General features: G+C 46.5%; 2 protein-coding genes across 3 annotated transcripts; one reads left to right on the forward strand and one right to left on the reverse strand.

The window, feature by feature from the left end:
* Positions 1–31,053: 31,053 nt before the first annotated feature.
* LOC133916118 (small ribosomal subunit protein eS21) lies at positions 31,054–32,834 on the reverse strand. 2 transcript variants are annotated; one of them, XM_062359638.1, is made up of 4 exons: positions 32,723–32,834; positions 32,107–32,191; positions 31,885–32,017; positions 31,054–31,269 (listed from the first exon to the last, which is right to left on the reverse strand). In XM_062359638.1, exons 2-4 carry the CDS (start codon positions 32,154–32,156, stop codon positions 31,207–31,209), a joined length of 246 nt encoding a protein of 81 aa, XP_062215622.1. In that variant the 5' UTR covers positions 32,157–32,191; positions 32,723–32,834; the 3' UTR covers positions 31,054–31,206. The 2 variants fall into 2 exon arrangements, with proteins under 2 accessions (XP_062215622.1, XP_062215621.1); XM_062359637.1 differs by having other exon boundaries at positions 32,107–32,188; positions 32,723–32,833.
* A 152-nt stretch (positions 32,835–32,986) lies between these two features.
* Positions 32,987–34,807, forward strand: LOC133916119 (uncharacterized). Its single transcript, XM_062359639.1, is given in 5 exon segments — positions 32,987–33,147; positions 33,150–33,427; positions 33,620–33,646; positions 33,648–33,856; positions 33,983–34,807. Coding segments are annotated over 5 exon segments (924 nt in total). The 5' UTR covers positions 32,987–33,042; the 3' UTR covers positions 34,288–34,807.
* The last annotated feature ends 37,282 nt before the right edge of the window (positions 34,808–72,089 follow it).

Raw genomic sequence — 72,089 nt, forward strand, 5'->3', positions numbered from 1 at the left:
CAAGGCACACTAGGAACAGGAAGAGGCATATAAAGTCCATGTGGGTTCAAGCGAGACTTAGCTTTATTGCAAGTAGTGCAGCGTGCCACGTAGCGCTCGACGTCGCGCCTCATCTTAGGCCAAAAGAAGTGAGTAGCCAGTACATCCTTGGTCTTCTTCACTCCAAAATGTCCCATCAAACCACCTCCATGCGCTTCCTGCAAGAACAATAGGCGAATAGAGCTACCTGGGATGCATAGCCTGTTAGCACGGTATAGTAATCCATCATTCAGCACATATTTATTCCAAGTTCTTCCTTCTTTACAATGTTCGAAAGCATCTTTAAAGTCCAAATCAGTAGCATATAATCCTTTAATTGTTTCTAAACCAAAAATCTTATGATCGAGTTAGGACAACATGGTATAACGTCTAGATAACGCATCTGCAATGACATTGTCTTTACCTTTCTTGTGTTTAATGATATAAGGAAAAGACTCTATAAATTCAACCCATTTAGCATGACGTTTGTTCAGTTTGGCTTGGCTTCTAATATGTTTCAAAGCTTCATGATCAGAATAAATAATAAACTCCTTAGGCCAAAGATAATGTTGCCATGTTTCTAAAACTCGCACTAAAGCATACAACTCCTTATCATAAGTCGAATAATTAAGAGATGGCCCATTCAATTTCTCACTAAAATAAGCAACGGGTTTACCTCCTTGTAGTAGCACTCCTCCAATTCCAATGCCGCTAGCATCACATTCTAACTCAAAAGTCTTACCAAAGTCCGGAAGTTGGAGTAGAGGTGCATGCGTAAGCTTATCTTTCAGCGTATTAAAAGCTTGTTCTTGTGCTGACCCCCATTGGAACGGAACGCCCTTCTTTGTCAACTCATTGAGTGGGGCAGCAATGGTGCTGAAATCTCTCACAAAACGCCGATAGAACCCTGCAAGGCCATGAAAGCTTCTCACCTGTGTGATAGTCCCAGGGGTCGGCCAGCTCTTGATGGCTTCAATTTTAGCTTCATCCACTTCAATTCCCTGTGGAGTAACAACATAGCCAAGAAAAGCAACTCTATTCGTGCAAAAGGTGCACTTGTCAAGGTTAGCAAACAAACGTGCCTCTCTCAAAGCAGTAAAAACAGCACGTAGATGATCAATGTGTTCTTCATATGACTTGCTATAGATCAAAATATCATCAAAGTACACCACCACAAATCTTCCTATGAAAGAACGTAAAACCTCATTCATCAATCTCATGAAAGTGCTAGGTACATTAGTTAAACCAAAAGGTATCACTAACCACTCATATAGACCGAACTTAGTTTTAAAAGCAGTTTTCCATTCATCTCCCAATTTCATTCTTATTTGGTGGTAACCACTACGCAAGTCAATCTTTGTGAAAATAATAGAACCACTCAACTCATCAAGCATGTCGTCTAGCCTAGGAATAGGGTGACGATACCTTATTATGATATTATTAATTGCTCTACAATCAACACACATGCGCCATGTACCATCTTTCTTAGGAACCAAAAGAACAGGAACATCACAAGGACTAAGGCTCTCTCGTACGTACCCACGGTCCAAAAGGTCTTGGACTTGTCGCTGAATTTCCTTAGTCTCCTCCGGATTGGTCCTATATGCAGCGCGGTTTGGCAAAGTCGCTCCCGGGATCAAATCTATTTGGTGCTCTATCCCTCTCAATGGTGGTAGTCCCGGGGGTATCTCAGCTGGAAAGACATCCTTATACTCCTGCAAAAGATTAGTGACAGCAGCAGGCAAAGAGCTAGGTATATCATCAATTGAAAATAAAACCTCTTTGCATACGAAAGCATAGCACAAAGTATCATTATCTTGAATTTCAGCAAGGTCAGATTTAGTAGCAAGCATAACACCACCCTTTAACTTAATGCCTTCGGACCTAGGTGTGTTCTTCTCTTTCTTAGGTGGAAAAACAGATTGGGCTACTTGCTGATTTTCAGATTCCAAAACACGTTCTTTCTTTTCTTTGTCAGCTAAAGCTTTATCACATTGCACAATTTCAGCAGGTGTCAAAGGAAGCAAAGAGATTTTCTTTCCCTTGTGCATGAGAGAGTATTTATTACTTCTACCATGGTGTGTAGCATCGGTATCAAATTTCCAAGGACAGCCTAACAAAAGTGAACATGCTTGCATAGGCACTACATCAAAATCAGCATAATCATGGTAGGAACCAATAGAAAAATGTACTCTCGCAGATTGTGTTACCTTAACCTTACCACTCTTATTGAACCACTGAATGTAGTATGGATGAGGATGTGCACGTGTTGGCAAGGAAAGATTCTTCACAAGATCGGAGCTCAAGAGGTTGTTGCAACTCCCGCCATCAATTATGATACGAACACGTGCATCTTTGACAATGAGGAATGTCTGGAATAGATTATGGCGTTGTAGCTGCTCCGCTTGCCCCATTTGAGAACTCAAAACTCGCTTCACAATGAAGGTGCGTGCTGCGTAACTCTCCGTGGCAGCGGTACCACTAATCTCCTCCCCCTCACTATCCATGTCATGATCGGCTGCAAGATTAGCTTCAAATGCATATTCTTCCTCGACATCACTATGACTAACATATCCACCATTTGCTGTTGCGGAGTATGCTCGCTGGCTTGGGCAATCCTTCATGACGTGGCCAATACCTTTGCAGCGACGGCACACAATGCCCGTTGTACGACCCGTGGTAGCTGCACCTGAAGAAGAGCGTGGCATTGGATCCTGCGAAACAGTAGATTTACTCACCTCACGTGATGGTTGTGGTGCTCCTGCTGAACGCGCCCGAGTGTTGGAGGAGGGGGCAGCAGATCGTGTAGATGTAGAAGGGAATGTTATTGCTTGTCCCGGTGGTACTCGTGAAGTAGATGTACTCCCAAAATTGTTCCATAATTTCTGCACCTGTTGTCGACCCTGCAGTTCTTTTTTCTGCCAAGATAGCAAAATGGAACAATCTATTGGTAGTATTGTAATCTTTGTAATCAACAAGGTCCTGAATTTCACGTCTCAACCCGGAGTAAAAACGAATCATGGTATCCTCATCATCCTCTTGTATACTACAACGAAGCATAGCAATTTGAAGCTCTTGATAGTAATCATGCACAGATTTAGAACCTTGATTTAAGCGCTGCAATTTCTTTTTCAATTCACGTGTATAATCAGGAGGAATAAATCTATTGCGCATGGCACGCTTTAGTCTAGGCCATGATTCAGGTTCTAAGCCACTAGAAACTAGACCATTCCACCAAATAATAGCATAATTCGTGAACTCACAAGTGGCTAGTCTAACTCTATGCATTTCAGGAACCATATGAGAACTATACTTTTGATCAAACGTCATTTCCCAATTCAAATAAGCATCAGCATCATATGCACCATCAAAAGGAGGCATTGAAAACTTAATCTTAGAATAAGGATCATCGCGATCGTTGCGATTAACATTATTACCTCCATTACCTTGACGACGTTGTTGTTGGCCACGACGTAATTGTTCAGCATGAGGACGTTGCTCAGCACGCGCAACTTGCCCAACAAAAACCTCACCATCTTCTTGGTCACCATCATTAGTATCACCATCATCATCATGTGAATGGTCATCATCCTGTGGTGGCTGTCGCAACTCAAGGTCGTTGACTCGCGTGACAAGGTTAGCAATGCTTGTTCTAATGTCTGTCAATAGCCTAGTATGCTCCTGCAAGGCTTTGTTGAGTTCTTCCTTGGATACACAATCCTTAAAATCCGACAGAGAGCCATCACCTGACATGGTTAGTAGAAAACAAAGGACAACAAATATTATCCCTATCAACTACTAGGTTGTGGAAGGTGGAATCACACGCACTCAAGCGTCTTACCACGCTCTTACAAATGTTCTTACCAACGCAGCAAGGAGGAACAACCGGTGACGAGTCTGGAAGCGTGGGATGATTGCAAGAGTGAACCTGTTCGGATCAAAGGAGGTGGAGCTTGGAAGGCACAATATGGTAGCAAGGGTTAGCAATAATTGTAATCAGAAGAGCAAAGCTAAATAAGTGTCCAAAGTATGAATCACAGTTGCTAGTCTATCACGTGTCCCTAGTCCTAGCACAGCAGCTGAAACAAAGCTAAAAAAGGATGATCAGAGAAAGACACAGCAAACAGCACAATTATCTGGGTGTTCTCTATGTGCTCCTCTTCTTTGTCTTTTAGCACTAGTAGGAATCACGATTTTTTTTTTGTATTTTTCTGATATTTTTTTCTGAACTAGGAGCACACAAGCAACAACCACAGAAATTTTCAGCTCAAACGGATGCAAGATGTGGCCTACAGAAAATCAAGTACGTTCTCTGAAAAGCGTGCGGAAACTTCGCGGCTCGAATACTCAATCTTCCAAGCCGAATTTGGGAAAAAAATTTCGGCGAAACTTTTTCTGTAGATGTCCGTGAAATTTTTTTTTGCCTGATTCCGAGTCCGTATGAGAAAGTTATGGCTGTTTTACTGAACCCCTGTCGAGTTAGGGTTTTTTTTTCAAGCAACTCTTGCAGAAATTGACCTCTTTAAGGTATTGCAAGCAATAGGATCGCGAGATGAATAAGGATGGCAGCGGTGGCAGGGCAATTGATACAAGGCAGCTTGCGACCTATCTAGAGTTGGCGTGGCGGAAAGTAACACAAGGCGGCTCGCGGTGGCAAATCGAGTAATGTGGTGGCTCGACTTGTTGGTGGGGATGGTGGCGATGGGATAGCGGCGTCATCAAAACAGCACGGAGCGTTGACTAAAAACCAAGAACACGACTCTAAAACCAGCAACAAGACTCGACCACGGACACAAACTCAACAACACGCAACTGAAAACAAAAATTGCAAAGGCACAAAGGGTTCTAGGGCAGTGGAAATTGACTGAATTTTTTTTAGCTTTTTCTGGACTCTAGGTAATGAAAAACAGACTAATCTAAAGGGAAAGATGAAATTACCTAACGGGCAACCTGAAAATCTGATACCAGTTGATGAGCAATGTTGGCCTGATCTTCCGATAGGTAGTGATAAGTTGGTGGGTGGAGAACTCGACGTTGATGATCCAAAGGCTTCGACCCGAACAGATCGTCTCCCTTGCAATCACTACACCACAGCTCCGATGGTTATCAACCGTGTCGCGCGGTTGACCTCGCCAAGAAGGCTCAATCCCTGCAAGCGTACCGAGAACACAAGCAAGAACGTAGAAGATGCAATCTGAAATATTTCGAATTGAATTCAAGCACTCGAAGTCGGGGTTCCACAAACACTTGCGGCGGCCTAGTCGGTCCGGAACAAGAGCGAAAATCTCACAACTGTATGTAGATCAATGTCTAAGTAAAACCCAACCCTAATTAGGGTGGCGGCTACTGTATATAAAAGACTAGGATCGGTCAAGGACCCCTGGACGTGTCCCTAATGGACTCCAACACGTTACATGGCCCAACGGCCCAAAAGATGGTGGCGCAGCACCCTGACAGATTCTGGATGTCCACTTGTTTCGACGATTCCCGTTGACTCAGAAAGAATTTGGACATGGGACCAGTACCGTTGGAAAGCTTATCTCCTTAGCTTTCCAACAATGTGTAGAACGTCAAAAACGGAGTCCGTATGCATCCTGGGCGACGGTTTTAGTGCGGACTGGTCCTGGACTCCGAAACGGACTCGAACTGGATTGGGCCTCCACCTTGGCTTGGGCACCCTTGCTGTTCTTCTCCCGTGTTCCTAAGTAACAATACATCACAATTATTTAGTAGCATCCCATCCTCATCAAAATATAAAGGAACACTAAGGAACGAGCTCACCTCATGATTTAGTTGACGTGCACGAGCTCGTGTCAATGGACCTATTGTTGGAGGAATACTCAGTGTGTGTGTATCCGAAAGAGTGATGTCCTCATCAGACGACTCGTTATTGGAGTCATCTGTACTATTACTATATCACAGATGGCTCGAAACTTCGAGCCGTCTGTGATATTTCATAGTACAGACGGCTCGTTATTGGAGCCACCTGTACGAATGTTTTGTACAGACAGTTCAAAATTCATATGTACAAATCTGATTTGTACATACTCTTTTCCACAGGTGGTTCGAAAAAGCGTCCTGCACAGGTTTTCCAAATTGTCTGTACAAATGTTTTCTCTAGTAGTGACAAACACACACACACACACACACACACACACACACACACACACACACACACACACACACACACACACACACACACACACACACACACACACACACACACAACGCAACCAGATCACGCATAAGGTATTACATATGTGCCAAAAGTAGGCAAAAGAATGATCCACACACACAAAACACCCCCTCAACTGCTAACTCGGGAGGCGGCCAGAAATGACAGCCCCTTGGCACCAACTAGCACCCACAAATTGGCCTCATCAACGGCGAGATGTAGGACTCTCTCCAAGCTCGGTGAGGCACCATTGAACATGCAATCTTTGTGGAGCTTCCATAACATCGAAACCCCAAGAAGCACTAGGGAGTTCAGACCTTGCTTCAAAGATGTATCCACCATGTTTCTTATCTTCATCCACCATTCATTGAAGTTATTATTATCCAATTGGGGAGATAAATCGGGTAAACCAAAATGACCGAACAAGGAGAACCAGAACTGACAAGAGAAGACACAAGAAGTTAGAATATATTGGATGGTTTCGTCACCTTGGTCACATAGTGGGCATTGTGTCGGGTGTGGCATTCCACGTCGAGCTAGACGATCCGTAGTCCAGCATCGATTGTGCACCACCAACCATAGAAAGAACTGGCATTTCCTTGGTGCCCAAGACTTCCAGATGTGTTCCCATGGCTGCGAAGAGAGCAGCTCCATGGAAGAAAGCATTGCAGATAGATGTCGTTGAATATTGACCCAAGGTAGAGAGGCGCCAGCAATGATCATCCTCCACATCTGGCTAGAGAGCAAATTCAGATATGAGGTCCCATGACATCAGATAATCCGCAAGAACATCCACCAATAGGGGTCCCTGGACGTCCTACACCCACCTATTCTCCACCACAGCTTCTTGAACCCTCCTCTTGTTGGCTCGTCTAGTAGGAACACAAGAGAAGAGCTGAGGAGCCAAATCTGTTATGGCATGTCCGTGTATCCACCGATCTGTCCAAAACATTATGTTAGCTTCATTGCCAACAACTTTCACCATCGAGACAGCAAAAAGCGCCTTGACGCAACCATGGACTAAAATCGGAAAAGCCGCCCAAGGCTTGTTTGGCTCAGTCTTGTGCATCCATAACCATCACAATCTTAGTGCCCATTCCAAGCTTTTTTGAGAAACCAAGTGGAGAAGTGCCTTGGTTTGCATGTAATGAGGCATTGACAACATTTGATGTGTCTTGAACTTGGTTAGCATATGTTTGTGGATACTTGTTCTTGTTCATGTCTAACTCGAGTTAGCGGTGCTTGAAATTATCAAATTCTTTGTATGTAGAAAAATTACACACACCGGAAGTTCAGGTGTCAACATCGGATGTTCCGGTGTTAACCGGAAGTTTCGGTGTGGGTAGTGTATACTCACCGGACCTTTTGTTGCAGAGAGGTTGCAGAAGGGTGGTTCGGTGGATTGGCACACACTAGATTATCTGGTGATGGACCTGAGATCACCGGAAGCTTTCACCAGACCTTTTCTTGCAGAGAGCAAAGTGTTCCTGAAACAAATAGTGTTACACTCACCGGAAGGTCTAGTGTTCAGGAGCAGAACACACCGGAATATCCGGTTTTCACATTTTCTGTAGGATGTGCTGTGAGTTGAAGGTTTTGATTTAATGTTAACCTGGAGACGCTTTGGAGTGTGGAGAAATGTGTTTGCTTGTTTCAAGGTGTGTAAGTGACGGATGCAACTCGGCGATCAACGGCAGATGATCGGGGCTAAGCGGGTGCTTGGTGCTGGACAATCAAGCAGCGCCAGGCAGTGTCAAGGGTGATCGCTATACACATGAAGGTCAAGCAAATCATGACATGGAGGATGAAGATGGCATTTGACAAAGTCAAGCGATGGGGATGTCGGTGCAAGTGACAAGGTGACCCGAGGGATTAGGAGTGGAAGAGACTTGCTGGTGGTTAAGATCACAAGATGGAGGACAAGGCATCATCATCGGAGTGCTAGCTTCAGGTGGAAGCAAGTGGCTGCTAGTCATGGTTTGAGAAGTGTGCTAGGGTTTCGCAGTTTGGCCTCAAAATTGTGGGAGACTGGAGGAGTACATGGCACCATCGCGGAGCTTGCATCAAGGCGAAGCTAAGTTGTAAAGGTGACGCAGCCGTCCGATGAATGGAGAAGAAAATGGACTAAAATGCCCTCGGTGGTAGGTAAAAGTGTACTACAAGAGAAAAGTATTTTGGGAAAAAGTTAGGAAACTTAGGGGTCAAGTTACGAGGCCTATAAATAGAGGGGTAGGGCTATGGGAGAGAGGGAAACAACCATTTCGATCCCCTTGTGTCACCCATATAAGAGCATTGTGCTAGGATTTTAGTGGAGAGGATGATGAGTGCTTAGCCTATATAATAGGTGGGAGTTTTGAGGGGAAAATCTTTGTAATCCGCATAAAATAGGGTTGACCACTTTGAGTAATGGAGTATTTTCTTTCATATGCTTGAATTGCCCTCCTTCTAGTTTCCCTCTCTTGGTTCTCTTGCCTTGTGTGCAAGTTTTTCCTTTTTAGTTTTGATTTTTGTTTTTATTTTTGGGGTGAAATTTCAGGACCTTGTGAGGTCATTCTTCTTCTTGCTAGAGGTATAAAATTTGCATACACACGCTTATGTGATGGGGTCTTGAATTATCTTGCCTCTAGACAATAAATTTGGAGAGTTTCGTTGCTCGATGTTCACCTTTTCTTGTTTCTTTGCTAGTTTTGATCTTTCGAGTGCTAAGATACATGGATTGATATTAAATGGAATCTATGGTTCATATATCATCTGTGGAGTCATGCTGCCTCAATTTTCTATTGTTAAAACTTCTCTCAATTTTTGCTTCTGCTTGAGTTTTGAGATGCGTTGGGTGATCCAAATAGGAGAAGATCATAGATTTTGTAAGAAATCTATTGAGGTGCCTATTCACCCCTCCCCTCTCTAGTCGCTAATTTCATTCCTACAATTGGTATCCGTGGTTTGCTTGGTTACCTTAACCGACTTTGTGATCCGTAGGAGACATGGAGAGAAGTGGGAAGATTACACTCTTTGATGGCCATGATTTTTCATACTGTAATGTGCGCATGGAGGCTATCTTTTAAACCAAGGAAGTGCAATATGGAAAGTACTTGATTCCAACTACGAGATCCCTATCGCTCGCACGACTTAGGTTCAAATCAAGCAGTATGAGGCCAACAACAAGGTCAGAAATATTTTGTTCACTAGCTTGAGTAGAAATGAGTTTGACAGGGTCCAGCACCTCCGTACTGCCCGGGAGATCTAGAAAATTCTAAGTGTCTTTCATGAAGGCACTAATCAGATTATAGCCAGACACCAAAGCACATACAACCAAAAATACCAAATGTTTATGCAAGGCCCCGGAGAGTCTTTGGATACAATGTTTGCTCGCTTTGATGGGATTATTAGCAATCTTTGATCAATTGGTGTTTTGTCCTATTCTGATCACGAGAGAGCGATCAAGCTTCTCTATGCTCTTGACCGTAGCATATGGGAAGTGAAGATCTCAAGCATTAAAGAGTCTCCAAGTTACGACACATTGACTTGTGATGAGCTCTTCAACAAGCTCAAATCCACCGACATAGCCAAGGAGGCTCAGATCAGTCTCGGAAATCCCTTGTCTCATAACATGGTGGTTGTTTCTGAACCTAATGGTGACAATTAGTCTGTAGCTGGCTTTTCTTGTGCTAACACTTCATCGAGTGGATTTGCTTTGGCTTCCTTGGTTTTTGTCACAGAATAGCAGGTGAACGTGTTGGATGATGAGGACCTTGCACTAATCGTGAAGAAGTTCACCCACTTCTACAATAATCACCGAGACCAGAGGAGGGGTGGTTCTCATGCATACTTTGAATGTGGTGATACTACCCACTTCAAGGAGGACTACCCTAAGATCAAGAAGAGAGAGGACGGTGACCAGGACTACAACAAGCACAAGAAGAAGGACAAGAAGCTCTTCTTCAAGAAGAACTATGACAAGATGGCCAAGAAGGTGGCCAAGGTGGCTTCTAGGGCATTTGTGGCGGCTCTCAACAGCATCGACACTTCTTCCAACAATGAGGAGAGCTCAGAGGAGGATGAACCGCAAACAAAGAACAAGAAGAAGGCCAAGGACTTCACTGGCCTCTGCTTCACGGAGGACGACATCAATGACGACAGCAACCCCGAGTTAGATCCTTCTGAGATATTGCCTTCCTATGACCAGCTTTTCATCCAAGTCGATACCTTGAATGATGCTCTCATTAGCCAGGATAGGTTACATAAGAAAGTTATGCGTGAGTTGAAGGATCTTAGGCCTAAGTGTGAGTCTGTCTCTACTGAACTTGCATTGCTTAGGTCTAGGCCTGATGTTGAGGAGTGTGAGAGTTGTCTCATAGTCATGGATGAAATTGTCGAGCTTCGTAATGTGCATGCTCAAGTCGCTAGTCTGCTTGAGAGTGCCGAGAAGAAGCTCCTTGAGGAGGAGTCAAGGTCTACTCTCTTAGGTGCTAGTAAGAATTGCTCTTTGCTTCCAAAGGATGTTGAACTAAAAAACAAGCGTCTGAAGGAGCTAGAGTTTAGATTGAAGAGTGCTGGGAGTTCTAAGGATGTGCAGCCAAATTGTTCCATCTGCACTATCTTTCAGGACAAACTCAGCTGGGTTAGAGGGCAAGTTCAAAAGCTTTTGACTAAGAATGAGTACCTCCTTTCTCTGGTGGAGAAGTGCTCAGAGGGCAAAGGGAAAATGAATTTGATCTTGGCCAATACCAAGATGTGTGCTAACAAGACGGGTTTGGCTCTTTGGTTGGGTTTTAAGAGGGTGGCTTATAGTAGGGAGAGTAAGACTGTGTTCACCACACCTACTATTCTAGAAGCTGAGAAGTCCAAAATCAATGCCCCACAACCTATCAAGAAACACATTCCTCAACCCATAAAGAAGAAACTTGCACCATAACACAAGAGATCTCCGCAGCCTAAGATGAGAGAGCTTGTGAGAGAGCCTGGAGTGACCAACAGACAAGTTCCCAAGGGATGCTACCACTACACCTACTACCAGAGAGAGGGTCACTTGATTGGGTTTTGCTTTCATCGTAGGAGAGATGAGCGGCGTGAGTGGGAGTGGAGCATCCGGGACATATACCACTTCTCTGTTGGTGTACATGAGCCTTTTTCTCACTTCCACTCACGAGTCCCTAGTGCTTTTTAGTCTCTTTCTAGAGGTGTTGCCCGGTGTGGATTTTGCCATGACTCATATGGTTTTGGTCCACGTGTAAGAAGTTTTGAGTCTTAGCGTTTTGGTGGAGCACGTTTTCCTCATTGTGGTACTTGCCCTCAGCGTACTAGAACTATTTTACCTGCACCTGCTTTTACCACTTCAGGGCAGATGACCTAGTACTAGATTCCCAAGAGGTTTTTGACTGACCCCAGTATTGATCCATCCACCTATTATTCTTCTCATATGTAGGTGATAGGCGGAGGTCTAGAGAACAAGTGACTCATTGAATCTTGTTGTTCATGCCACATGACTAGAGATTCATCATGGTTCTTCAACCTCACCCCCATTAAGCGACACGAGTACATCACATTCGGGGATGATCGAAAAGGAAGGGTGAAAGCCAAAGGTATGGTAAGGGTGAATGAGAGTTTTACTCTCAAGGATGTAGCTTTGGTGGAGCATCTGGGATACAACCTTCTCTCTATATCTCAATTGTTGGATGAGGACTTGGAAGTGCGTTTCAAACACGATATTTCTCGAGTTCTCAACTCTTCTGACGCTTTGATTTTGCAAGATTTCTCTAGTTGGGAGAGTTTTTAGAGCTGATTTTTCTAAGTCTTGGTTCTTCTCGTTGCTTGATTGCTCAACCTTTTTCTAGGCTTTGGATGCGGCATAGGATACCAGGGCACATGAGCTTTGATTTGCTTACTCATTTGAGTGCCCTAGGCTTGATCCGAGGATTGCTCAAGTTCAAGTTTGAGAAGAATCTTGTTTGTGCTCTTTGTCAGCATGGCAAGATGGTTGCTGCCTCTCACTCAATAGTCAATCTGGTGATGACTGAATGACCAGGAGAACTTCTCCATATGAACTCTATTTGTCCTTCTCGGATTCGTTCGGTGGGCGAGAAGTGGTATGTTCTTATCATTGTTGATAACTTCTCTCGCTACTCTTGGATCTTCTTTCTTGTGAGAAAGGATGAAGTATTCTCACATTTTCGGAGCTTAGCTTTGAGATTGTTCAAGGAACTCCCTAATGCATTGAAAACAATTTGCAGTGATAATGGCACCAAGTTCAAGAACTATCTCTTTGATGCTTTCTGTCTTGATCATGGCATTGAGCATCAATTTTCTACCCCACGTATTCCTTAGTAGAATAGCGTGGTTGAGAGGAAGAATAGCACTTTGGTGGAGATGGCTAGGACGATGCTCAATGAGCATAGGACTCCTAGGAGGTTTTGGCCTGAGGCCATTAGCACAGCATGCTACATCTCCAATCGTATTTTCTTGCGCTCGATCTTGAATTTGACTTTTTATGAGTTGTGCTTTGGGAGGAAGCCGAAGGTTTCATATTTGAGAGTTTTTGGTAGTCATTGCTTCATCCTAAAGCATGGTAACCTTAACAAGTTTGAGTCACGTTCTTCCGATGGCATTTTCTTGAGGTATTCTCTTCATGGTCAGTCTTATAGTGTCTTTAATCTTGACACTTACACCATCATGGAGTCCTATGATGTGACCTTTGATGAATCAACCCCCTGTGCTAGTTATGTCTTTGAGTGTGCAGATGATCAGGAGATGAGCAAGAGCATCTTTATAGATGGCAACCTTTCAGCTCTCGGTAAGGACGAGGATGATTCACTACTTCCTTCGACCACACCTGCTTTGGAGCTGGCACCTGCTTCTTCTACTCTAGTAGAGGGTTCTGCTGTGTCTATTTCCACTTCAGCTGCTCTCGAGCTTGCACTAGCATAGGTTGAGGGGGAGTTCACCTCTAGGTGTGAGGCTCCTCAACACATTCAACAGCGACACCCTCCGCACATGATGATCGGAGATCTTGATGAGAGGGTAAAGAGGTCCAATACCGCTTCTCATGCTTATTTTACTGATTCTGCATTCGTTACTTTTTTTGAACCCCATGATGTTGGACATGTTTTATCTATTTGAGTTGGGTCAATGCCATGTATGAAAAGCTTGAAACTTTTTAGAGAACCCAAGTTTGAGTCCTTATAGAGCTACCCCCTAATGTTCACACCATAGGCATAAAATGAGTTTTTAAATACAAACAGGGGGAGGATGGGTCTGTAGTGAGAAACAATGCTAGATTAGTGGCTCAAGGTTTCACTTAGGTTGAGAGGATAGACTTTGGAGAGACCTTTGCACCCGTAGCTAGTCTAGAAGCCATTAGGATACTTCTTGCATTCACGGCATCCAAGGGTTTCAAGTTGTATCAAATGGATGTCAAGAGTGCTTTCCTAAATGATTTTATTCAGAAAGAGGTCTATGTTAGGCAACACCTAGGCTTTGAGCACCCCAAATACCCACATAAAGTTTACAAGCGTAGAAAGGCTTTGTGTGGGCTTAAACAGACACCTAGAGCTTGGTATGATAGGCTTGGGTCTTTCTTGCTAGAGCATGGGTATGTGATGGGATCAGCTGATAAAACTTTTTTCACTCTCAAGCATGGCAATGATTTCTTACTTGTTCAGATATATGTGAATGATATCATTTTTGGTAGCTCTTCTCATGCACTTGTGGCCAAGTTTGCAGAAACTATAAGCAGGGAGTTCGAGATGTTGATAATGGGCTAGCTCAATTTCTTTCTTAGGCTACAAATCAAGCAATGCAAGCAAGATACATTCATCCACCATACAAAGTACACCAAAGATTTGCTGAAGAAGTTCAGCATGAGTGATGCAAAGCCCTTGGCAACACCGATGGCTACCTCGACCATGCTTGATCCAGATGAAGATGGTGAGGAGGTGGACTAGCGGGAGTACAGAAACATTACTTGACAGCGATAAGACCCGACATCTACTTCATCGTCTGCTTATGTGCTCGCCTCCAGGCTTCACCAAAGACGACTCACTGTCAAGCGGTGAAACGCATTCTGAGGTACCTCAAGCACACTCTCGAGTATGGACTTTGGTTTTATGCTTCCTCTTCGCTTTCTCTTCGAGGTTTTTCGGATGTGAATTTTGCTGGTTGTAGAATTGACAGGAAAAGTGCCTCTGGTATTTGTCACTTCTTGGGTACTTATCTTTTGTGTTGGTCTTCTCGCAAACAGTCTAGTTGCGTAGTCTACTGCTGAAGTTGAATATGTAGCTACTGTTAGCCGTTGCTCACAGATTTTGTGGATGGTTGCTACTTTGAGGGATTTTGGGTTGAATTTTAGGAGTGTGCGCTTTTGTATGACAACACTAGTGCCGTAACCTTAGCCAACAACCTAGTTCAACACTCCAGAACCAAATACATATATGTGAGATTTCACTTTCTAAGAGACCATAATGAGAAAGGAGACATTGAGTTGAGTAACCTAGATACCTAACACCAGCTAGCCGATATATTCAATAGGCCTCTAAATGCTACAAAATTTATCTATTTGAGAGGAGAGCTTGGTGTGTGTCATACCTATGACATTGTGTGATAAGTTATCCTCTGTACATACTCTCCCTTACTTTTGTCGCATTTGCATTATATGTCATTATGTAAGATAATCATAGTAGTTGAGCTTTGACTTGTATGTCTTTAGCATTTTCGGTTGCTAGACTTGATTTTTGGACTAAGTTGAGTAGTTGTGTGGAGCAAGCTCTTAATCTTTGGCTCTTCTTGATGCTTTAACATGGTACAATCAAGCTAGCTTTCCTTAAGATGAAATTTGGTAATTTTATTAATCATGTAGACTATGAAATGCTACATTCTTTATCACCATGTTCATAATTACTTTGGCTTAGTCAATACTTGTGTTAAGGCTAGCTTGATGGATATCTTGCTCCAAGCTTTTTGATTCTTGATTGTGGATTGTGGAACATTGCACTATATTTTCTATTTTTGTCAAATGTTTAGCTCATGATAAAACCTTGAGGGAACATATGTTTCTTGTGTCACAAAGACACTACTTGACTTGATCATGTGAAAACTTTTTCGCTATGAAAATGTGAATATTCTGGTGAATTCAAGTATCTTGTGCTAAAATGTGATCTAATATTGTTGTCTTGAAGCCTCAAGGTGTTTGCCGTACCTAGTTGCTTAACACTTTATTTGGATAAGAGTCAACTTAAGGATAAAAACAAATAAAAGAAATATACCTAAATGATCAATTTTGTTTTAATCACTTGATCTAACTAAGTCTTGATTTCATATATGAACGTTTGCAAAGCCTACTGTCATGAATGCTTGTTTGCGTAGTTTGAGATTGAAGTTGGCTACTTCTTAATGCTTGTATTTTCTCGGCACGAGTGGATGCCTATGTGGTGGTCACCTTGCATATGATTCGGCTATATGAAATTAAATGCACCAACCAACTCTTCAGGTTTAACTTGTCAAGCTTCATGTTCTTGTGTCACTGTCTTTTTTTAAGCCTCTGTGCAATTGTGAGCTCCATCCTCTCATTTCCGAAGCCCTTTTGACATTTATAGCACTTGCAAATTCTTTGTGGAACACTAGTGAAAGCTCACTTGGATTGTATGTTCATGCATTGCATAATATTTTGTCTTTAATGTTTGCATTGCCAAAAGGGGAGAGCATATGCACAAAGAAGAAAATATGCTACAAAGGAGGAGAAATTAGAAAAATTGCAACAAATCTCAAAGAAAAATGAAAAATATACATTCATCAAGGGGGAGCATTTGTTTTGAAGTTTTTGAGCTTTTCTTGCTCTTTAGAGGTTTTGGCTTGTCTTTACCTATCTTCAGCCTTTTGCAATCTGTCTTATGCCAAGTGATTTGTTTTTACTTTTTCTCGAGTTTTTGTTACTTGGATGTGCTTTACTTCTTCTATCCCAAATATTTGTGCTTTGAGGGTTGTTAATGCATTCATCAAGGGGGGGATTGAGAAAACAAGTGAAGAAGTACTTTGGTTTGCATGTGATGAGGTATTGACAATAGTTAATGTGTCTTGAACTTGGTTAGCACATGTTTGTAGATGTTTGTTCTTGTTCATGTCTAACTCTTTGGCAGTGTTTGAAATTGGCGAATTCTTCTTTGTATGCAGAAAAATTACACACACCGGAAGTTTCGGTGTGAACATCGGATGTTCTGGTGTTCATCGGAAGTTCTAGTGTGGGCAGTGTGTACTCACCAGACCTTTTGTTGCAGAGAGGTTGCAGAAGGGTGGTTCGATGGATTGACACACATCATATTATCCGATGATGGACATGAGATCACCAGAAGCTTTCACTGGATCTTTTCTTGTAGAGAGCAAAGTTTTCCTGAAACAGATAGTGTTATACTTACCTAATGGTCCGGTGTTCAGGAGCAGAACACATCGGAACATCTGGTGTTCACATTTTCTACAGGTTTTTCTCTGAGTTGAAGTTTTTGATTTAATGCTAACCTAGAGATACTTTTGAGTGTAGAGAAATATGTTTGCTTGTTTCAAGGTGTGTGAATGATGGATGCAACTTGGCAGTTGATGGCGGAAGATTGGAGCTAAGCGGGTGCTTGGTGTCAGATAATCAAGGAGGGCCGGCCGGAGTCAAGGGTGATCCTAGCTGTGCACATAAAGGTCAAGCAAAACATGAAATAGATGATGAAGATGGGGTGTTGATAAAGTTAAATGAAGGGGATGCTGGTACAAGTGACAAGGTGGCTCGAGGGATCAGGAGCGGGAGAGATTTTTTAGTGGTCAAGATCGCAAGACGGAGGACACGCGTCATCATCGGAGCGCTAACTACAGGTGGAAGCAAGTGGCGGTTAGTCACGGTTTGAGAAGCGTGCTGGGATTTTGCGGTTTGGCCTCAAAACTGTGGGAGGACTAGAGGGATACGTGGCACCATTGCGAAGCTTGTGTCGAGACGAAGCTAAGTTATAAAGGCACCACCGCTGTCTGATGAATGGAGAAGAAAATGGACTAAAATACCCTCGGTAGTAGGTAGAAGTGTACTACAATAGAAGGGTATTTTAAAAAAAAATTGGAAACTTAGAAGTCAAGTTTTCAAGGCCTATAAATAGAGGGGTGGGACTATAGGAGAGGAGGAACCAGCCATTTTGAGCCCCTTATGCCACCCATATGAGAGCATTATACTAAGGTTTTAGTGGAGAGGGGGATGAGTGCTTAGGCTATTTTATAGGTGGGAGTTTTGAGAGCAAAATTTTTATAATCCACTTAAAATTGGTCTGACCTCTTTGAATAATAGAGTTTATTTTGTTTCATATACTTGAATTTTCCTTCTTCTAGTTTCTCTCTCTTGATTCTCTTGCCTTATGTGCAAGTTTTTCCTTTCACCCCTCTAGTCGTCAATCTCATTCCTATATTTTTAAATCTAAAATACCTAGCCCATCGAGCTCTGAGACCAACAAACTTTGGACCAAGCAATGAGACAATACCCCTTTTGCATCCTTTCTCCCCGCCACAAGAAGCCTTGACAAATCGTATCTATTGCCTTCAACGCCTAGGGAGGAAGATCCATCGCAATGGCCAGAGGACGAACTGCACTTGCACTGCTCTATCAGCCTGTGTTCCTAAATATTTTGCACTTTGCATTATACTTTACCATATTTCTCAAACAAATACACCAAGAAATGAAGTAGAACAGAGTACTTCCCAGCATATTTCGAATCCAGTATCACAGATGATGAGAAAAAGGGAAACGAATCAAAACTAAAAGAAAGCTTGATTGTTGCAGCAATCCCTGATCATCTATACTCAATCAAATATATAAATGCAGCCTTTATTCTGTTTTAATAGTGTTTTTTCAGCCTGATTGTTTGATATTGTAACTGATAAACTACAAGAAGCACAATGAACCTTACTTGACACCAAAAACATCCTTCAGTGCAATGAATGATTTAATGTAGGCTTCTCCAACTTCCTGCTCATACACACCGCTTTCTACCTGGTCAAATATGACCTGAAACCTGAACGATCCACAAGATGAAACGCGTCAGGTTACACTTGAACACAAGCAATTCTCACACATGGCCAACAAATTTCAGTAGAAAATTAATAAAATTGCAAATCAATGAGCATGAGCAGAATATGCAATGTTGCTGATTCCATTCAAATATATGTTTATTTAAATTCATTGACACATAGGTGTTAATTTTTACATGGGAAAGTCCTCACTGGGTTCAAGCTGGGACCATACTAATATATTCATATATCCGGATCTAAGAATAGCAAAACTACTCCCATGTTTGTTTGTCCAGTGCTAACCCATATTCTCTGTTGTTCCCATCTGATCAGCCCAAACCCTAGAATCACCATCGGGAGAGAGAAAAGAAGGGAGCAATGGGCTTCAGTGGATCCCTTTGAAGGCCTGACTCTGTAGCCTGTGTGGCTTCCAGCCTCATCGATGTTCGTTCGCACGTGCATGCATGGGGGGCGAGGAGAGGAAGAGATGCGACGAGCAGCGAGGGAGGCGGATGGATAACGCAACACGTGGGGCGTGGAGGACGGGGTGGATGGTTTGCAAAAGGAGGATGGGGCTGTCCGTTTTTTCTAGATTTTTAGTTTTGCTTACCCCTTGTTCTTTCATTGCTTATTAAGCCAATGGCATTGGAGATTTTTACACAACAATGGGATTGTGTACTATAGGTGCAGAACAGATTTGAGGAGCGTCGTCACAGGTTTGGATCGAAAATTTCAGAGAAGTTGTTATGGTAACCTGCTGAATAATTTGGCTTCCGGCCTCATCGATCTTGGAGGAAGGAATCCTTTGACTTGGCAGGTAGAATGCATTAGACATTTCAGTTTTCTGAAATCAAAACCTGTTCAGAACCTTCAGACAATGAGACATTCTGATTGATAGATGTTCTACATCCTGATATCAAATGGTAATTAATTTCAGAAGGAGAATAAGGGAAGATAGTCACAAGGTATATTGATATTTGTATGATTGCCTCGTTAAAAAATATTTATATGTTTGGGAGGCTAACCTGTGAGCCAGTCTGCAGTTGTGCTGCTAGCTCTGCTAGAGCCTGGCCACTCAATAGATCGCTGCTCCGGCCAGCTCATCAGGAGTCATTGTACCCCTACCTTCCGCACCAGCCTCACTCCATGGTCCTGAGCTAAAAAAATAGCCACACAAATTTTACCAAAACTCTATGGCATCATAAAAGATAACTGAAAATAAAAGAAAACAATATGTAATGCAGTGATCATACAAAAACTTCAGGGCCATGGTAAAGTCGCAACAGAAGGTAAATCAACTTTTTCATATGTATTGCAGATATGTACAAAACAAACCAAAAGACTGAGTTCACCTCTTCAATTTCTGCTTGATCCAATTCTGAAAAATCCTTACCTCCTTGGTGCTGTAAAATTGGAGAATGGTTGAACTTATGGGAGCCTGGCAGACAGGCGCGGCTCGGCCAGAGTTTTACTTTATGTTGAAAGAGCAATGATCGGATAACAATTCCAGATTTGGTTGATTACACAATCAATGAATTATCTACTAAGTCTCAAAAAATTAACTTAAATCTTGATAAAGAAGATGGTGTCAATGACCATGTCTGTCATGTGGGGCCAGCAGTACGCACGGCATCGCCATTCCCGGCCGCAGGATTCGCGCCAGGATTCTTCCAGCCGTGGCTGAACTGGTCTCGTCAGTAGTTAGGATTATTAGAGTTGGTTAGTAGATTGTTAGAGTTTGATTATTTAGATTGATTTGCTAAGATCAGATAAGAGATAGAGGTTAGTAGTTAGTTGGAAGGTCAGATTTTATTGTTAGGCCAGAGGCTATATATGTAAGCTATCCATGAGCAATTGAAAAGGGAAGAAAAGACTCAGTTCGTTCTCCTCCTCTACTCCTTGCACCTGGGATGACGTTGCCATCATGGCTCCGTCCAGGTTCAAGCGAGCAGCTTTGCGTGCTCCTTCTCATCGATATTTCCTTCGCCCTCGATCATCTGTTAGCCGAGGTTGTGACAATTTGGTATCAGAGCCATCTGTTCTGATCTCGATGGCAGACTCACCCATGTTGATGGCATCCTCAAGAGCTCGGGGGACCTTAACCATCACATCAAGGCCATGGCCGAGCAACTGAAGAACCAGCAGCTGAACACCGATCAGATCCTTTCGATCAAGGGCGACATCAGCGACCTGAAGAACGAAGTGGCGGCACACAATGTGGCACTGTCTCACCTGGAGAACAGCGGTCCGCCCAAAGGAACCTCCACGAGTGGAACAACCACCGCCGCCGAGGCTAGACCCAAGTCCTTGGCCCGGGAAGAGCAGTCGTCAGGCGATCAACTGAATCCGCACCTGCACAAGCTTGAGTTTCCCTGCTATGATGATAAAAGGATCCACTTCCATGGCTTAATCGTTATGAGAAATTCTTTAGGGGTGTGCAGACGCCCGAATCACGCAAAATGTGGTATGCTTCATTCCACAAGGAAGACAGCGCCCATCAGTGGTACTTCCGGCTAGAACGCGACCATGGAAGACCGTCGTGGCCGGAGTTCATTGCTCACATCAATCGTTGCTTCGGGCCGCCCATCGAGGATAACCATCTTGGCGACCTAACCCAGCTGCGGTGGACGGACATGGTGGCCAAATACTAGGAACAATTCCCGGTCTTGCTCTACCTCTGCGAAGACATGACGGAACGACAACAAACACAAATCTTTGTCGTCAACTTGATGGACCCCAGGCGAACAAACGTCTCACTCCGACGGCCACAGATGTTGGAAGAAACGATGAGCCTCACCCGCGCGTTCGAGCGGCACGCCTAGGTGCAGGTGTCCTCTGAGCCCGCAAAGAGCCAAACTTCCATGACAAGCGCGTTCTCAGTGTCCAAGGACATGGCCACAGGTGAGGCCACCCCGATCGGCAGAATAGGAAAACCTCGTCGCTTCAAGTTCCTCACGCCAGCAGAGCTGGCGGACCGCCGCGCCAAGGGGCTATTCTACAATTGCAACAAGAAGTTCACCTCTGACCACAAATGCAAGAAGCTATTCTTCCTAGTCCTTGAATTTCCTGAGGACGGTGGCAGATATGAGGAGGAAGACGACAATGAGCCGAAGATTTCACTGCACGTGTTAGCAGGCATCCTTCACAGCGAGTCCATGTGACTGTCTGTGAAGATTAGGGGCCGCCAATTCCATGCCCTCGTTGACTCCGGATCCACCCATAACTTCATCTTAAAGGAGGTGATCGCGTTGGCTGGGCTATCCCCATGGCTGCGTCCGGGTCTCAGCATCGCAGTAGCCAATGGTAACCGCATTCCGTCACTGGGGGTATGCCGTGGTGTCAGCACAAGCATCGGTGAGGAGGACTTCTGGGTCGATCTGTTTATCATTGCCTTGGGTGAACATGATGTGGTCCTCGGGGTGCAGTGGTTGCGCACCCTAGGGTCGATCCTTTGGGATTTTGACCGGATGACTCTGACGTTTTGGCGACACGATCACCAAGTCACCTGGACTGGCCTAGAAGGAAGAAGGTCTCACCATTACCTGCGTGCCTATTCAACCCTTCACTTGATGGAGGCCCTGCTAGATGAGTTCCAGGACCTCTTCAGGGAACCGACCGGACTGGCGCCACCACAAAATTGTGACCACCGCATCCATCTTATACCTGGTGCACCTCCAGTGGTGGTGAGGCCCTACCGGTAACCCCCCCCCCCTCATCTAGAAGGACGAGCTGGAGCGCCAGTGGGCGGCAATGTTGCAGCAAGGTCTCATTAGACCAAGCTCTTTAGCCTACTCGTCTCTGGTGTTCTTGGTGAAGAAGCATGATAGCTCATGGCATTTTTGAAAGGACTATCGCGCACTGAACGAGAAGACGATAAAGGACAAGTTCCCCATCCCGGTCATCGATGAGCTCTTGGACAAGCTCAAGGGCGCAAGGTTCTTCACCAAGTTGGACTTGCGCTCGGGCTACCACCAAGTCCGGATGCATGTGACTGACATCTCGAAGATGGCGTTCTGCACACATGAGGGCCTATTCGAGTTCCTCGTCATGCTATTCGGCCTCACCAACGCACCGGCAACCTTTCAAGCTCTCATTAACACGGTCCTGCAGCCCTTCCACAGGCAGTTCGTACTGGTGTTCTTCGATGACATCTTAATTTACAGCAGCTTGTGGGCGGATCATCTTCGCCATGTCTGTGCAGTCCTGCAGCTCTTGCGCCAGCACCAACTCTTCCTCAAGCGATCAAAATGCCACTTTGGGGAAGAAAAGGTGGCCTATCTTGGGCATGTGGTCTCGGCGGCCGGTGTGGCCATGGACGACTCCAAGATCAAGGAAGTGTTGGATTGGCCACACCCGAGGATGATGCGTGCATTACGGGGATTCTTGGGGCTTGCGGGTTACTACCGTAAGTTCATCAAGGATTTTGGCTCCATCGCCGCGCCCCTCACCGACCTGCTTAAGAAGGAGGGATTCATGTGGTCTGAGGCCGCTACGCTCGCCTTCGATCGCCTCAAGACGACGCTAAGTACGGCACTAATTCTCCAGCTGCCAGACTTCAGGGCAACCAATCGCGGAGTGCGATGCATCGGGCTCCGGCTTTGGGGGCATTCTACATCAAGGAGAAGGAGCTATCGCTTTTTTCAGCAAAGCCATCTTAGCCTGCCATGCCGAACTCGCGGCATATGAGCGTGAACTGATTGGGCTGGTATACGATGTGCGCCACTGGAGACTGTACTTGTGGGGATGACCCTTCCGGGTCCTGACCGACCACTTCAGCCTGAAATACCTACTGGACCAGCGTCTCTCCACGCTCCCTCAACACCATTGGGTTACCAAGTTATTTCGGTATGATTTTCAGGTGGAGTTCAAGACCGGCCGGCTCAACACCGTGGTGGATGCACTGTCACGCCACGACTTAGACGACCATGGTGGCATGATGGCCATCTCCGGGCCAAGCTTCAACCTCTTCAATGACATTCGCCAGGAGACGGCCACGGACCCAACATTGGTGGCCTTAGCAGCACAGGTACAAGCAGGCTCTCAAGGGCAGCTGTGCGTGCTCCTTCTCATCGATATTTCCTTTGCCCTCGATCATCTGTTAGCCGGGGTCATGACAATGTCTCATAGAAAAGCCAAGCACTCTCCTTTCTTACATACGATACATGTATATCTTAGACATGGAAGAATGCTTGTTCAGCTATTAAGTACGACCTTGGCTGAGCAGTAATTTGTATAGTTGTTGCATCTCTCAAACTGTGATATGTCCAAAAGAAGGGTCGATCTTGATATGTCCAAAAGAAGGGTCGATCTCATGTAAGCTTTTGGACCATCCTGCGACATTTGATGGCCCATGGCCCATGGGTATATAATGATCAGAAGGATTGCCTATAAGGCTAAGAAGAACAAACATAAAAGAACAATATAAAGGAAAATTGAATGTAAAATTATCAATATGTTGTTTATACATGTCACACTGACCATCAGCTGACCCCTATCTTCATTGTACAAAAAGAAGGCCAGTAGCACGTGTATACTCAAGCTGTAAAGTAGTAAAATGGTTGCATCGGCAAAGGGTCAATATCAAGAATTAATTATCTTCTAACAGAACTTCTACAGGAAGGAAAACTGAATGTACCATGAAAATAATATAGAATAAAACAAATGCATGTTCTCGCAAGTACTAATTGTCCATCTGGGTACCATCATAAATCAAGCAGACACATATATTATGTGAGGATTTGAAACTGCAGGGGCAGGACTCTGATGTGCATTACACACTTCCATGCCTTCAGGGTACAGTTATTTTATACCCTTTACCAGCTCCTCCCCCAATGAACAGTAATTTGCAGAGAAATGATGAAGCATTTTCAAGTTGGATCTATTTTTTTTATTCTTGCTCTATGTCTATAATTTAGTGCGACGAAATTACTGATCTTTTACAGAGCAAAACAGAACGTGTGTTGATTTAAGAGATGCAAGAGAGCAATGCAATGCAGGATAATTTACCTTTTGTATTCTTACAGAACCAGTTAATATGCACAAAGTTTAAAGAGAGCAAAAACCTTATTTGTACCATTTTTTAGTGAATTTCCAGAAGTTTGCTAGCTAGAGGAATCAAGCATAAATCTGATCTTTGCTCCACTTCTGTGGAATCATCTCTGTCTGCCAAACAATACTAAGTGATGCTTGAATGTAATCACAATATTATCTTTGAGATGATGTTGACAGGGAGAAAAAGCTAGGGCGCAGCCTCTGAGACATTTTGCCTAACAAGTTGCACGCGTGGCATAGTAAAAGGTACTCCCTCCACCAAGATCCGATTAAACTTTTCAAATTTTTAACGTCAATTGCTTTCAAAATATAATTATAATATCTAATAAAAATATAATATTATAAAAGTATTTTTCTAGATAAATCTATACATATGATTTTTATATTTTCAAACTAAATATTTTAAAAATTATTGATAGTCAAAGTTTTAAAAATTTAACTAGATTTTGATTAAAATGTTAAGTATTTAAAACCGGAGAGAGTATTAAGATAGTAATAGCCACCGCGGCGTACCTAACGTGGTTTCCAGCGTCGGGGATGATTGGTAGGCCGCCGATCAGGAGGCACCATCCTCGATGCCCACCACGCCGCCATCGAAAGCATCGCAGACCACCCCCCCCCCCACCATCTCCGTGTCCAGAAAATTTTATTTTCCGTAAATGTCTTGGAATGGACCATGCATTTCGGCAAACAGTTATTGGGCATTTGGGCACCCATTTTCTTCCTCAACCTGCACCATGCAACACGAGATATATAGCATTCAAACTTGGCGATTGCAACAGAAAAGACACCAATGCACCATGGTCAAGGCCACGTACATGGAGCGGCTGTGGACAAACGTGGCAGCATGGCAAGAGTATAAATGGGCTACGCAGATGCTCGAGGACGACGGTGGCCAGGACGCGGCCGTTCTCCGAGCCAGGGAGTATGGTGGCACGAAGGAGGTCACCGTGCGCTGACTACGGCGCAGGTGCGTGAGGTTGGTGGTGGCGGGACGCGGCCTGAACGTGGCGCTGCGGAAGATGCAGCCACACTCCAAGCCGGCAAGGCTGATGGCGCGGAGGGAGAGATGACGGGCGGCGCCGGTTGCCGATTCGGGCAGCGGTAGAGGTGGGGCAGGCTTCGGGCGGACGTGTGCGAGGGCTCCTGGTAGCGGCGGATCTAGACTCGAGAGCACAGCCAGACCGATCAACAGGATGAGGTAGGACGGTCACTCTATCTTTTGCGGAGAGACATTCACGTCAATCACTATATATCATATTTTTTATTTTTGACGGTACTAATTCATGATCGAATGATTGACTCTGTCATATCAATATTTTTAGACTGAGTCTGTTTCTGCTCCAGAGGGTATGATGGCATGAAGGTGGTTGTGGAAAGGGAGCGACGAGCGGCGGAGATGGGAGTGCGAGTGAGGACGTCGGTTCGGAGGGGATTAGGAGCGTCGATCGAGTGATTTGTTCCGTCATTTAGTGAGTGGTGCAGTAAGTTGCAGAGTAGTGGTGGACACGAGCAGTAATTGTGGGTGAGCCGGTTTTCTCCGGGTTTTCTTTGGCACGATTTTTCTCCATTTTTATTAGACAGCCGAGAGAGGAGGGTAACGCAGGAACAACTTGTGGGAGTGATCATTGGTGTGCGGCTGTTGTATATTTAGGAGTGTATGTGCTGCTTATGTGTGCATGCTTGCAGTATGTGTTGAAACCGAATGATCAATGCTACCAACCGACAAGCATCTATGCTTACGTCTATTAGTCAATAGACAACCATTCAGAAGACATGCCTCCCGAACACATATCTATTCACCATATTTATATATGTACATTTATTAATGAGAATAACATCAGAAGCAATTATATTCTCTACTTTCAATCTTTCATTTTCTATTCTCAACATGTTATCATCCACATTTTGCACTACATTGATCGGCGAAGACAACACTTCGCTCTGAACAGGCTCGAAGGCCTCCGATCACATGTGAGCACCATAGATAACATGAACTTACCTTCCATGGTTCTCGCATATGCACTCCTTCGTGCTCTACGTCAAGACCACCGTCGCCGCCAGATCCCCACGATTGTAGTCACAATGGCCACCGTTTCCACTACGGTCATGGTCATCATGGTCGTCGCTTCCTCAATGGATACGGTTGTCGTGGTCCTCGCCCATTCTGTTGTCCTCGTGTCGACACGCACGGCGTCGGCCTAAGTAGTACTCCGACCATGGCCAATGCAGGCAGCAGCATCCACTCGAGGTCGCCTCCACGCACCCTCGGCTTCTGCCCCATCCACGGCTTCGTGTTGATATTCAATAAAAAATTTATGTATTCTCTATATCTAATAAGAATTCCATGTTCAATTTTTCATTTCTATATATAGATTTTTATGGGAATCAATTCAATAGAGGAGGAAATATGCCTAGTGGACAACTGTACCACAAACTCTATACTTAGGGAAACAAAATATGTCCAAACTCTTACTAAGAGATAAGGAAATATTTTGACAACCGCTGGACACGATGTAGTAATTATCAGCTCCGGTCATACTATAATTACTCTCTATATAGGTATGCAAGTCATAATCGACGATGCTCTATTATATTCCGATTCAACTTGTACCTTACTAAGTTATAGAGATATCCGTCAGAATTATTTCCGTATTGAAACCCATGACGACAACAAAGAAGAATATATCCTCTTAACCAAAAATAATGAATATGGTAAGCAAGTACTTGAAAGAATTCCCTCTTTAATGTCTGGATTGTACTACACATACATCATACCCGTACAAAATATTGCGTATAAGGTAATTTTTCAGAATGTTGACACATTTCAAACTTGGCATGATCGTCTTGTCATCCCGATACAGGGATGATGCAAAAAATTATTTGCAATTCTATTGGTCATGATTTAAATGCTGTAAAACTCCCATAATCTTTAGATTTTGTGTGCACTACATGTGCCACAAGGAAATTAATTTTAAGGCCCTCTTACCTTAAAATTCAAGCTGGTCCACTCAAATTTCTTAAACGCATTCACGAGCATTATCTGGACTGTTCCGGTATTTCATGGTTTTTATAGATACATCTACACGATGGTCTCACATGTGTCTATTATCCATAAAAAACCATGCATTTGCCAAAATAATCACTCAAATTATTAAATTATGAGCGCATTATCCTAAACATCGAATACAATCCATTCGAATCGACAATACTGCTGAATTCTCCTCACGTGCCTTCAATGACTATTTATGACCTTAGGAATTCAGGTTTAGCACTCAATCTTATATGTCGATACTCAAAATAGTTTAGTGGAATCTCTCATCAAGAGAATCAAGCTCATTGCACGACTCTTATTACATAATTGCAACTTACCAAATTCTTATTAGGGTCATGCAGTTTTACACGCTGTTGACTTAATTCAAATACGACCTACTACATATTATAGTACTTCCCCTCTACAATTAGAACATGGAAATCCACCAAGCATTTCTCATATGCGTAAATTTAGTTACGCTATATACGTACCGATCTCACCACCATAGCGTACATCGATGGACCCACACAGGAAATTAAGGATCTACATGGGGTATCAATCTTCATGGATCATTAAATATCTCGAACCCCTTACATGAGACCTATTCATGGCTAGGTATGCTAATTGTATATTCAATGAGGACCATTTTCTGGCATTAGAGGAAGATTTCAAGTACTAAAAAGAATGCTAGGAAATCAATTGGAATGTCTAAGGAATTTCCGCCTCAGATCCACGTACTCAAGAATCTAAACTCCAAGTTCAAAAAATAATCAATTTGTAACACATTGCACATAACCTGCTAGATGCATTTAGTGACTACAACGTGTTACTAAATCCTATAATCCTACCAAAAATGTACCAGAAAGAGTGGAGGTATCAAACAAAACTACTCAACTCCTTATTCAAAATAAGAGAGGGAGAAGTACGGCCACAAAAGAGGATACAACTTTTCACAAGCGCCAAAGGAAGCAGAGGAATAAACCCTCTAAAACAGTATGTGCAAGTCAACCTCAAGTTGACAGGCATCCAATGGGTAGTATACACCCAATAGATGGGTAACATCCATAACCTAGCTCAATAGTGCACTCAATTCATGCTGCTGGGACATTAGAATACCCTGACTCAATCGTATTAGAAAATCACTAACAATCACCATAGGTACAAGAGAACTAACTATCTAAATTCTGGAGAATCATATACCCGAAAGACTACAATTATCGACACACACTTCTTCACAAGTATTGCAAACAATGTCCAAAATGATTCAGATCGCAAAACCATGACAGAGTGTCGAAAGCACTCGAACTGAGCTCAATGGGAGAATGCAATCCAAGCAGAGATAACCTCGCTCCCTAAAAGAGAGATATTCACATCAGTAATACCAACACCTCCAAATATCTTTCCTGTGGGATACAAATGGGTTTTCGTCCGGAAATGGAATGAGAACCATGAGGTGGCGAGATACGAAGCAAGACCAGTAGCAAAAGGGTTCATGTAGGGACCTGACATTAATTTCAATAAAACATATTCTCCAGTCATACATTCCGATATATTATCTCATTAGTAGTAAAATCATCTATCTATACATTTGATAGATGTAGTGACCACATATTTATGTGGGTCACTTGATTCAAACATATACATGAAGGTTCCCAATAGAATCCAAATTTTGAATCTAAACGCAAACCACAACATATATTGATTAAAGCTCAATAAGTCACTATATGACTTAAAGCAGTCGGAACGAATGTGGTACAACTGATTTAGTGAGTTCCTTCTGCAAGAGGGTTACTTCAACAATGATGATTGCCTATGCATGTTCATCAAGAATCCTCAACATGATTTTGTATTATCTTAGTGTATATTGATGACCTAAATATTATTGGTAACGCACAAGATATCAATGAAACATGTGATCATCTAAGAACATAATTTGAGATGAAGGATTTGGGTAAAACTAAATTTTGTTTGGGTTTACAACTCAAGCACCTTGCCTCAGAAATTCTAGTACACTAAGTTGCTTATATCCAAAAAAATATTAAAGAAATTCAATATAGAAAAATCATATCCATTTAAAACACTTATGGTTGTTCTATTTCTAGATATGAAGAAAGATCCATTTAGACTATGGGATGATGGAGAAGAGATGCTAGGACTCGAGGTTCCATATCTTAGTGTCATTAGAGCGTTCATGTATTTTGCAAATTGCACCAGACCTGATATCGCATTTAAAGTGAACTTACAAACTAGACATAGCGCTGCTCTAATTAAACGTTACTGGACGGGAGTCATATCCTTGGATATCTCCAAGGCATAAAAAATCTTGGCTTATTCTTTTAATTTTTAAGAAACCAGGATCCAAATATGATTGGATATATTGACATTGGCTACTTATCAGATCACTACAATATCAGACCACAGACATACTTCATGTTCCTACATGTGGAATAACCATATCATGAAAGTCTTCAAAACAGGCTCTAGTGGCTACATCCACAAATTATTTTGAAATAATTACATTATATAAGACATCACGTGAATGCCTGTAGCTTCGTAGAATGATCAACCACATACAAGAGTCATATGGTATTGATTCTATTAAATCACCCACCATTATTTACGAAGATAATGCTGCTTGTGTTACTCAGATGCAAACGTGTTATATAAAGAGCAATATTACTAAGCATATTGCCCCAAAATTGTTTTATCCTCATGAGTTATAACAATGTGGATAGATAAACATCTTGCAAATTAAATCTTGTGATAACCTCGCAGATTTATTCATAAAATTCTTACCAACTTCTATATTCCAAAAATATGTTTATAGAATTTGTATGCGACAATTTCGAGATTTGTAAGATTCAGGAGGAGTCTCATCCTAAATTTTAACATGCTCATACCTCATATTGTACTCTTTTTCCTATATAAGTTTTACTCATAAGATTTCTTATAAATGTTTTAATAAGATAATATCTACACAAGAATATGTCATATGTAATATTTTCTATTTTCTCTATTAGGGTTTTTAAGGAATATATTGAAGACATGTTGATCCACATATAATAACTATTGTTATCTAAATTCGTTTATGGGTTTTTCCTTTGCAAGGTTTTCTTATACGAGATTACAATAAGACAATAATCAATATATACTGTATCATTTTCTTCTTATCTTTTTACTAAATTTCAAAAAAAAAATTAATAGCATATCACATATTATTTCTATCACTCAGACATATATCTATTCATCATATATAAATATGTACATCTTTAGATGGGAATAACAAACGAAACAATTCTATTCTCTACTCTGTATCTTTCATTTTCTATTCTCAACCGTATGAACTTGTAAAATTTACTGAACAATGGTGCATTATTTTCCATGGAATATACGATTCATTTGTCCGGTTTCATCTTGGAATTTACCAAGAGAGGTAGCACCGGAATGGGGAAAGCAGCTAATAAAAAGAGTTGCATCAGTACCAAAAAAGGATGAGAAACCCCGATTTCAGCATCACCAATTAATAAAAAACCTGGGATTACAAGTTCTACTTCAGGTAATTCCATGGCATTGTAAGAATAGGGCATTAGCATGCTTCCATTTGGAAAGCAAAAAAGGACTTTGCAGCGCTGGCGATTCAATTCACGGATCAAGAAACAAGATGCACGACATTGTAAGAGCAACCCAGCTCAGGGAAGAGTACAGAAAAGTGACAACATATGTAACCTAAGACAGATCAAACTCAAGACAGAACTGAACAAACGATACAAGTCTTCGATTTCGAGGTACCAACTGAAATTACAGCATTGTATCCAAACGGTTCAAAGACATGAAATCGAAACATAGCCAAGGCATTATCACTCAAGATATCATAAGAGTCAATTTTTGGTGAAACTACGTGCAAGATCTACTGCTTGATCTCAGCCTTCCTCTTCTGCCACAGCCTGTCCAACGAGCTGTCAGCATCACCCTGCCAAAAGAAAATATGAAATCAAAACCTACTAATAAAAAAATAGGAAAGCATGCATGCATACACAATCTTTAGTTATGCAGGGCGATCTCCAGCAAATAGCTGGTTTGACCCACAGATATACCAACAGAAGCAAGACCAAAATTGATGACATCTATCTGCATCCAACTAATCCCCTAGAGACTTAATATATCCGAAAGCACATCTAACCACGCATATAAGTTAAAACTGTGTTCCTGGTAACTTCATAACAAATTCTGAATCCGGTCTACAACAGAAAATGTCAGTGCTTGATATTTCTAATGCCATAATACTAGCTCAGTAGGACTTGAACCAATATTCTGAGGCCAAATGAAATTAAACAAACAAAGGAAAATTTAGCTAAGAAGGTTAAACAAATGATGGGCCCTTTTTTTATCGCAATGCATAGTAATATAGTATGCATGTCCACTGCTATGATGTCAGGTGCCGTGACCAACAATGTGAAACTTAACAAAGAATCATGCACATTTGCAATAGAAAGTTGCATGTAGACAATACAACCAGGCTCTGAATTTGACAGACTAATCACACTGCAATAAGCTAACCAGTATTCCAAAGATATTAGATAATCACCTGAGCACGGACAAATCCAGAGAGAGCAAACGTGGTGAAGTGGCCATCGTACAACCCATTCTCATCCACGTGCCCAATGTTGATCTGGACAGAGGCATGGTCCTTGGCAGTGATGATCCTGTTCGTGGCAGAGCTGCAAGAGAAAAGGTGAAAGCTCAGCCCACCGGCACAAACAGCAATGCAGAGGAACACAATTCCAGCAAGAGAACGAGGCAAACGCACCACTTCCTGGGGACATAGAGGTCCACCATCTTACCCTCCTCGTTCTGCATGGTGGCGGTTGGGGGAATTACCGCAACTGTGACTGCTGAGTGCAGAAGAAAACAATCAGGTACATATGCAGCTAAAAGAACACTAAGCACTTCCTACGTCTCCATACTGGGCGAATCAAGTGGAAACTATCGAATCACGTTATGACTCCCCTCGAAACGAGAAATAACTACTAGCTATTCATATATTTGCGAACATTACGGACGAATAATCTGGTTATAACACTCCTAGATGAGTTATCTAGGCATTGCTCGCTACTAGTACAATTACAAGCGAGACTAATCGGATCTGAAAAAATACGGTCCTTCTTTCAATTCGGTAAACATCATAATGAACTTAACCGTGCAGGTAAAGCATCAAACATCAATAATTTACGAACCTACAAAATTTCAGGCACATAAATTGGTAAAAAATTATGCTACTTGAAATGCCACACGAACACAGACATACTCCTCGCTTACGAACCCTAGCTAAGCACCTCATCTGAGCAGGGGCGTAAACATTGAAGCGCAGGAAACGAGACTAGGCATCAGATCGCCGAGGCCTCCGGGAAGACGAGGATACGTACCTTGATCTCTTGAAGGAAAGAGGGAGACCGAAGTGAGATGCGGCGGCGGCGTGAGGGGTTAGGAACGAGAAGCTTGGTGCGATTTATACGAGACGACGGCTCGTAAACCCTAGCGTTTGGCTCTGGGCCCACCTGCAGCGCCACGTTCTTCGGATTGGGCCGCGTCACCTACCTTTGGACCAATTAGCCCACCAGGAACGAGCCCAGCCCAACAAGCGAACGGCCGGCGGCCATGGAGCGGCCGCCCCACTCCTCCCCGTCGCGTTTCCTTCCTCCGAACCCAGACCAGACCGCGGCCGGCGGCAGGGCAGCAGGCGGCCATGGAGCTGTCGATGAGCGGTGGCGCGTTGCGGACGTTCGCTCGGTGCGTGACCTTCCTCGCGCGCGTCAGCTCCGAGCTCGTCCTCCAGGCCCACCCCGCCAAGGTCGGCCGGCCTCTAGTCTCGAGCTGGTCATGCTCAACAGCTCACGTTCGGCGTACGCGTCCGTCTCCCTCGCGCGCGACTTCTTCGACCACTTCCACCTCGCTTCCGCTTCGGCGCCGTCGTCCACGCCGCTCCAGTGCAGCGTCCTCCTCAAGTCCGTGCTCGCCGTCCTCCGCACGCCGCCCGCCGCGCTCGACCGCATCGCCGTCTCCCTCCCCGATCCCGACGCGTCCAAGCTCCAGTTCACACTCCACTGCCTCAACGGTACGCATACAAATTTGTGAATTTCCGTGTTGTTGGCGCGCTTTTCTCTGCGTTGCCGCCATTTTAGCGTTTTTGGCTGGTGCTCCTTCCCCTCGTAGTGACGTGTCTTGTGATCCTAATTTCCCCGAATTTTTTCGAGCCCGATGGCTTGTCGATTGTCTGATTCAACCTATGCCTTCGCACGTACTGGCGGTACTGCTCTGTTAAGTGTGAGGAAGACGTACTGGACCGCCTGCGGCGCAGGTGCTGGTGCTCGACAGGGGATGGTTCCCGAGCCACCTCGCCATCCGGCCGCCGGACCTCGCGCGCCTGCTCTCCAACTTCCAGTCCTTGCTGCAGGAACTCACAGTCATTGCCACCGATCCTGCGGCAGGGCTGCCTGACGCCGGCGGGGCCGTTGGGGAAAAGGCCGTCGAGCTCCGGAGCTACATTGACCCGACGAAAGGTGGCTCCTTTTGGTGTGGTGTGGCGTGGCATTGTGGTTTTCTTTTATTGTTCTTGGATTGGTTGTGGAGCTAAGTGTTCTGGCTGGTGATTGGGTTGTGAATTGTGATGGTTTATGGGGTTGCAGATGACTGTGACACGAGACTGCACACGCAGCTGTGGATCGACCCTGCAGAGGAGTTCGTGGAGTATGTCCATGCTGGTGATCCGGTGGATGTCACCTTTGGGGTAAAAGAACTGAAGGTGATCTATGATCAGTCTTTTGCTCTTGTAATGAGAAATAAATTGGAATACAGTGTGCCTTTAATTGAATCAAAGAATATTTTTGTAGGAGCAGCAAGGAATTATGGAAAATATATGTTTGTCTCTGTTGGCACATGCATTACATTTTCAACTCCTATTGTGAATACAAGAAATATAGTTCCAAGTTAAAACTTCTTTCAGTGTCTTTCTAAAACTATGTATTTCACTATTTTGTCTTTGCTAGATGTTTGTTAGTTCTTGTATTTATAGTTACTAGAAGGATGTTACTTCACGAGTTCATGACAAGTGGTATGCTTGGAAGTTCATATATTCTGCTTCTAGGTTCGTTTGAAAAAGACCAATCATGTTTGACATTTGATGACGGTGATTGCTTTGTTTTTCTCATCCAGTAATAATAATGTAGTCTTCACATATTTCCTCCTTTTCCCCTTACAAACTAGACTTTTCTGACATTTTGTGATGGATGTGAGGTTGACATTCTCCTATTCTTTGAGAACACTGGCGAGTAAGTTGTCATGCTTATGGAATTTTGTTTTCTTTTCGAATTGGTCCTCATGAACTTTCTTTGAATTGAGTCCTGTCCTTTTGGTTCCAAGATTCGGATTGGATGATGGATCAAGTTCTGATTTTGATGCTACTCTAGTTCTTGCCACTATGACTGTATCGCAACTAATTGACAGCATTTGTGCCCAGCAGCCAGCTACGTCAGCACAGCACGCAGAAGAACCAAGGGCTGCTGTTACACTATCTACAATTCCTGGAAATGTCTCAAACCATACTAAAATGTGGTCAGAGCTTTCAGGTGTGTATTATTCTGGTGAAGTGTTCTTTTTAGCCATCAGTATGGTTACGCTACAGGCATGCCTTCCTGTGTTGAACTAGGCACCATTGTGATCTGATGGGAACCAAGGCGTGACCTAATGGCCTGTACAGAACATAATGGCCACTTTCGGTAGTGCCAATATCAGACCACAACGAATGGACTGTGACATGCCTTGGTGTAATCAAACTAACCTGTGATTGAAATTTTTTTATCTCTGAATCCTAGCATTGTCTTGTTGCTATACCATCAAGCTAGTTAAATATAAGCAAGCCTTCTTAAACAGGTATTACTCCCAAAAGCTTTGAAACTAACAGAGAAAAACATGCCCAGAAGAAGATAAATGCAAGCAATGACACATCAATGCTGCCAAATGTTATAAATGCTCCATGCAAGCCACCATCTGCAGATAATGCAAACAATCCTATAAGTCGCTTCACTTTATCCATGCTGACTTGTGTTCAATGTTATAATTTGTTGCCACGTGAAATTATGGACTTACAACTTTCTATATTTCTTTTTGGTCTTCCAATTAGGTAATCAGCATATGTTGTCAAGGTAGACCTACATCTACCTTGATAGCTGATCAACCACATTAAAAGAACTCATTGTCTCTGTTCTCTCCACCGCAAGGAAATTAAAAATGTGTGCATGTTTTATCTGGGATTATCAGCATCCCTCAACCTGGAACCTTTCTGCCGTGTATTTTAAAGATCTAGATCTAGACAGAACAAAGGTTATATCTGTATGTATGTCTTCCTCGGAATAAATGGATTTCTACTAATTCAGCCAGTTAAAATCATTGTACGCCTCTCGCAACAAAAAAAATAAAATAAAAATTCATTGGACACATCTTGGGATAGTGCCGAGTTTATGTCTTAGGAGTAAACTTAAAATCATGTTACTTGTATAGTTGAGCTGCGTAATCTAATTGAAGAAGATAATACTGATATACAGTTTCCGAGTTTGATGGATGACGACTTTCTCAGACAACATGTTGATTCTGTAAAAAAATGCATTGATGATAACTCTGTGTGAAAATAGTTTGTGATAAAGCAATCTTAGGTACCTGATATTCTAAATTGGAAAGCCAGTTAAATGAGGTTGACATTCTCCTATTCTTTGAGAACACTGGCGAGTAAGTTGTCATGCTTATGAAATTCGAAAATATGTTCAAAGATATTGTCCATTTGTATTTGTTGTTGACACAGACTTCCCATTTGTTTCTAATCATAAGTTGCTAGCTATAAGGTCTTGGATTCAGTTATTGTTTTGTGTTTCCTTAATTAGTTTGTACCACAGAATGCAGCCTTTGCAAATGAATCACTTGGAAGAATATCCTGGTTAATTATCACAATAAAATCATTATTACATTACATCATTGGTTACTGATACAATTTCGATAGATCCTTAAATATCGTACAGGGTCAGTAACCGTATAGTAATTTAGTGAAATTCGGTAGAAATTGATAAAATTTTGTCAAAATTTTTAATTTTTAATTCAAGTTTGATCGATAATCGTTCGGTTTCTAAATGTGGTATAAACCAAATTGGCTGGTAACCGCGATAACTGAGCGGTTAGATTCGCATTTTTGAACCTGCAAAGGAGACAGTTTGGTGCTTTACTCTGCTGTCATTCTTGTTAAGCGGATGAAAGAAACTGATTAAAGAGATAGGTTGGAAGTTTTCTTTTTCTTTTTCTGTTATACGATCTCCCTGAAAGTTGTTCATGTCTTCATCTTCATCACTTGAGTTATGTCTATGCCGCGCCGCGTTCTTCTCGCAGGCTGCTAAGCTTAGCGTTGTATTGTTATGATCCGATCGTTGATCCATCATCTTTGACGAGTATACATTGTTTGATCCCATCCTATGATCTTTGGTGCGGCGTATGTATGCATTTTCTATGATCATCGAGGAAAAAAGAAATACCACAGACTTCAGTGTTAGCATCTGCAATTTGCTAGTGTAACTAGAAAACTTTGTCTCTCTTTTACCTAACATGTGGTGTGTACATAACCTCTATCTTGACCGTTTATTTACGTTAAAATTAACATTAAAGGGTTATGTAAAAAAATATAAAGTATATGAGAAAATAAATAAATAGATAAAAAATAAATGAACAAGATAAAAAGTATATACACACCGTATTATGGAGTTATTTCCCGTCCCTCCACCCAACGGAGCTCCATTTGCGGTTTTTGGCTCTCTGCCGGAGCATTTGCGGTTTTTGGCTTTCTGCCGGAGCAAACGCGCGGTGGCCGAGGCCACGGCAAGGAAAGGACGCGCGCTCGGGGCGGTTGGTGGTGGGCTCGATCAACCTGAAAAGGTCACGGATCACGTAGCGCGCTCACCGTCGCTAACCTATCTTCTGCGTCCGAATGAAATACTCCTGCCGATCGGACGGCCTCTTATAAGCAGATCAGATCAGTGGCGGAGTGTGGGGAAGAAGCCTCCAAAGCCAGTAAATGGATTATGCTCTACTTTTTTTTTACAATAAATTGCTCTGCAATCCAAACATCATTATGTTCTGACATAGAGTGTTAAGACATATGCAGAATAGTTTGATGTGGAATCATCGGATAAGAAGAGCTAAAGACGACAATTTTATTCGTGCAATCAACAGACAACATATTATGTAAAGTACACTTTCATACTAATCTAACTATGCACCGTCTTTAAATCTAACATACTTTACAGAATGTAAATAAGTCGATTACAAATGCTACTCTACTGAGTGCATCAGGGTACTTTCTCTTCCTCGCAACATATGGTCCTGCTTCACACACCTGATGTACCCTCTTATGCTTCCTCTCCCTCTCTGCCTCATGACCTCCTAGTTCCACCGCACTGAAGTTGATGTACCCTCTTATGCTTCCTCTCCCTCTCTGCCTCATGACCTCCTAGTTCCACCGCACTGAAGTTGGTATTTCTATTTTCCCCAAGGATCATACAAAATGCATACATACATCGCACCAAAGATCATGAGATGGGATCAAACACTATGTGCTTAAAATCACCAAAGATGATGGATCGACGATGGGATCACAACAATACAACGCTAAGCTTAGCAGAATGCGAAAAGAACACAACACATCATGTATACATATATATATATATATATATATATATATATATATATATATATATATATATATATATATATATATATATATATATAACTCTAGTGATGAAGAAGAAGGCAACAAGAAATCTTAAGGAACTTATCAGTGAGGGGTAGAAATAGTACATGTCACAAACTTATTTGCAGTGACAATTATACCCATCACTGATGAGAGTAGCACAAGCTGTGGTTGAGAATCTAAGTTGTCGGTCTGAGCCTCAGCTGGTCGGATCAAAATTATAACAAGTGAGCATCTTTCGACTAGTATCAGAAAGCTACTTAAAATCTGAATATAGTCATTAGTGACATATGATAGCTACACCTATCACTGATGATTGAGTTATTAGCGATGGGTGATAGCTACAACTCGTTATTGATGATTAAATGCAACTCATTTTAAAAATTCATAACTTTTCATACGGGGTTAGATGAAGACAAACGTTATATGAAAATTATAGCTCTCGACGAGATCTACAACTTTGTAGTTGATCACTTTTTTATTTGAATCTATATATATGCACAAATAAATATCTAAATATTATCGAAGAAAATAACACACTTAACCACAAACCAAATTGTTGGGTCTGATGTAAAACTAGTATAAATGATTAAAAAAGCCACACAAAGGGTTATAGAGTTGAAAACTGTAAATTCACAGTTTTTTACTGTGAGTTTGATAACTCGAATTGATAAAAGTTTGTGCAACACTAACTTTCATATGTAACACTATACCTTAAAAAAATTCAGGTAAATTGGAGAATGTCAATTTAAAAAAAAATAATTCAGAATTCCTATTAAGGGTCTTCAAAGCTATTTTAGGGTCAAGACAGGGACAAGTGTAAATATGTATATTTTTTGGGATGCGACTCTTCGTTAATTTCGAAAGTAAAGGTTAAACATCAAAATCGAATTTCATATACAAAGTCATGTCTGTTTTACTAAACACTGTACGGATTGAACATAAATTTTTCATATAAAATAGGATAGAGATAAACTTTATATGAACATTGTAGAACTCGAAGAAGTCTACAGCTTTATTGTTGATAACTTTTCATTTAAAACTATATAGATGCCCAAATATTTAAACAGTAAAGGTCAAAAGAACAAATTTTGATATATTGATGAGATAATACTACGAGGTGAGATGGTAAGAAAGTTTTGCATGAGGGGAGGTCGCTGGTTTGAATCCCAGAAAATGCATGAACATGTAATTCACACTATTCAAGTGAGAGCGACCGCATGAGCCACATAGGATGTCACAAGTCAAAAAAGCATGGGGCCACAGGATTCATTCGTCGAGTGTGAAAAACTTTCCTGTTTTTGTTTTTTAAGCACTCATCACTAGTGATTGTACCTTCGTAATGGATCAGATTTAGATCCGTTACTAATAATAAAACATTAGTGATCATTAATGACGGAGTGTAAAACCAACTTAGTGATCATTAATATGTTATTCTTATGTAGTGAGAACAGAAAAAAAAAACCCTTCCAACGTATCTCTTTAATTAGTTTCTTTCATCCGCTTAACAAGAATGGCAGGACAGTAAAGCACCGAATTGTCTCTCTTGATGCAAGTACTTTAATGAGACCATCAAGCAGATGGCAGACGAGAGACAGAAAGAAACGACGGTGAGAGCGGCACACCACAGGAGCCTAGCTAGCTAGTAAATACTAGTAAAGAGAGGCGGCTAGTCCCGACACTGGCTGATGGCGGAGCAGCCGCGCGTGAAGGGGTAGGCCTCGGCGCCCGGCTGGCAGTTGTACTAGGACGCACCCGCCACGGAGCACAGCACCGAGTCCCGCGTCAGTGCGCTGGAGTGATAATTTGAACCTAATATTTTTCAATCGTGACAATAACGTAATATTATTTAATCTTTATGAGGATAGATTTATATATAAATACAGTAAAATAGCAATATAAGATTTTTTTAAGTTTCAAATAATTATGAATATTAGAAGAGAAAAATAAATCGAGCGTGCCACTAACATTTGCCCTTTGTTATGTTTATAACTATTTTATGATTCGTCATTGCTAAAGTTTTTAAATATCTCCTTCTCAGTGTAGTATATCATTAAGTCATTGAGCTATTCGTCACCCATTTTATTGCGCAAATATATCTTCATAATTGACATCACTGAAAAGATACTCTCAATTGATATCGTTGCTACGAGACGGGTTAAAATTAGCTTAATGAGACGATAAATCAGTGGAAAAGTATATTCTTTCATGTTTCAATCATCTTTTCAGCAACCTTTTCAAGATCACAACATCCACAAAATTCTTCACTTCTCCTAATGTTCAGAATAAAGGTTTAAAGTTGTTATCTTATCAGTAAACAATCTACTATTGTGAAATCTTCAGTATAGATCTCAGCGAGTCTCATAAGTTTATCCACATCAAAATTAGAGAAAGAGTGCCTTAGATTAAGAGAAACTATATATACTAATAACTCTGAACTGACTTTATTGAACCAATGATTTATCTCTAACATAATTGTATCGATGGCAGCAATAAAATCTTAACATTGTAAAAATGCATATTTGTTATCTTTTACTTTCGACATGCAAACATCCCTCTAACTTGTACTTCCTTTTTCATTTTTGGTACTTTAATCTCATTTGCATTATAGAAGGACTCTCCGAATAATAGATCACATCCATTATCCCTTATATCTTGAAGGCTATCTTTGACATCTATAATCAAACCCATTGCTTCAACAATGTCTTGATCCTTCTCTTACAAAGCACATGATAAATCATTTGTAATGCTCAACAAGTCTATCATCAAACCAAATGCCCATCATTATATGTTGGTTTTACAGAATCTGTATGTACAATCTTAAGCAACTCAATGATCGCCTCCCATATTTGGTATATATGGAGCAACGTTTTAAGATGTGAGCCCCATCTAATCTCTCCTAGCCTAGCTAGTCTATTTTCATGATCCAATCCTCTTCCAGTGCTTATATCACCTTTCTCAATATTTTCTAACAAGATATTATGATGCTTTGTAAGCAACACATCATTTCTCATACATGATGCACTCATAATTCACTATTAAAGAAACATAGTTAAAGAAGGCTGTAATTGATGGATTAAAAGTAGCAATAATAACAACTATTAATTGCAATTGATGAGCAAAATAGTGCACATAGAAAGTATAAGGATTTTCATCATGTATCAATTTCTGCATGCTATTAAATTGACTTCTCATATTTGATGCTTTATCATAACCCCGCCCACGAAGCCTAGAGATGTTTCACTTATGATTAGAAAATATACTGACCAAAGCTTCTTTCAATGCAACAGTTGTACACTTTGTGACATATTGAATTCCAAGAAACCGCTCTATAATATTTCCTTGATTATTGACAAACCTACAAACCACAATTAAACATCTCTGCCAATACTATACAATATCTTAAATTATGGAAGCACAATACAAATTATAATATACCGACTACTAACATCAAAATGAGAACCATTTATTCTTTTACTAAAACATCATGAGACTCATCAAGAAGCATCGAGAAGTTCCTATCTCCAATCTCATCCATAAGCACTGTTGTGACTTCTTCTGCACAAGCTTTTCTAAGATCCTTCTGAATACCATGAGATATCATTTGACACCGTGAAAAACCTTTCTTATATGCATTCTTTATCTTCTTCTTTTTTGTCTTTATACCAGTCAACCATCTCTCTAAATTTACCCTTGAGAGAAGTACTTGACTCATCATGTCCACGGAAAGGATCACCTTGCTGAATAAGAAGTCTTGCAATATCTAAAGAAGCAGTTAAGTGAATCTTGTATAGAATTTGATCTTCCTTATTCTAATTAGCAAATTTTTAAGAGATACTTGTATTTTGATTCATAATGCAGTCAAGTGAATCTTGTATAGAATTTGATCTTCCTTATTGTAATTAGCAAGTTTTTTAGAGATACTTGTATTTTGATTTATAAAGTTCTCACACTTCATCATTGCAATATTGTGACTATGCAAAGCATCATGTTTCTCAAATTTTTCTAAAGCCTTATTCCATTTCTCATAACTAATCTTTGCAAAGACATCATTTAAAAAAAAATAGGCTTTCCCGGCTCAAAGGAAACATAACAATACAAACAAAACACTGCATCCTTTGAAGCACTATATTCTAGCTAATCATATTTCTCAAACTATTTTTGTTGGAAGGATCTCCATTCACCTTGTTGCCATTTGAGAGGAAATGCTTGACCTCTTGGTTGAGTTGGACCTTGCAAAACATATACCCTCTTAGTCATCTGAACAAGCTATGACTCTGTACTGCCATAGGCCTCAAAAGTATGCAGGGAGGTGAGGGGTATTGATTCCTTTGTGCAAAGCATGGTCCGGTTATCTCAGCTGTGCACAAAAGTGTTTGTCATGATGAGAATAAAGCTGAGAACAATTCATTTCAACACAATTACATGGCACTTAGGCGTACTCATACAAGGGAGGTGAATCCCATATGGTCCTATGATACGTCCTAAATACATATCATATTTCCTTGTGCTTTATGAATATCTTGATTAATTATTGCTTGGCTAAACCCTAATTAATTGTCAAGTGCTCAAGATTTGTGTTTTTATATTAACTCCGCAAGAAAATGAATGAAATGTGCAAATCTATGGATGCAATGGCTAAAAGCTCATGAAAAGGAAGGCAACCACACCAGCCCTACCCTATTTGTAGTTTCCAGCAAGTTTCAAGGGGTGTGGTACAATCGCCTATGTCATCTGTACAACAACCCATACTAGAGTCCAACAGGACTGACACATTAAATGCAACAACTTTTGTGAAGGGACCCAGGGCAAATTCCATCCAGAGGCGACGCAAAACCTTAGCTGATTCGATGGGTTATAAAGAAGGCATTGATCTGCATTGGGAGCATGAGAGAAGAGAGGCCACACTAGGAGATTAGAGAATACTACCACACCATTTCTTGGGTTCTAAGTCGTCACAACTATTTCTAGACCATCACTCTCCATTTCCACCATTAGAAGCCTTGTAATAGGCTGCCAATCTAATCGTCTCTCTATGTACTACATCACATCCAGGGCAGGTGTCAAGTTTGTATTAAACATTGTACTCCTCATTTTATTCAATGTAATATGTCTTGTTTTATCATCCCCGCAATGTGTGAGTAGTTTGATTAGGGATTAGGGTGCTTAGGAATCATGTAGTGCAAAATTAGTATAAATTAGTAGTCTAAATGTTGTTTGTATATATGCAATCCTTTTTCTTCATCTCTCTCCATTTCTGGGTTTGATTGGCCACAAATCCATGGGATTTGGCACATGGGTGAAGGCAACGACTATGAAGGGAACGAAGTTGATATCGGGACTCAGCGATAGAAAGAGACCCTGAAATCAATGAAAGACTTTTGCAAGGAATCCAAAGGAAGTTGATATCGGGACTCAGCGATAGAAAGAGACCCTCAAATCAATCAAAGACTTTTGCAGGGAATCCACAGCACAAGAACCACATTTAATATGTTGGCCCGGGAACAATCCCTTAATAGAGGCACAAGGCAAGGTTTCAAGAACGCTAAAGGAGAATTGCCCTTGTCTAATTGGGACAACAGGAGGACATGAAACATAAGGGTGTGTCTCCCAAGTGTTATGCATTTGTATCCACCATGGTAGAATTTAATTTCTACATTTATTCTTGTCGATCAAATATTGATTACACGAAACCTTAGCTACATTGCACTGTTGTACCCCTTGCCATACTTTTGTCAATTGCTAAAACCCTAAGTTCAATTTCACAATTATTCTTTTTGTTGTCCTTTATATTAATTGCTATTTCAATTTCAGCATTTATATTTGACGAGGATTGGAGACCATGACTGTCGATAATTAGTGAACCACCGATCTTACAAATTTGTAGAATAGATAGGGGATGTCTCGAGTAGATGAATCAAGGGAACACAGAGGGATTTTTAGACAGGTTCGAGCCTCGCTTAGAATAATAACCGTACATCCTATTTGTTTGGTATTGATCTGAGTATGTTACAACGGGTACGTGTCTAGCCTAAATAGATCTAACCTAGTTGAATGTCTTATGTCGCTTGTTGGCTCCTGTCTTATAAGTTCTGACTTGTCCTCCACAACATCCCTAGACTTCGTATAATTAGGGGTCTCATATATTCTCTGGAGTCTTCCTTCATATTCTTATAGATAAACTTCCATATTTACGGGATACCCTGGGTTTTTACGGGTAGTTTTCTTTTTTCTATGGATTCCCTTCCTGAAGATAGAGATATACCTCAAAAATTGCGAGAAATCCTAGGGTGCTCGGATATGGTAATTATCCAATTGTCATCGTCAAGCCCCCACCAGTACGTGAAATGAGGCTTCGACGGGTCAAGTACTTGGCCAGCAAAGATATGCATTTTGTCCAACCACGTCATTGAGTTAGGCTTGGCTTCCCGATTAGGATGATACGTCTAACCGAGTTTTCTGGGTTCTCAGGTCACCTATCCGGGGTTTCCAATGCCTGCGAGTTCTCAAGTGAGTCATCAAGAAGTTGTTCCATCCAAGTAGGATGTCCTATTAGGCCGAAAATATTGTCCTGACTATGCAAAAGGACGGAGAAGATAAGACTCATCGCTAGCAAGACTTGTAAGTTGAACTATCGCAATGGAAGTACAACAACATAATCATTCCATCTTCTCAACTACCTCGTGCGTTAAAAGCCACAGCGGGTAAATAGCCGCACTAGTTGACCGCCTCTTTGTCTGTGTGAGCCAGCCAAAAAGATGTGACCTTGACAACCGAGCGATGCTTGGGCGATCATGATCCATTATCTAGCTGCGCTCAGAATTAATGCTTAGAATGTGAAGACATACCGTCTCCTAACCCGTTAGCCTATAAAAAGCCCCAGGTGCTAAAGCTTGGCTGCACCACACCCGAGTTCGATTATGGAACCTCCTCCTTCGCCAAAATACTCCCCTTCTTCTCCAGAATATTCTCCATCTTCCCCCGAGTACTCTCCCCTCACACCACCATCGTCCCATCAAATTTGGTTTGGTAGTGGAGGTTGTCGATATCTCCTTTGATGAGGAGGTTGAAGAGAAGGTGGCAACCAGCGGTGTCCCCGTTAAACATGGCAAGCCCCCAATATCCTTAGGGTCGTCCCAAGTCCAAGACGAAGTGGACTGGTACCTCATGGACGCGGAATACTAGAAGAAGAGGCAACGACTGAGGTGGAGGAAAAGGAGGCGTCCGGTAGCATCTCCATTGAAGATGCAATGCTTTGGCCGTTTCCTCCCCTTCATCCTTAGGTCACGCTGTCGAGGGCAACCAGAGGGAGTAGTCAGGGCAGTGGCACCAACGGGTTTGGGGAGGGGCCAATGCCTCTCCCAACCTCATCCTCTCCATTGTCATCGGAGATGTTGGTGGTCGGTGCAGCGACACTGATGAGTTCGGTGGTGAGCATGGCCTCTTCAATGACATTATCCTCTCTATCAGCATCGGTGATGTCGGTGGTCGAGGATGAGAATAAGAAAGGAGAGACTTCCCTGACTCTCTCCATTCCCTCCTCTTGCTGCACGGTGTCAAGTAGATCTTTAGGGTTTCTTGTAATCCTCTTTCCCTTAGATTATCTATAAAAGAGCTCAAAATCTTGCTAAATGAAATAATCCTATTTCTACCGCAATGTCTGTGTATGTCTGTGAATCTTTTGTGAATACAAGGAACGTTCAAACAAGTGTTTTACCTTTGTTTCTTTCGAGTAGCTTAGGGAGTTTCGGGATCTCTTATCGAGATGTTCATCGCGATTACCTTAGGTTCTACTTCAAGCAAAAAGCATCGCAGCTTTTAGGCACCCAAGGACGTGATAAGGTTTTCTATGGTCCCTAAAAGATGTTCTTCCCTTCTCGTTAGAAATATCGCATGCATGATAAGTTTGTAGTCTGAGTAAATCTGATGCCCCAAACTGGTCTTGTAAGTGGATAAGCGATTGAAGACGTGAGTCTTGATTCCTTACAGTACTAGACTGTTTGCCCATTCGACCTGACCATTACTTTGTGGATGAGCCATGGATACAAAGCAAACTATAATGCTTAGTCTTTCGCAGTAATCGATGAACGCCGCACTGGAGAACTGACTATCATTGTCAATGATGATCTAACTTGGGACACTGAACCTTGTCATGACGCTCTTCATGATAAAGTGATTTTGCTGACTGGCTCAGCTTCAATCTATTTGGTGAATGAGTCAATTGTGACGGATAGGAACTTAAAGTCCCGAGTGCTACCGGGAATGGTCCCAGAATATCTAGGCCCCAGTCGCAAATGGCCATGACAAGGGGATTGTTTGTAGGGCTTAAGCGGATTGTTGTATGCGCCTGCTGTGAAATTGACAACTGGTACACTTTTTTACCAACTCGCTCGCATCATAAAGAGTCATAGGCTAATAGAAACCTTGTCTAAATGCCTTCCCAACAGGGTTTGGAAGGAAACGTGAGCCCCACACACCCCTCTAAGGATTTCTTTGAGTAGTTCTCTACCTTGCTTCTAAGAGATACATTTCATGTGTACTCCATGAGCACCTCTTCGATAGAGGGTGTCATCCACCAAGGCATACATCCTAGATTGACTAGAAATTTGCTTAGTTAGTGTATCATCTTCAGGCACAACTCATTCTTGAAGGTACTTGCGGATTGGGTCAATCCACAAAACTTTGCTTTTGAACTGAGCCACGAGTTCCCTCGTGACTCCTTTTGGGGCACCAATCCCTGGTGAGGCCCCGAGCTGATTTTAGGTCTCATAGACCACCACTCCTTCGGCTATGGCATTTGATGAACTCATAGACGACTTTGAGAGTTTCTCTATGAAAATCCCGATTTGTCCTAGAGATCATGAGGACGCTAGCTAGGCAGGCAAGACTATTAGTGAGGCAATTATCCTTCCTTGGGATATATTTGACCTCGTTTCCAACGAAATTCTTTTCCAACTTCCTCACCTCTGTGAGGTAGTCTGCATGGTCTTATCTGAGGTGTGATACTCCTCGCTGACTTGCTTCACCACCAACTGTGAATCCCCTTTCACGAGTAGATGGGGACTAGCGAGCAAACCCTCATATTCAGCTAAGTTATTCATTTATGGGAAGTTACCTGCAAAGCTTATTGTAGGCTTTCTCTTGTAGGAGATATCAGTATAATTCTAGCTCCCGCGCCCTGAAGTGTAAGCGATCCGTTGAAGAATAGACATCTAATAAGTCATCATGGTTGTTCTGGGGTTGATCGAGTTCTGTCCATTCGACCATGAAGTCCGCGAGTACTTGAGATTTGATCACTGTTCGAGGCATGAAGCGAACATCAAATTCCCTGAGCTCAATGGACCACTTAGAGATTCGGCCAATTGTGTCTCTGTTGTGCAGTTCTCGTGAGTGGGAATATTGATGGTACGATGATCTTGTGAGCCTGAAAATAATGCCGTAGCTTTTGAGAGGCCATCTACACAGCATACAATAGCTTATGCACTTGCGGGTAGCGCTCTTTAGGACCATGGAGTACTTCGCTGATGTAGTACATCGATCGTTAGTTTTTCTCTCCTTTGTCTGGCAATTCTCTTTCCACCACCAATACCCCACTCACGGCACGTGATCCAGCCACAATGTATAAGAGAAGATCTTCATTTGGGTTGTGACGATGAATAATGGATAGTTACCATATCCGGGCACCCTAGGGTTTTCCGTAATTCTCGGGACATATCTATCTCTAGAAAGGGGATCCCTGGATGAAAGGAAATTACCTGTAAATACCTAAGGCATCCTGTAACCGGGAAGGTTTATCTCCAAAAATAAGAAGGAGGATTCTAGAGGATATATGACACCCCTATATATACGGAGCTAAGAAACCCTACGGAGGACAAGCTGAGAAAGATGTGATTACGAGCTACACAAGCCAAGACAAGCCAACAGAAGCCAAGAAGGAAGTCACCGACTAGGTTTAGATCTATCTAGGCTAGCCACACCCTCTTTGTAACAGGCTCAGATCAATATAAGACAAACAAGACATAGGGCTATTATCCTCAGGGAGGCCCGAACTTATCTAAAACCCATGTGTGTTTCCCTTGTGATTCGTCTACTCAAAGAATCCCCTAATTCTTCAACAAGTTTGTTAGATTGGTGATTTACCAATCGTCGACAGATTGGGAGCGATTAGCATAGGGAGACAAAAAAAATATCTCTACAGATTTTTGAATGTGTCATCTGCCTCTTGTGACCATGCAAACTTGTTGTGTTGCCATAATAGCTTAAAGAAGGGAAGTTCTCGGTCTCCGAGTTGGGAGATAAAGCGGCTAAGAGCTGCTATGCACCCGATTAGTTTCTGAACTTCTCGCACTGACCTTGGGGGTTGCATATCTTTAATGACTTTGATTTTCTCGAGGTTGACTCTGATCCCCCAATATGATAACATGTAACCAAGTATCTTCCCCGCATCAACTCCAAACACACACTTTTCTGGGTTCAGCATGATTTGATTCTTGTGTAGCTTGTTGAATAACTCTTGGTGGTCAGAGATGAGATCTTCATTCTCTTTGGTTTTGATGATGAGATCATCAACATAGGCCTCGATATTCCAGCTGATCTAATCATAGAGCATTATCTATATTCCCCATTGCTATATGACATCGGCATTCTTGACTCCGAAGGCATCTTAACATAGCAATAGACTCCAAACCAAGTGATGAAGGAGGTTTTCTCCTCGCCTTCTAGATGCATGCTAATCTGGTGATAACAAGAATAGGCATCAAGAAAGCTTAGATAGTCATAGCTAGAGGTGGAGTCGACCATATGATCTATTCATGGTAGAGAGAAAGCATCCTTAGGGCAGGCTTTGTTGCGGTTGGTGAAGTTGACACATATTCGCCACTTGCTGTTTCATTTTCTGACCTTAACGGGATTGGCAAGCCATTCGAGGTGATCCTCCTCTCAAATAAATCCTGACCTGGTGGGCCTTTCGATTTCTTCATTGATGGCTTCCTTCGAGTTGAGCGTGAACTACCAAAGTTTTTACTTGATCGGCTTTGCATCAATCCGGATATCTAGTTTGTGCTCAATCACCTCTCTGGGGATACCGAGCATGTCAGACGGTTGCCATGCGAACACGTCGATGCCATGCGATCGTCTAGTTTGGAGATGATCTAAACAGTCTTGGATGGCTCTGCCTGGCCCAAAGGAATTGTTTTGACTTCACGGTGGGATTTCACAATTGCCTTAGGCCTTGAGTTTTTTGCCTCCTTGTCGGGTTGATGCTGCGTAGCCATGTCGAGACTCCACTTGTTGCAGTGAAGACTTGCCTTAGGGCAGCCCCGGAAAGTAAAGACTCCCTTAGGTCCTGGGATCTTCACGCACTGGTAAGCATCACGTGTGGTGACCATGAACTCGGCCAGGGTTGGTCGTCCCAAGATGGCGTTGTATGCTGTCTCGAAGACAACCACGTCTAACATAATTTTTTCCATCTGAAAGTTATCATGCTTCCCGAAGGTAACGAGGAGTGATATTTAGCCGATGGGAGTGATCGAAGATCCAAGTACTATATCATAGAATGCTTGTGTAACTGTCTTGATGGTAGATCAGGAGATCTACATCCCTTCGAGTGCGCTTGTGAAGAGGATGTTCAGGGAACTCCCTCCATTGATAAGCACTCGGGTGACCACTATTGAGAAGTTGTCTGGCCATACAAAATTCTCTGGGTAGTCATCTTGGCCGAAGGAGATCTTGACATTAGACCAATTAATGGCCTAGCGACCATTGGGGACGATAGCTAAGACTTCTCAGGCATCACCTTGTATTGCCGCTTGGACTCGTAGGAAGCAGAACCACCAAACATGTGGTCAACCGTCCTCTTATCCAGCTGGAAAACATCAGGTCGGTGTCATCCCCACTGTTGTTGGAGCTGGTGTCCCCAGCTCTGGTCCACGACCTGGGTCTTGTTTCCTTTGGTTGCTTTCTCGATCTCCACTTTGATCATCTTCTTCCAAAGGTGACACTCATCAAGGTTGTGGTTGTCGCTCTGGTAGAGGTCGCACCAGGGCTTACCGTCGCATTTACCAGAGCCTGGTGTGAAGTGCTTGCCTCAGCAAGAGCTGGAGTACTTGTCGGGATGAATGTTGAGCAGATCTGTAAAAACTTCATCAATTTAGCTTTTTTGCCCTTACCTCCCTGCTTGATTTTTATACGATTTTTTGAGCAACTAGCGTGAATGCGGTTGCGCTAACGTGCATCCATGTTCTTCTTGCACTTGCTCTTAACTATGTCTCCATCGAGCCTGAGTTGAGGATACTTGATGCCTAGGGCCTTCTACTTGATGAAGAGGAGCGCATTTTTAGCCTTGGCAGGCTTATTGATGATCTTCATGAGCTCTTTGACAATCTCAAGCTCTTTTCTAGCGATGTCTTCAACGCCTCTCTGGCTCTTAACCCCCTAAGTGAATGCTTGGATGACATCGTAGTAATTGATCTTGGGGATGGTGTTCCAGGTGTTGCTGAAGCAGCGCATGAACATGGGCGAATGTACGTACCCTGGAAGTTAGCTCGAAACACGTCACAAAGCTACTCCCACGAGTAGATTGTCACCGGTGATAGATTGGTCAACCATGTCATGGTTGTCCCTTCAAGTGCTGTGGGGAGGTAACTCGCTATTCCCTTCTCGCCCCCACCATCTGCTTCGATGGGTGGTATAGATCTGCAGGAACTCAATGGTATTCTTACTCCCATTGTACTTCTTGATTGACCCGAAGTGGAACCTAGTTGGCCAACTCATGTTTCGTAGATTTTGAGAAAAGGTCAGGCACCCGTTGATGGCGCCCTACTTGGTTCTAGTGGCCTCAGGTGTTTTATCCATGGGGGTCGGGGATCAGCCCCGGCATAAACGGTGTCGGGACATCCCTCGATCAGATTGCCAAGGGGCGGACGATGCCACCTCGGGTGTCCTTTGGTGCCTCCGCCAATCAATAACCTTACGCAAGATGTTTATCGGATGACCTCTGTCGGTGTATCAGGAACCGGGGGTCCCTGAGTCCCGAGGCCAGGCCAGCCGTCCGCCACGTGTCACCATCCCGCGAGGTCCCTCCTGCAGGATGAGGAAAATCTAAGTTCCGGGAGAAGGTGCTCGGGGCCACAGCCTCTGGTCCCCGAGCACCCCAGTTCCCCGATGACCCGCAGAGTCCAAGTACCGGGAAGAAATTGCTCGGGGAGGTGCCTGCTCGCCCCCGAGTACCCTAGTCCCCCGATGGGCAGAAGAGCTAAGTGCTCGGGAGAGAGTGCTCGGGGCTGCACGGGGCAGCCCCTGAGCGCTCGGTTCCCCGAAGGTTCTACAGAAGTGCTCGGAAGAGAGTGCTCGGGGCTGCACGTGGTAGTCCCCGAGCACTCGGTTCCCCGAAGGTTCTACAAAAGTGCTCGGGAGAGAGTGCTCGGGGCTGCACATGGCAGCCCCCGAGCGCTCGGTTCCCCGAAGGTTCTACAGAAGTACTCGGGACAGAGTGCTCGGGGTTGCACGTGGCAGCCCCCGAGCACTCGGTTCCCCGAAGGCTCGCGCGAGAACACCCGATGCCCCGACGACCCAGAAGGGCCCCTGAGGGGCCCGCCGACGAGGTGTCAACCAGTCAGAGGTCCAAGGCCGCATTTAATGGGCATGCGCGGCCCGACATCCTGACATCCTGACATCCCCAACTGCTCCCGCCGCAGTGTCAGTCCCTACCATGCTTTGGCAGAGGGGCGTGGGTCCATTAATTGCACGGGTCCCGTCCCGTGTCATCCGGTGTATCTCGGGATAACGTTGCCAGGATCAAAGCGTTCCGCCTGCCACCCTGCCCTGGCAGAGGAACAAGACAGGGTGGGCGCGCCGGGTGCCTCTGTGGCTGCCCGGTGGGCCCTCTCAACGACGCCCGGCACCAGGGCGTCCACAGTGACGGGTGGTCGGACGCGCGCCGCGTTTTTCCACCGCCCCTGTCACTTCGCCCAGAGGAAATGGTGACGCCTTTCTCAGTCGTGGTGTCTTGGAACATGTGCCCCTTCTTTCCCGTTTGGGGTATGTCGTGGCCGGCGAGTGCATAAAAGGATGGGCGGACAGACAGAGAAAAAGAGGCCCCCGAAGATACATCCAAGGTAGATCGAAGGTAGACCCGAACACACGAGAAAACATCCGAAGACAGATCGAGACGATCGAAGACATCATCCGAAGAACACCGCAAGCAAGCTTGAGCAGACCTAGAACAAGGGAGCCTCAAGCTCTCAGTTAGACAATATATTCTTGTAACCAGACATATCCCTGAGGGATCCCCTTCGGGGAAGGATATTGCATCCACACAGGAGTAGGGTATTACGCCCCCGTGCGGCCCGAACCTGTCTAAACTCCGGTGCATTTATTTCTCTTTGCACTAGGTCGATCATCCCCCACCACCGGCCGTTGTATTTATTTCCACTTCCATTTATTTCTCCGACGAACTCATTCAGGATCATCCCCCCGGCCGAATCTCTAAAAAGGGGTCTCTCGGAATCCCTGCGACAGGAGTTCATCCTCCGACAGCTGGCGCGCCAGGTAGGGGGGAACATCCCTGAATCTGTTCGTTTGTTTTCTTCACAGGAAAAGATGGCCGGTGGGCACCGTCTCCAGCGTTCCGGCTCCACTTCCAGTGACAGAGTGCTGCCCGACGTCCAGGAGGCCCCAGTCGCAGCTGCGTTCCAGCAGCAGCCACTATCTGCGCGCGCGGTTTTTCCCTCCCAGGAGGACCAAGGCGCTGGGCCCAGCAAGGCCGCCGCCGCCGCCGCCGATGCACCCTCCGACCCCCAGCAGGTGGTCGAAACCTCGGCCGCCAGGTCCACCTCTGGACAGCGCTGGGTGCCACTTCGGCGTAGACTCGCCTTTAGCGAGGCCAGCCCGAGAAGCGCGCTGCTTGCGGCGCATGCTCTCCTCAGGCACCCGCCACTCCAGGCAACCCCGAATACTCCGGAAGGCCGGTGGATCCAAGATGTCATCGCCCTGGTCGGCACTGCTCGCCGCCAGGTGCTGGCCGGGAGTTCTCGCACCACCACCCAGCGTGGCGCTGCCAGAACTGGCTCATCAACGGGCAACGTCCGCACGGGCCGGGGGGGCCTCCAGGCGGAGCGCCGCCCCCCTGGCCGTGTCCGAAGCCCGGGACCTCCGCTTGCGTCTCAACGAGCGGAGGGGCCACGAGGATGCCCGCGTCACTCTCGAGCGCCAGCGGGAAACCCGGCAGGAGGCCGAGGCAGAGGATCAGGCTTCCTCTTTCCCGGCCCACGGTCACCGGGAATCCTCGGCTCGCCGGCATTCGCCACCAAGGACTCCCGCCCGCGCCGCGGGGTACGGCACCGGCTGCCGTGCCTTTACCACTGAGCTCTGTCGGGTCAAGTGGCCCTCCAAGTTCCGCCCCGAGCTGCTGGAGAAGTACGACAAGTCCATCGACCCTGTCGAGTTCCTCCAGATCTACACTACGGCCGTTCAAGCGGCCGGAGGCAGCAAAAAGGTGATGGCAAATTATTTTCATGTTGCCTTGAGGGGCACTGCCCGTTCTTGGCTCATGAACTTACCCCCAGGGTCTATTAGCTCCTGGGATGACCTCTGCCACCAGTTTGTGGCCAACTTTTAGGACACATTCACGCGCCCCAGTTTGGAGTGCGACCTCCACACCGTCAAGCAATAGGAGGGGGAGACGCTGCGGCGCTTTATTCAGCGCTTCAGCCAGGTCCGCAACACCATCCCGCAGGTGGCCCCCCACGCTGTTATTGTCGCTTTCCGGCAGGGCGTCCGCGACGAGCGGATGCTCGAAAAGCTAGGTACGCACGAGATCGAAACCACTGCGGAGCTCTTCGCACTGGCCGATAAATGCGCCAAGGCTGCGGAGGCCCGGGCGTGGCATGCTCCACGCCCCACCACCGACCAGCCAAGTTCTTCCCGTTCCGATAAGCGAGAAAAGAAGAAGAGAAGGAAGCGCGAGGCCGCTCCTGTCGAGCCGGCCCAGGGCCCCGCCCATATTCCAGCCCAAGAGCCTGACCGCCGGCAAGAGCGCCGGGCGGCCGCCGACAGACGGCCCGCGCCCGCAAGGGCCCCTGCCAGGGCCCCTCCTCGGGCCCCGGTGCCTGCAAGGGCCCCGGCACCAGCTAGGGCACCGGCTCCCGCAAGAGCCCCGGCACCCGGCCGGGCTCCTGCTCAAGCGAGGGTCCCCATACACCAGACCAGATGGCACGATCTCACGGAGTGTCATACGGTCAAAGGCCTCGTCGAGCAGCGCCAGAGGGAGCACGACGAGTCCCGCGGGGGAGGCGACGCTGAGGCCGCCCCCGACAACACCGAGCTCCACTTTCAGGAGCCCGAGCATGCCGTCGCCTTCATCGACGGAGGCGCCTACACGCCTTCCTCGCGCCGTGGCATCAAGGTCATGCGGTGCGAGGTGTGCTCGGCAACCCCGAGCGAGGAGGCCGCCAGGCCCCTGAGGTGGTCAGACGCCCCGATCACGTTCAGCTTGGCCGATCACCCCGCGAGTACTGCAGCCGTGGGGCTACTACCCCTGGTGGTGTCCCCCACCGTCTGCAATGTCAAGGTCGGCAGAGTGCTGATCGATGGTGGTACAGGCCTCAACCTCCTCTCCAAGGAGGCTTTTGAAAAGCTACAGGTGACCCCCGGGCACTCCCTGCCCCTCGGGCAGGTCGAGCTACCCGTGACCTTTGGGAGTCGAGACAACTTCCGCACGGAGAGTGTCCTCTTCGACGTCGCGGAGCTCCCCCTCCCCTACAACGCCATCCTCGGGCGTCCGACGCTCGCCAAGTTCATGATGGCCGTGCACTATGCATATCTCACGGTTAAGATGCCGGGCCCAGCGGGCCCCATCTCCGTGATCGCCGACTCCGACGGCGCCGTCTCCTGCGCCGAGCAGTCGTACATGGCTTTAGTTTCAGCACGGGCCGAGGTTGAAGGCTGCACAGGGGGCCCGAGACCCTCTTCATCCAAACCCTGACTCGCCGCCGACGCCTCTGTTCCAACGAAGTAAGTCGTGGTGGGCGAAGGCGCTACCCAGGTCATCTGGATCGGCGGTGACCTGGGCAGCAAATAGGAAAGCGCGCTCGTCACCTTCCTCCGGGCTAACGCAGACGTGTTTGCCTGGCAACCGTCCGACATGCCCGGGATCCCTAGGGAGGTGATCGAGCATCACTTGGCGGTGCGCCCGGACGCCCGCCCGGTGAAGCAGAAGGTCCGGCGGCAGGCGCCTGAGCGCCAGGAGTTTATCCGGGAGCAGGTCAGCAAGCTCCTTGACGCCGGATTTATCCGAGAGGTCCTCCACCCTGACTGGCTGGCAAATCCAGTCATCGTCCCGAAGGCCAACGGCAAGCTCCGTATGTGTGTGGACTACACCGACCTAAATAAGGCTTACCCTAAAGATCCCTTCCCCTTACCTCGCATTGATCAAATTGTAGATGCAACTGCGGGATGCGATCTTTTATGCTTTTTAGATGCAAACTCTGGGTATCACCAGATCCGCATGGCCGTAGGGGACGAGGAAAAAACTGCTTTTACCACTCCAGTGGGGACTTACTGTTATATGTCAATGCCTTTTGGTTTGCGCAACGCTGGATCCTCTTTCCAGCGCGCCATTCGCATTACCCTTGATTCACAGGTTGGCCGCAACGTCGAGGCTTACATCGACGATCTGGTGGTCAAAATCCGATACCGCGCCACCCTGCTCGAGGACCTTGCCGAGACTTTCAACAGTCTCCGCACCACCCGCCTCAAGCTCAACCCCGAGAAGTGCGTCTTCGGGGTGCCGGCGGGCAAGCTCCTCGGTTTCTTGGTTTCTGGCCGAGGAATCGAGGCCAATCCAGAGAAGATCCGGGCCATCGAGCAGATGCGACCCCCGGCTCGACTCAAAGAGGTCCAGCGTCTCGCCGGCTGCATGGTGGCCCTCGGGCGCTTCATCTCCAAGCTTGGGGAGCGAGGGCTCCCCCTCTTCAAACTTCTGAAGAAGACCGATCGTTTTGACTGGACACCGGAGGCCGAGCAGGCCTTCCGCGATCTGAAGAAGTACCTTACCTCGCCACCAGTGCTGGTGGCTCCCTCCGAAGGTGAGCCCCTACTGCTCTACGTTTCGGCCACTCCTCAGGTCGTGAGCATGGTGCTGGTGGTGGAGCGCGACGAGTGCATGGGGCCAGGTGCTGGGTCCCAGCTCCCAGTGGCCCCCGAGCACTCACCCGTCCTCGCGGCTCCCCCCGAGTAAGGGGTCGAGCCTGAGCACTCTGCTCCTCCCGATAAGGGAGTCGAGCCCAAGCACCGGGCCAGCCCCGACCGTGCCGCCGAGCCTGGGGGCTGCAGCAGCCCCCCGGGTAAAGCCACCGTCCGGGCCCACCGGGTACAGCGACCGGTGTACTTCGTCAGTGAAGTCCTCTGAGAGGCTAAAACAAGGTATCCCCAGGCTCAGAAGCTGCTCTACGCCGTGCTCATCGCTTCCCGGAAGCTGCGCCACTACTTTCAGGTGCACAAGGTCTCGGTGGTTACCACGTATCCACTGGGACCCATTCTCTGGAACCGAGAAGGCACCGAGCGTGTTGTCAAGTGGGCAGTGGAGCTGGTGGAATTCGACCTGCACTTTGTCAGTCACCAGACGATCAAAAGCCAGGCGCTCTCCGACTTCGTGGCAGAGTGGACACCCGTCCCCGAGATTGTCCCAGAAGAGATCTCTGCCCATCCCGGGCACGACGCGCCCGGGTACTGGTTCGTGCACTTCGATGGCTCCCTCTCGCCGAAAGGCGCAGGGGCCGGAGTGGTTCTCACCTCCCCAACGGGTGAAGAGCTCCGGTACGTCGTGCAGTTGCAGTTCCGCGCATCCAACAACATGGCAGAATATGAAGGTCTCATCGCCGGCCTCCGGGCTGCGGTGGGGCTCAGGATTCGTCGCCTCCTGGTCAACGGGGACTCCCAACTGGTGGTCAACCAGGTATCCAAGGAGTACCAGTGCACGGATCCTCAAATGGCGGCGTACGTGGCAGCGGTCAGGAAGCTGGAGAGGCGTTTCGATGGCTTGGAGTTGCGGTACATCCCTCGCCGCGACAACACTCTGGCCGACGAGCTCTCCCGCCTGGCCTCCTCCCGTGCGCGCGTCCTTGCCGGAGTCTTTGAAGAAAGACTCGCACGGCCTTCCATCCTGCCTGCCGAACAGGACGAAGGGGAAACCTCGAACTCAATTCAGGGGACCCCGGCGGTGCCCTCAGTGGGAAGCCCCGTCAGGGTGCCGCCGTCCGGCGAGTGCGCTGCGCTCGCTGAATGTTCTCAAGATGCCTCGTGGATGTCTGACATCCGAGGGTACTTGAAGGAAAAGTTCCTTCCCGGGGATGAGGCGTCTGCCGAAAGAGTTGCTCGGCAGTCCAGACGCTATGCCATAGTAGATGGGGATCTCTACCGGCGTAGCGCAGGAGGTGTCCTCCTGAAATGCATCTCCCGGGCAGAAGGCGGCGATCTTCTCGCTGAGATCCACGAGGGTGAGTGCGGTGGCCATTCATTGTTCCGCACGCTGGTCGGGAAGGCCTTCCGGCAAGGTTTCTACTGGCCTACAGCTCTCCAGGATGCTTCCGAGCTGGTTCGGTGCTGCAGGGCGTGCCAGTTCCACGCAAAGCAGATTCACCAGCCAGCTCAGGCTCTTCACACCATCCCCCTGTCATGGCCTTTCGCGGTCTGGGGGTTAGACATTCTGGGTCCATTCCCCCGAGCAATCGGGGGCTATGCGTACCTCTACGTCGCCATCGACAAGTTCACCAAGTGGCCGGAGGCGGTCCCAGTCCTCAAGGTGACCAAAAACACGGCGCTCCAGTTTATCCGCGGCATCACCAGTCGCTTTGGCGTCCCGAACCGGATCATCACCGACAACGGCACTCAGTTCACGAGTGCCCTGTTCGGGGACTACTGCGAAGACCTCAGCATCAAGCTTTTTTTCGCCTCCGTCGCTCATCCTCGGAGTAACGGGCAAGTCGAGAGCGCCAACGCGGAGATACTAAAGGGCCTCAAAACCCGGACCTATAACGTGCTCGCCAAGCACGGGAAGGGATGGGTGGACGAGCTGCCCGCCGTGCTATGGGCTAATCGGACCACGCCAAGCCGCGCCACCGGGGAGACTCCATTCTTCCTCGTCTACGGCGCTGAGGCGGTCCTCCCCTCCGAGCTCACTTTAGGCTCCCCTCGGGTGCATGCATATTCTGAGGGTGAGCAGGAGCAGCAAAGGCGCAACGACGTTGACTACCTGGAAGAGCGCCGGTGGCGTGCCGCCGTCCGGGCGGCTCGGTACCAGCAGAGTCTGCGGTGATACCATCTGTGCCATGTCCGGGCCCGGTCTCTCGAGATGGGGGACCTAGTTCTCCGACACGTCCAGTCGCGCGAAGGAAAGAATAAGCTGTCCCCCATGTGGGAAGGTCCCTTCACCATGATCGGGGTCCCGCGAGAAGGTTCTTTCAGGTTGGCGGCAGAGGATGGGCAGCCGCTCCCGAACCCGTGGAACATCGAGCACCTGCGCAGGTTCTACCCATAGACGACCATGCTCGCGCCTCAGGTCAACCAAGCCGGGGGCTTCCCCCCGCCCAAGTTGACCGGGGGCTACCACCCATTGGATAAGTCACCCAAACTGTAAAATTTGTAAATTCAATATCTTAATATTCAGTCGTATGTCAATTTCTTTTTCCTGGATTCCGTATGTTTAACCTGTCTGGTGAGATGCTCGATTGTGCGAGAAAAAGTTCGCTCCCTCATTTTCCCTGCTGATAAAAGAATCCCAATCGGTATGCATGCGGGCAGTTGCCGCTGACTTACGTCCGACATGGTAGGCTGTGGTGTTCGGTGTCGTGGCAGGCTCCCGGGCACTACCGAGTTCCGGGGCGCTCTGGGTAATCCTATCGCTCGAGCTGCTCGAGTAGTCCGAAGCCCAGGCCCCCAGGATGGGCTGTCGGTGCTCGGTCTGGTCTGTCATACCCGGGCGCCACCGGACCATAGGACCTCTGGGTTATGCCTCTGTCTGCTCTCGTCCGCCGGTTTGGGTATTCGAGAGGTCTCGGGTCGAAAATGAGAGCAGTCTATAACAAGTACCGCACTGACACAGCGCACCAGGCAAAGAAAGTCCATATTCTCTCTTAAGTCACAGGCTGACAATCAAGAGCAGCTTGACCACGAGGGCCTCGATGCCCGGGTCGCTGATCGGCCCCAAGGGTCCTCGGGTGGTCCTACCGCTTAGGCATAAGTGGTCGAGATCACCCGATCCTGGGATCCTCATGTGCCCCTTGACGCTCGGGCACTCCGGCTAAAGGAACCAAGTCCCCGGGCACCCCGAGCTCGGAAGCACACGCTCCTCCTGGATCGGTTGGCCGGAAGGCCGACAGCTGTCCGATGAGTAGTTAAATTCAGACAAATTTACGTTCAATAATATTATGTTCCCGAGTCATCCTTGGGGGCCCTCGCATTTTAATCTGCCCGGTGAGATGATCTCCTCGCACACAAAACCCTACCGTGTGTCCACTTTTTCCTGGAACGACAGAACGGTTCGTAGAAAGGTGTACCGCACGTACGGTAATGTCCGTCCGAAGCCCTTCGTGGTAGTCGCGGTGTTTGGTCCGCTTTTAAGGACCCCGAGCACTACCGAGTCCCTGGGTGCCCTGGGTAATCCTATCGCTCGAGCTGCTCGAGTAGTCCGGAGCCTAGGCCTCAGGGGCGGGCTGTCAGTGCTCGGTCCGGTCCATCGTAAGCCCGGGCACCACCGAACCACGGGGACTCTTGGTCACATTTCTGCCCGCGCGCGTCTCCGGTCTACTGACTGAGTGGTCGCGAGGTGAAAAAGTATTCACCGGTCATGGCGTGTTCCGTGCTGGATCGATCCATCTCCCGAGCAAGGAAGTTCGTGTCTTTGTCTTTTGACTTAGACGATGCGGACTCGCGAGGGCTCGGGGGCTGCACGCGCCAAGAACGATGATCGGGACGACTTCGTTCTCGGGGATGGAAAGGTCGGGAACGGTCCGACTGAGTACTCCCCGGGGCTTCAAGGCAAAACATCGGAAGGAACACTAAGTACTCAAGAACACTGGAGTTGCGAGCCCAAAGGAAAGCTGCCATTATATTCACAAGGGAAATACAAGCATTTCTGAGGGATCACTCCCATATTTACATCCATCCAAGACAACAACAAAAGAAAAAGAAACTACTACAAAAAGCCTAATCGGCGGCAGAGTCGGCATCCGAGTCGTCTGGGTCATCCCCGGGGGCTGGCGGCGGCGGCGGCGCTTCCCGCCTAAAGCCGGCCGCCACCTCGGCAGCGGTACTCCGAATCGCTTCTTGGGCGGCCTCTCCCTCGGCTTCAACCACTCCTTCCCGCGCCGGCTCCAGCGGGAAATTCGGGTCTCTGCTTCGGTAGCAGGCCAGGACGTGCTCAGCCACCGTGTGGGCCAAGCCGCGTCCTTCCCGGGCGGCGAGTTCCTGGACGGCCCAGGGCAGCGCCTCGAGGCGCTCGCAGACCTGCTGAAGCCCTAGGACTTGTCGTGCGGGGCTATCACTCTTCTTGTCCTCGACGAGTCGCCCGAGACCGACCTTCTCCACGGCCCGCCGCATCCACCGGAGTATGTCCTCCAACATTTGCTGTAGGTTGACCCGCGAGACGAAGGCAGTCTCGAGCTTCTCCTTCGCAGCCCACAGCTGCGCCTCGAGTCCCTGGCCCCCGGCCGGGCCAGAAGAACCGCCGTCGGTTGCGGAGCCAGCGGCTTGCTTTGTCTGCGCCACCAGTTCGGACAAGGCGCGCTCACGGGCAGTTAGCTCCGCCTCGTGTTTTGCGTTCTCCTCCTCCCTAGTGGCGATGGCCGCTGCCGCCGCGGCAGCCTCCCCCTCTCGACGGCTCAGCTCCCCCTCCCGACGGGTCAGCGTGTCCTCCTGGTGGGCCAGCGTGTCCTCCCGGGCGCCCAGATCCGCCGCCGTGATCTCATTGTCCACCTCCCGGAGGGAGATGTCCTCCTCCCACCGGCGGATGTCTTCTTCAATCTTCCAGAGGTCATCTTCCCAACGCTAGAGGCCAGCGCGCGTCTGTTCGGCCTCACCCTCCCGGCGGGTCAGCTCAGCCCGGAGCTCCTCCGCCGCCTTCTCGCGGACCGCGACTGCTGCCTCCCTCTCCTGCGCCTGCCCCACCCTGGCAAGGGCCTCGGCAGCCTGCTGCCACGACGCCTCAACCAGGCAGGCGGCGTCTTCTCGCTCCCGCGCGGCTTCGGCGCGGGCGGCCTTCAAAATCTCCTGTTCCCGCGTAACCTCCGCGCGAGTATCTTCCAGGAGTTTCTGCTCCCGCGCGGGCCTCTTCCTGGGCGCTCGCAAGCTGCGCCCTCTCCAAGATCAACCGGGTGCGCTCTGCTTCGAGCTGCCCCTCCTTTGCTTCCACCGCCGCGCCCAGCCGCCCGACCGCCACCTGGACGCCCTTGATCGCGGCCAGGAGGGGGTCGGCAGGCCGGCCTCCCCGTGATCCGCCTCCGGGGGGTTCGAGGTCCCCATGGGATGCCACACAACCATCCACCCCGGGCTTTGCATGCCCGGGGTAGGTTCCACCGGTGCCGAAGGCTCGGGCGATGGCCGCATTCCCGCCTCGGCCGCCGCGTCCGCCAGCCCTGGCAAGGCCGCTGTTTCCGCCACCATCCGCCCCAGGCTCTGCATGCCCGGGGTAGGTTCCACCGGCGCCGAGGGCTCGGGCGACTGCTCTGTCCTCCCCTCGGCCGCCGCTTCCGCCGTCCTCCCCTTGGCCGCCGCGTCCGCTGGCGCCCCCGCCGTCGCTGCATCCGCCTGCCTCGACGCGACCGGCGGGCTTGGCTCTGGCCCCGGCGTCCGCGCTCCTTCAATCGCGGTGGCGCCTGCGGGCGGCCTGCAGGAGATAGGCGAAGATTAAAATCAAAGCTCAGTTCGGGCAAAGAGAGCCCAAGAAAGAGCGAAGAATGAAACTTACTCGGTCGTCGTCCCCCGGTACTGCCATTTGGCCGCTGGGAGCCTGAAGTCCGGGTCCGGCGGCGCCGGCCCGGAATCCTCCCGTCTCCTCTTCCGCCGGGGGCTCGGCGGGGCCGTCGCGCGGCTCTCAGGCGCCGGGTCAGGCCCCATCCTCACAAGTCGCGGTTCCAGGATCGGAAACGCCGCCGCTGCCGACGGCGACGGCGGGGAGTCCGGCACTGGGATGTAGACTCGGGGGCGCTTCCCCCGATCCCCCGGCGCTGCCACCTCTACGATGTCGGCGGTGCCCTCTTCTCTGGTGCGGTGGCTGCTGCCCGCAGCGGCCCCGCCACCAGCCCACGCCGGGCTGTTCGTGGCCTCCTCGCTGGCCAGCTCGTCCAGCCCCGGGAGCTCGGGGGCCTCGGGGCTCCGGCTCCTTGGCCGGTCCACGAGCCCCTGGGCATCGAACTCCGGCAGCTGCGCCATGATCGCCGCCCGCTCGGGGTTGGCGCAGAGCGCCATCTCAGGCCACGGGAGCTCCGCCCGGCTCATGTCTTCCACTCCGGTTATCACTCGGGTCATGCCTCTCAGCTCCGCTGGGCCCAGGTCCCAGCTTGCGCCGATTTGGGTCCGAGTGATGTCCTCAGGCCCGGTGTAGAACCAGCACGGCCGGGCCCACTCCCGTAGGGGCGCCAGGCGACGGCACAAGAAGTCCGCCACCACCATGACCGAGGTCAGCCCGAAGTCGCGCAGCAATCTGATGCGCTCGAGCACTGGCTCCATCCTCGCGTCCTCCGGTGGCGGCATCTCCCACGTCGACCTCCGGGGCTCCGCCGCCACTTCTGGTAGGGCAAGACGATCGTGGGGGTCGACGTCGACGAAGAACCAGTCCCGTCGCCATTCCTCCCACTTGCTGCGCAGTACCTGGGGGATGTAGTGCTCCCCCAGGCCGTCTCGTAGCCGAAGGTGCAGCACCCCGCGACGTCCGCCGTAGAGTATCCCCTCTTCTTCCCGGCCGGCCGCAAGACGAAGAAGTGTCGGAGAAGCGTCGCCGAAGGCACCACCCCCACGAACATCTCACAGAGGTGCGCGAAGACCGCCAGCACCATGACGGAGTTGGGGCTTAAGTGCACCAGCTGGATGCCGTAGGTATCAAGAACTTGGAGGAAGAAGGTAGAGAACGGTGGCACCAACCCCGCTGCCACGAAAGAAGTGAATAAAACAATCCTCCCGGGAACGGTCGTTGCCGGCGGGAAGTTCGCCGGCGTCACCACCACGGCTCCCTCCTGCCCCTCGGGCACCAGCAGCTTCCTAATTTTGGCCGCCGCTTCTTCATTCTTGAGACGAGACTCCGGCAGAATGCTGTCCGGAGTCCTGTCACGGTGGCCTCCTCCGGCTCTCGGCATCTCAACGGGAGCGGAGGTGTTCTGGTGGTGGAGAGAAAGGAGGAGAAGCACTCCAATCGCCTGAAAGGTCTCCAAGGGCTTCGGAGCACGAAGGAGGCAAGAGCAAGAGTGCAAGAAGGCGTAAAGAGGGGGGCGGATCGATCCCCTCCTCCTTTTATATCTCAGAGTTCAAATGTTGCTGGCCAACAGTTCGCTCGGCGGGACGGCCTCCTCGGTCGACGCAACTGCCAGGCGAATCTCCTGCCGATCGTGCGGCGTCAGCGGCTGCCAGGCGTATTTTCCTCGATTTGCGCGGTAGCCGCGCGTGCCGCCCGTACCGTTGTCACGCCCTTCGGGAGTTGTGTGGATACGTGTCTACTCGTCTCCCCGCTGGGCCGTACCCGAGGCCCGGGTCTAAAGGGCCACCTCTTGAAAGCCTGCCATGTGGCGTCCACTCCAGCCTCGGCCTCGTCCGCGACGAAGGGCCCATCCGCAGTCTCCGTGCCATCACCTACCCATGGGCCCGGGGGCTACTATCGGTGTATCAGGAACCGGGGGTCCCTGAGTCCCGAGGCCAGGCCAGCCGTCCACCACGTGTCACCATCCCGCGAGGTCCCTCCTGCAGGATGAGGAAAATCTAAGTTCCGGGAGAAGGTGCTCGGGGCCACAGCCTCTGGTCCCCGAGCACCCCAGTTCCCCGATGACCCGCAGAGTCCAAGTACCGGGAAGAAATTGCTCGGGGAGGTGCCCGCTCGCCCCCGAGTACCCTAGTCCCCCGATGGGCAGAAGAGCTAAGTGCTCGGGAGAGAGTGCTCGGGGCTGCACGGGGCAGCCCCCGAGCGCTCGGTTCCCCAAAGGTTCTACAGAAGTGCTCGGGAGAGAGTGCTCGGGGCTGCACGTGGCAGCCCCCGAGCACTCGGTTCCCCGAAGGTTCTACAAAAGTGCTCGGGAGAGAGTGCTCGGGGCTGCACGTGGCAGCCCCCGAGCGCTAGGTTCTCCGAAGGTTCTACAGAAGTACTCGGGAGAGAGTGCTCGGGGCTGCACGTGGCAGCCCCCGAGCACTCGGTTCCCCGAAGGCTTGCGCGAGAACACCCGATGCCCCGACGACCCAGAAGGGCCCCCGAGGGGCCCGCCGACGAGGTGTCAACCAGTCAGAGGTCCAAGGCCGCATTTCATGGGCATGCGCGACCCGACATCCTAACATCCTGACATCCCCAACTGCTCCCGCCGCAGTGTCAGTCCCTGCCATGATTTGGCAGAGGGGCGTGGGTCCATTAATTGCACGGGTCCCGTCCCGTGTCATCCGGTGTATCTCGGGATAACGTTGCCAGGATCAAAGTGTTCCGCCTGCCACCCTGCCCTGGCAGAGGAACAAGACAGGGTGGGCGCGCTGGGTGCCTCTGTGGCTGCCCAGTGGGCCCTCTCAACGGCGCCCGGCACCAGGGCGTCCACAGTGACGGGTGGTCGGACGCGCGCCGCGTTTTTCCACCGCCCCTGTCACTTCGCCCAGAGGAAATGATGACGTCTTTCTCAGTCGTGGCGTCTTGGAACATGTGCCCCTTCTTTCCCATTTGGGGTATGTCATGGCCGGCGAGTGCATAAAAGGATGGGCGGACAGACAGAGAAAAAGAGGCCCCCGAAGATACATCCAAGGTAGATCGAAGGTAGACCCAAACACACGAGAAAACATCCGAAGACAGATCGAGACGATCGAAGACATCATCCGAAGAACACCGCAAGCAAGCTTGAGCAGAGCTAGAACAAGGGAGCCTCAAGCTCTCAGTTAGACAATATATTCTTGTAACCAGACATATCCCTGAGGGATCCCCTTCGGGGAAGGATATTGCATCCACACAGGAGTAGGGTATTACGCCCCCGTGCGGCCCGAACCTGTCTAAACTCCGGTGCATTTATTTCTCTTTGCACTAGGTCGATCATCGCCCACCACCGGCCATTGCATTTATTTCCACTTCCATTTATTTCTCTGACGAACTCATTCAGGATCATCCCCCCGGCCGAATATCTAAAAAGGGGTCTCTCGGGATCCCTGCGACAGGAGTTCATCCTCCGACAACCTCTGATTGGCGAGGTCCTATGGTAGTTGGGTGCTCGGTTGTCATCCCGAGACACCTTATTCTGGGGATTACACCTCTTCGAGTTTGATACTTCTCATGATAGGGCATTACATGATCTCCCCCGATTTGAGATATTCCCAGCTAGGGATAGATGAGAATTCTTGGCCTGAAGCAGAACTTTTGTCAAGTCAATTGATGAGCTCATCCAACCTTTAGCGACTAGGGTGGTTAGATCAGTAGTCGGAGGACGCATGAGGGCATATTATAGAAGGAGCCTCTGAGCCATCGTAGATCTAAAGCATTGAGCACCCTGCTAATGATCATGAGATGGTAAACCTTGCACCCTATTAGGGTCCATGATCTGGGGTGGTGTGCTTAGTTTTTGCAGGCCATCACCCGGACCTGAAGCCAGGGCCCCTACATGTTTACAGGGTCATCATCACGATTGTCCAGACCATCACCTCATCTCCGATGGTGAAGACTTCTTGAGGGTAACCTCCACTAGAGAAGGTGCACATATCCATTATGGATTTTTCATTGGATTGCTCTAGATAGGTGTCTCGATAATCCATGTTATCAGAAGTTGCGAATGAAGATCCTGACTTGTGGTCTTGCCAGCCGAGTGGTTCAAACTCGATGTCGTAATCCTTGGCACATTGATTCATGAATTGACTTACCTCATGACTAGAATCGTCATGGGAAAGTTCTTCGTCAAAGCTTACCCAATCAGTCATCGGTTTATCGATAAGGGGGGTGAAGTTGTCATAGAACCCCTCATCCAAGAAACCAGTCCTCTGGAGTGAAATCAATGACATGTTATATGCAGAATCTTCAACACCTATTGGCATGATCCCCACAGACGATGCCAGCTGTTGATGATTGGTGAACTGCTGATCTTACGAATTGATAGAATAGATTGTGATGCCTCAAGTAGATGAATCAAGGGAACACACATAGGGTTTTTTTATATAGGTTCGGGTCTCCCTTAGGATAATAACCCTACATCATATTTGGCTTGAATTGATCTAAGTATGTTACAAGGGAGTGTATGGCTAGTCTAAATAGATCTAACCTAGTTGAATGCCTTTTGTTGCTTGTTGACTCCTATCTTGTAACTTTTGACTTGTCCTCAACAGGGTTCCCAGGCTCTGTATAAATAGGGGGCATCGTACATCCTCTAATGTCTTCCTTCTCATTCTTAGAGATAAACTTCCCTATTTACGGGATACCCTGAACTCTTACAGGTAGTTTCTTTTTTTTTTAGGAATCCCCTTTTTGAAGATAGAAATATGCCCTGAGAATTATAGAAAACCCTAAAGTATCTAAAATTCTAAATATAGAAATTATCTAGTAGTCATCATAAATAACTAATATCTAGGATTAGAACCATCATGGAAAGGAATGGAAACCATCTCCAGTCTCCAGGATCCCAGGCGAGACCAACCCCAACAGACTGATCAACAACCTCACTTTGGTCACACCAGCCAATGACTCACTAGACCCACTTCACCACAAGGGCTACCATTTATGAACTTGCATGTCCGACGTGGCCAAAGCCACATCATGAGGTGGGAACTGATCTTCATCCCACCTGGGACATGGCTTGGTGGTTACTGCTAGAGAAACGATGCTCATTTACGGGTACCGCTTCCGCACAACTTAGCAGCGCCGGACCATCGTGCATAGAGGCAGAACTACTTGACAAAGAACTACCAAATGGAGAATAACCATCTACAACAGAGAAGAATGAACAACAACTGCTAGCTGGAAGACACACCATACCATCACCTATATATATAAGCCTTGACAACTTAGATAGGGTTCTTTCAGCTGAGTTCAACTAGTGCTGGCCTGAAGGACGTCCATCACACACACATTTAATATTTTTAAGCCACGTCAATACCAAAAAAACAATCATGCATGAGTAGGGTTGTTACTCGGTCTCTTGGGGGGCCGAACCCCCATGTCAAGATCCATACTGCTTTGTGTTGTCATTCCTTGCATCATTTGCATATTTCATGGTTTGCAAGTGGGCCTTTTTAACTAATACAACCAAATTACCCTGTATTATGACATGACTAAAAACACTTTGCAGGATAGATACCACTACGACTCGGTATTGACCTTCATGCCTCTCTATGGGATCGATATTAAACCCATGTCGCTTATGGGAAAATACAGCTTGCCGCATCTTTTAGTGACATTGGAGAAGCATCCCTATGGGGACACATCATGCTACAATAAGTGTTGGATTGAAAATACGACACAAGGAATTGAAAATACGATACAAGGAATTAAATCACAAAGCTCAGGCAAGAGATGCTACAATCGTGATTTTAGTCAAATGGGCTTAGATTGAATTACGAGGAGGATCCTGCCTCCCAATAGGCGGCACAACCATCATGTGCTGGTGGTGGAGGAGGAGCATCCTTCTGGTGTCTCGCATAGTGGCATCATGGATCCATACATATGGTGTCAATGGAGAGGCATATGACTGGCTCGTTCTCCTCAGGATGAGTGGGAATATCGTCAACTTCTCACTCGAGGTCAAATATCTAGTCTAGTAGGTGATTGATGTACTCTTGATTGTGGGGAAGAACCAGAGGATCCACCCATCTCATGAAGTGGCAGTTGGCTTAGTCTTAGTCTTAGTCATAAAGATGATAATATGGACACCCTCCCATGCAGACATTTGAAGAATCGATGTCTTCCTTTAATGCTTCCATCGTACATTTGGACAACGTAGTCATCGCATGGGGGCACTTGGGTCAAGGTTAATTTGGTGAGCGTAGAGCCTAAGTAGATATAGGCTACGAAAATGACTCTTTCCCTTCAAAGGGAGTTGACAAGTGGCTCGACATAGGAAGTAGGACCAAAGGAACTCTCCCATATCGCTGTTTGTGGTGGATTGCCTCCCTCCTCTCGGCAGCTAGGGATGGCAATTGTGTCCGATAACTTGTCTACCCACGGGCAAATACTCTAATGGAACTGGTATGTTCCTTGTTCTCCGCCCACGGGCACGTTCGTGGGTGAGTAGCTCTATCTGATATGCAAACAAGTAGGATTTTTTAATAATACTATTTTATTGGAAATTGCAAAAAATAATAGCCAAATTAACAAAATTGAAGAATAGCATACTGTTGTCGGGCTAGTCGGCGACTAGTGACATGTTGCCATACCGCCTGGCGACTTGACCAAGTTGCCAAATCATATGGTGACAGGAGGATCCTATTGCCATGTTTGTGTGGCAAGAGTACCTATCGCCAATCCATATGGCGACATGACCCCAACATTTGGTGACAGGTTGGCATGTTCCTGTTGCCATATGGATTGGCGATAGGACCTTTACCATTTTATTTGATTTTTTGTTTTTAATAATATTATTTTATTGGAATATTACAAAAATAATAGATAAATTAAAATATGTTAAAATGTGCTTGTAATATTGAAATGATAAATTCATGAAGCACCACAAGCCATACATTGACTCTAAAGTGATAGTGGCTTAGGGAATTTAAAGAAGCCACATACAGAATGTAACGACGATATTGGCATGTATGGTATAGTTTTGAAAGTAACCTAGATATGTACTGATTGTAAACCTAACATGCCTTAGGAAATTGAAACTAGCCGATTACTACTGATAGTCTACTGAGTACAGCTTGGGTACTTTCCCTTCCTCGCTGCCTCACGTCCAGCTTCATGAGCCCGATGTGCCCTCTCACTCTTCCGCTCCCCATCTACTTCATGCGCCTCCTCTTTGAGGTGGTTCTGCTCCTCTCTCCTTCTCTCCTCTTCCACTCTTCCTCCTGTAAGCATTTCTGGGCCGCCTCTCTTCTCTCGTCGGCTTACATTTCATGGAATCATCTCCATGTCGCCCAATGTTGGGTGTGCAGGAGGAACACATCTCACTATGTTTAGTATCAATCTACTATATGAAGTTGCATAGTGGCGGCGGAGACTACCAAAGAAGGAAAAAATTGTAACTGGTAATCAACATATAGTTATGATTTAGTTTTGCAATATTTGAGTACCTAGCTGCGGTAGCCACCACGAATGCTACCCTCCGGTGAGTCATACTCGTATTTGCAGCACATGAAGAACTTTATGTCGTAGGTGTCCAAGAAGTCGTTGGACTTTCAAACCCTACACAGATCTCCACACCAGCACATCGGAACTTCAAACCAGCATACAAAAGATCTGACATTGACTTCTTAGGGCGAGGATTAGATGCCATTTTGGTAAGAGGAGAAGGCTTTGGTTTGTTGGGACAAGTTCCCTCCTGAGCTATTATTTATGCAAAAAAATCAGTGCTGGTTCATTCAATGAGTCAATGTAGATTTCGCTTGAAACCAAAGTATATAAAGCCTACATTTGAAAAGGCTACATCTAAAAATGCTACTTCTGAAAAGATATCAAGTTCTGAAAAGCCTACGTCTAAAAAGGTTATGTTTGAAAAGGCTACGTCCAAAAAGGCTACGTCTGAAAAGGCTATATTTGAAAATGCTAGTTCTGAAAAAGCTACTTCTGAAAAAATGCTATATTTGAAAATGCTAGTTCTAAAAAGCCTACGTCTAAAAATGCTACTTCTGAAAAAGGCTACTTCTGAAAAGACATCAAGTTCTGAAAAGTCTACATCTGAAAAGGCTATCTCTTAAATTGTTGGATTAGGGTTAAATGCTACTATAAGTGTCATACGTAAGTCTTAACTATAATGTTAGCTTAATTATTTCGTGGTAGTGCATCTATAAAATGGTTTGCATAGTTCAAACTGTAGGCACAGTGAAACAATGACTGCTAGAGGTGGTAGAGGGAAAACAAGAGGGTCTACTGGTGCAGGGAGGGCACCGATGATTTGGCTGGGTTCCTTTAGTCCTAGTGCGTACGAGGAGGCACTCTAGAACTTCCCTTTGCAGGGGAAGAGTGAGTTTCAGCCACCCATTATCTGAGGACTTATGACCACCCAAAAGAGGAGTCGCTGAAGTGCTCCCATGGATACGACTGCATTGTGCTAATGTATGATAGTAGCATTAACGGAGGCAGTAGATTCTTCTAATGTCCTCTTGGAAGGGTGAGATTGGCAACAAATTCAATATCGTATTGTAGGAAATTTTAGTCTATAATTTTTAAGTGTTTGTTACTCTTGGGGATTCAATCCCCTAGGCGGCTAGGCAGCGCCAGTGAGCACCCAAGATTGTGGTGTGCCGTGAGAAGTTTGTGAAGGCTTGGATTTCACCTCCGTAAGGGAAGAAATCAAGAGTGAAAGCCAAAGCTCAAGTGTGACCGAGCTTGGTGAGAAAAATTGTTGAAAGAGACCCGACTCAAGTGTGATCAAGCCTCTCAACGGAGACATAGGAACCTCAAGTGGAGGTGTCCGAACTTCAGGAAACAAATCATGTGTCTCCTCTTTTGGTTTGATTGTTCTTAAGTTCTTGCTTTCTATTTATGCATGTTTTCTCGATCTACTTGTTGATGTGAAATTGACTGCAGGTGCTCCTTAGATCTTCTTAGAATAATCATTTGGAACACATGACTTCTTTTGGTTTGAGCTAAAACTCATTAGGCATAGCTAGATCTCCTTTTTGCTTTGTATAGCTAGAAGTTCTGAGCTAAATCAAGAAGTTTCGGATTGAAGTTCTGATTCTGTATAATCCACTGCAAAGCTCTGAACCCACGAGTTCCGGATTAAACCCGGAAGTTTTGGATTATGTATAATTCGCTGCAAAGCTCTGAACCTGAAAGTTCTAGATCGAACCCAGAAGTTCCGGATTCTATATAATCCGCTGCATAGTTTTAATTTTTTAGGAACGCCTATTCACCCCCCTCTATGCGACATTATTGTCCTTTTAAAGAGTTATAATAACATTACAACCAACGAAAATAACACCACCCAATCGAAGGAACCATGTTCCAGGTAGCAATATTCAAATATAACGCATCTAATATTTTTTGTTGCCACTTACGGTCATGAACCAAACACATCTGGACCACTTGTCCTACTATATAAACCTTCAATCAACATTCATGTACCCCCCCCCCTTCCAGATATTCGGCCAAATCTATCCTAGAGTCTCAGGACCCTACATCTTCTGGTGTCATTCAAATGCTTCGGCACAAATAGTGTCAAATCGCTGACGTCATTCACCCTGCACCACTCTGGCCTCCGATCCAAGAGATTACATTTGTAGATCATGCTGCTATAGGTAAATCATCGTGCCCTGTGGAACATGTTCACCATGGCGCTAACCATGTGCAACTCACTGTTTGATTTCATGTAGCTATGAGTGTTGAGCTGCGCAGGTAGCGATAGTGATGGCATCAACTTCATAGTTGGTGTTACAACGGCGGTGATGTTGCTATAGATGGAGATCTCTCCAGTGTAGAGATTGCCAAGAAGCTCTCTATGCAGTGTACAACGGAGTCCACAAAGCATTCCAGGTAGGTGTCGAGCAATGTCCCTAGCGGGAAGTGGTTGTTACCCGTGTTAGAAGTGCAAAGTGTGGACCCCTCGTCCGTCCTCAGGTTGAACCTGCTCGTAGAAACAACACCCCCGATTAGTTTCCAGGTATTCTTTTACCTGATCGGATCATACCTGGACAATGGTTTTGGTTTG

This window comes from Phragmites australis, chromosome 4, assembly GCF_958298935.1.
Source record: "Phragmites australis chromosome 4, lpPhrAust1.1, whole genome shotgun sequence".
Classification (NCBI taxonomy): domain Eukaryota; kingdom Viridiplantae; phylum Streptophyta; class Magnoliopsida; order Poales; family Poaceae; genus Phragmites; species Phragmites australis.

What these genes read in the sequence shown, in the direction of transcription:
- LOC133916118 (XM_062359638.1), bottom strand. Translation starts at nt 32,156, where the DNA reads ATGCAGAACGAGGAGGGTAAGATGGTGGACCTCTATGTCCCCAGGAAG. An exon ending in CTCTATGTCCCCAGGAAGTG is followed by an intron (nt 32,018 to 32,106) that starts GTGCGTTTGCCT and finishes TTTCTCTTGCAG; the next exon opens with CTCTGCCACGAACAGGATCA. An exon ending in CTGGATTTGTCCGTGCTCAG is followed by an intron (nt 31,270 to 31,884) that starts GTGATTATCTAA and finishes TTCTTTTGGCAG; the next exon opens with GGTGATGCTGACAGCTCGTT.